This window comes from Scomber scombrus, chromosome 14, assembly GCF_963691925.1.
Source record: "Scomber scombrus chromosome 14, fScoSco1.1, whole genome shotgun sequence".
In the NCBI taxonomy this organism is placed as follows: Eukaryota; Metazoa; Chordata; class Actinopteri; order Scombriformes; family Scombridae; genus Scomber; species Scomber scombrus.
In genome coordinates, this window is record NC_084983.1 from 20151529 (window position 1) to 20223617 (window position 72089).

At 38.6% G+C, this 72089-nt stretch overlaps 5 protein-coding genes across 5 annotated transcripts in view; 3 read left to right on the forward strand and 2 right to left on the reverse strand.

Moving 5' to 3' along the window:
• Positions 1–1439: 1439 nt before the first annotated feature.
• On the reverse strand, positions 1440–39601 carry ppm1e (protein phosphatase, Mg2+/Mn2+ dependent, 1E). Its single transcript, XM_062432525.1, has 7 exons — positions 39420–39601; positions 9737–9858; positions 5688–5887; positions 4972–5160; positions 3962–4105; positions 2581–2674; positions 1440–2374 (listed from the first exon to the last, which is right to left on the reverse strand). Exons 1-7 carry the CDS (start codon positions 39599–39601, stop codon positions 1440–1442), a joined length of 1866 nt encoding a protein of 621 aa, XP_062288509.1.
• Positions 39602–44167: 4566 nt separating this feature from the next.
• smg8 (SMG8 nonsense mediated mRNA decay factor) lies at positions 44168–53108 on the forward strand. Its single transcript, XM_062433762.1, has 5 exons — positions 44168–44837; positions 45881–46784; positions 47561–47706; positions 48619–49503; positions 50776–53108. The coding sequence occupies exons 1-5, from the start codon at positions 44202–44204 to the stop codon at positions 50986–50988; spliced, it is 2784 nt and encodes a 927-aa protein (XP_062289746.1). The 5' UTR covers positions 44168–44201; the 3' UTR covers positions 50989–53108.
• A 5704-nt stretch (positions 53109–58812) lies between these two features.
• Positions 58813–59832, forward strand: kcnj15 (potassium inwardly rectifying channel subfamily J member 15). Its single transcript, XM_062433484.1, has one exon. The coding sequence runs from the start codon at positions 58813–58815 to the stop codon at positions 59830–59832; it is 1020 nt and encodes a 339-aa protein (XP_062289468.1).
• Positions 59833–62504: 2672 nt separating this feature from the next.
• Positions 62505–67643, forward strand: vps26c (VPS26 endosomal protein sorting factor C). The gene is made up of 8 exons (XM_062433763.1): positions 62505–62692; positions 63847–63990; positions 64589–64738; positions 65168–65248; positions 65747–65821; positions 65918–66068; positions 66156–66308; positions 67165–67643. The coding sequence occupies exons 1-8, from the start codon at positions 62636–62638 to the stop codon at positions 67245–67247; spliced, it is 894 nt and encodes a 297-aa protein (XP_062289747.1). The 5' UTR covers positions 62505–62635; the 3' UTR covers positions 67248–67643.
• A 190-nt stretch (positions 67644–67833) lies between these two features.
• ttc3 (tetratricopeptide repeat domain 3) overlaps positions 67834–72089 on the reverse strand; it is a 26924-nt gene continuing 22668 nt past the window's right edge. The window contains exons 42-46 of the mRNA XM_062433757.1: positions 71309–71535; positions 70945–71059; positions 69652–69783; positions 69103–69195; positions 67834–68047 (exon numbers count right to left, since the gene is read on the reverse strand). Coding sequence (XP_062289741.1) covers positions 67937–68047; positions 69103–69195; positions 69652–69783; positions 70945–71059; positions 71309–71535 — 678 coding nt within the window. The 3' untranslated portion in view covers positions 67834–67936. The remainder of the gene's footprint in view (positions 68048–69102; positions 69196–69651; positions 69784–70944; positions 71060–71308; positions 71536–72089) is intronic.

A 72089-nucleotide genomic window follows, 5' to 3' on the forward strand; every position in this document is an offset into this window, starting at 1 on the left:
CAACTATCCTGGCCCAACAAAAATGGTTGTGCAGTCATCAAGCCTGCTAAAATACTTCTGTTGAATGGGTTTTGTGTAAAAGTAAATAGACTTGGACTACTAGTAATAACTAGGTGGCCAAACAACTATAACAAAAATATATATTTTAAATACCCCCTTACCTTACCCAAAAAAAACCCATTACCACAGGAGTATATCCCCATCTGGAATACTGGACTACATGAAGCATTTATTCAGGTAAGTGACTGCTAATCTTTTATAATCCGATGTAAAAGTGCTTTTATCTGTGGACAAACTCCGGATAGATAATGGCTGGGTCACTGACTGTATGAGAGGGGGCAGAACAGCATTTGCCTTCAGTCCCAGAAAGCAGGAGCAACAATTGTTCTGGCTGAACTTCATTCATCTGCCACCATAGGATTGCTGAAGGGACAAAGGGCCAAGCTAGGCCATTAGAGCTTAATTTAATGCTTGGTTGCTCGACTGTGCACGACAGCTGTCTCAAGACAAAATATATGTGTCACCTCACCTCAAATATTAATATTACCTGCCCTCAATAATCCCATAACAATCAACTTGTTAGTTTGAACATGATACCCTCTCTGCACATAATGATGTTCAAAATTGTTTCTTTCTTTCTGCATGCACCCATGAGCAACAAATATGTTAGACTTTTTGCTTCTTGTCCAAAATTCACAATTTCCTATGAGAGATTCTGCCAAGGGTGTGGAGCGACTGAGCATAAATTAAACAGTGTAAACAAATTGTATTCAGACTGAATGCGAAGTGATCTCATTTAATATATGCATTGTTTAGTGCTGGAGAGCTATTGCAGTCCAACAAAGACTTCTGCTCCAGCTTTCTATCAACACACACTTGAAAGCCTGTGCAGTTGACTTGTGTGTTTGTGGCAGCACAGAGTCCAGGCACTGATTCTAAAATTGACCTTTCTTTTATTTGCCTCTAATCTCTCTTCCTTTTCCTTGTTCATGAAATGGAATCACACAGCTTTACATAAGAGCCAACATCTTTTAAATGTTTTGCACTGCCTACAGCAAACGTTGTCTGTTCTTGTCTAGATTCATTTCATATTCAGTCAGAACACATTTGATCAACCTGTATCTCCAGCTCCGGCTTCATATTGACTGATCACTGGTCACAAGGTAGGGGGATTAAGTTTTGCGCTTTACCTACAGCATTAAGGAGCGAGGCTTGTGTTTAGTGGGCCAGCTTACATTTGGAAACATTTCAGCTTAGAACAGAGAGCACCACTCTTCCAACAGAGATTCAATGATCACGTAACAACTGCAGGAGCCACAACTACCTACTATCAAAGAAAAGACGTGTTGTTGAAGGCAGAGGTGGGTGGGTGGGATGAGGGGCAGGGAGCAGGACTGAATAAATGAAGGAGATGGTTTGGTTTGGTTTGGGTCACCTCTTCAGATGGTGGCATCGTGGGGCAGTTGAGGCACTGCCACTCCAGGCCTCCAATTGGAGCAGCGCTGCGTGTGGGGCAGCAAGTGGCCAGAGGGTAACAGGCCTAGCATCTCCCTGGATCTGCCTGGCCACCTCCGGCTCCACCGGCGACTACCATACCCAACTCTGCGGCTTTGCCTCACTGCCTGGCCGAACAGCGTGGCTGTCTGGGGCCACAGTGGGTCCGTGAAGCCAGCAATGCTGGACTCCTGAAAAGGGATACAGGACCTGCGCCTCAGTGGACGATTTTCTTGGTAGATGTGAGAGGCTGTGAAGACGTCGGGGCTGAAGTTGAAGCAGGGCTGCTGTAAGCCCCGGGTCAGGGAGATGCGGCCCTCCAACGACGGCCCCAGAAGGCTGAGGCTAGTTCTGTCTGTGAACGAGTCCGTTCGGTCTTCATAGCCGAGGTCAGCGGGGGCCGAGCATTGCTGCATGGGCCAACCGCCACGACTTTTCCCCCCGATGTCCGCATTGCTGCCTCCCTCTCCACCATCGCGCTGTACCCTGACTGCCTCTTCCTCCTCCTCTTCCTCTTCCTGTTCCTCCTCTTCAACCTCTGCTACCTGCTCCTCCTCCACTTCTCGCTCCACCACGCCCTCCTCGTCATCCTCGGTGCTGGTGGGTGGTGGTGAGCGTGGGTCCCGCAGGAAGACCACTATGACAGTGATGTTATCACTAGAGCCCGCATCTCGGGCTGAGGCCACCAGCTTGTGGGCTACCATAGTGGTATCTCCGGTGTTCTCCTGGAGGTGGTCACTGACCACCCGCACCGCCTCATCTGGATTCACTGTGTCCCAGAAGCCATCACAGGCCAGAATCAAGTAGTCTTCTGTGCCGTCCAGTGGGAAGGTGCTATGGTCTGCATCACCACAGATGTAGGGCTTGTGCTCCGAGTCGCCTGTCAACACACGTAACAGATTAGTCTATTTGTTCCTGCTCATGCCAGCTTTCATTTGAATTTGTGTGTGGCTTGATTCTTTTGTTTCAGCAGTAAAAATGTTTGTTTTGAGTTTGACTTCATATTTTTTAATTTTGTTCTTATTGGGGACGGACGGTTATGAGCTTGTCTTAATAAACACAGAAAGTCCACATATCACAGTTTACCTATCGCTCTGGATACAGACAGACTGCCATTAACCCTCCATGTGCCGAACCAGATCACACAGCCTCCCAGAGCTTCAATCCTCTGCTTCTCATCCTGCAAACAGACATGAAGCACAGTTGGCTTTAATGTTGATTCATGGTAGTGACTGTCACATTGTACATAACAATCTCATGCTGACATCCCCTGCAGTTTATGACTCAGTGCAGTGCATCACCCGCTTCTGCCGCGCACTTAAAGTGATACTCCATCCGAATTTCTTCTATTCTCTCTTTTGAAAGATTGAAGGTGGATCTTATGTAAATGCCATACGAAGATTCCACTCTTATAACAATATATTAAAACTTTTGATTGAAAATGTGCGAGAAAATGTGTGAAATGTGGTTAGTACACCATACTGCCGTTGTTTATCAAAAAGCAGCTTATTGATTAATTTTACCCACAATAAGTGTAAGTAGGAAGCAGTTGTAGACAGAGTTTTGAGGTATAACATTTTTCTCCCATGGCACAGTAAAACTAAACTGTCAGATTGTTAAAGGTCATTTGATTGATAATTTGGTTCTTGTATTATAATGGGCATTGATGTCATATCCAATCACACCAATCTCATATATGCCTGTTAAAAAAAGCTGGAAACAGCATAAAACAGCTAGCCTCATTCTATCAAATGGTAACAAAATCTATTTACAACTAGAGCCTCTAAAGGTCACTTATTAGCATGTTATATCTAATTTGTTTAAACCGTACAAAAAGTTTTAAAAGTAATAATTTGACATTTTAAAGTGAGTTATCTGCCGGACTATTTGCGACCAGCCATATCCTGGAGTCTCCGCTTGGCAACTGCTCACAGCTTATCAATTTTTAAAATTCTTATCACCTTTAAAGCTCCGAATTTAGTAATGTTAAATATAAAACTATAAGATAAACTGGTCAATTATTTTATAGGAAAAAAAGGTTTAAGTTTACTTAAAAAACACTGAGAAGACATCTGTAATAAATAACAGCATTATCGTATCTGAATCTATTCTTGAAGAAACAAGATATATATGTGATATTGCTTGGTACAATCGTATCTTGTCTGAAGCTATGTAGACAAATACAGCCCTGTAGTTTAATTTACAGAAAATAATTTTATTTTAAATTGCAATCACAATATTGGTCAGAAAAATTAAAATTACATATTTTCTGCAAATCATTCAGGCCTTCTTGGGGATGTTGAAATCTTTTCTATACAGCAAAATTGTGAAGAAACTGATGCACAATCCACTGAAATCCTCCAGTTTCACCGTTGGTTCATTGTCTTAATCAAGTATGTATGTAGTGGAAGTGATAGATTGGTCAGTTGTGTTTGAAGATGTGTGTGTATATATATATGTGTGTTACCTCTCTGTCTGGTTTATGTGGTTTCATCAGCTCCACAACCTGTCCTTTCCTGACCAGAATGACCTGCGAGTCTCCCAGCCAGGCCACATACAACGTCCGGCCCCGCAGGAACGTCACCACGCCTGTTGTGCCACAACGCACGTGCTGCCAAAGACACGTTACAGTACGTATTCACCACTCAGTAAGCAGCAGCTGCACCACGACTACATTACACACACATTGACTCCCTGTTTTACTGGGTCAGGATCAACAAAAGACCAAAAAACAAGCAGAAACATTGTCACAACTACTCATATAAAATAATCTCTCCATCTAATCTGTAACTCCAGCCTTTATAATGTGTAAACAGGCAGTTAATACACATAGACAAGCAAATATAGTTTTTCTACATAAGTAAAAAGATGATATTGTGATATTACATTAGTAGTGGTGAAGGCAGTGACATCTGTTTTAGAAGTTGTAGCAAAAGTGGTAGTAGCAGTTTCTGTAGCAGTAAGTAGTAAAGGTAGTACTAGTAGTAGTAATAGCATTTGTTGTGGTATTAGTACTGTGGCAGTAGCAGTAATCTAGCATTAGAATTAGTGCAGTAGCAGTAGTTGCAGCAATAATGGCAGCAATATTATTTTATTAATTAATAGTAGTCATAGTAGTAGCAGCAATGATTTTAGCAGTAGTGTAAGTAGTAGTAGTTGTAGTAGCAATAATGGAAACAGTAGTATAAGTAGTAGTAGCAGCAGTCGCAGAAGTGGTAGTAAGTATGGTAGTACTATGTATTAGCAGTAGTAGTAATACTGGTAGTAATAGTAGTAGTAGGTGTGGTAGCAATAATGATTACTAGCATAAGTAGTTAGTAGCAATAATAATTGTAGTAATAGTGCTTTTAGCAGCAACAATGGTAGCAGCAGTAGTAGAAGTGGTAGTAGGAAAAGTAGTAGTAATATGTATCAGCAGTAAAAAATACCAGTAGTAGTAATACTGGTAGTAGTAGTAGTAATAGCAGGTATGATTACCTCTCGTGCGGCCTTCTTTACAAAGCGTTCATCAGTAACTTTGAAGGCTCTGCAGAGCGCATCTGATGGGTCCTGGCTGAAAGATTCCTGATGCACTAAGTTGACGTGGAGTTGGTTAGCGGCATAATTGGCAGCGTCCACACCACCATGCCCGTCAAACACAGCAAAGAAAGCCTGTTCTTCCAGATCCTGAGAAACAAATATAGTCAGTCAGTCATGAGCGAAGACTACAGACTGTTTTAATTATTAATATCACTAAGTTACATTAAAGAGATCTGAATTCAAGGGGTCCAGCTACCAAACTTGGAAGATAGATTCAAAAGCTGTATGAATGGTCCCCTCTGGGCAACTTGTATCTAACTGAAACTACAAGGTAGTTTTATTTATATATGGCTCCATTCAGACACAAAGTGCTTTACAGGGGCATAGACAATTAAAAATTAAAAACAGCAAATAAATAGTTAAAGATAAAAATAAGGTATACATTTAATTTATTGGAAAGTTGCAGACCTCTGATATTCAGGAAGTTTTGTTCCACAGGTGGAGAGCATAGACACTAAAAGCTGCTTCACCTTGCTTGGCTCTGATCCTGGAAACACTGAGTAAACCTGTCCAAGATCCCCTGAGGGGTCTGGATACTTTGTAACATAAAGCAAATCAGAAATGTATTTAGGGCCGATACCATTTAATGCTTTATAGACCAGTAGTAGGACAACCTGAAGGTTGAAGAGTGTGTTGAAGTCAGGGATGATGATGTGCTTGTCCTCCATCTTGCGCCTCATGTTCTTGATGGCGTGGATGGAGGTTTCGTAGTATGGCTGTGGACGGCGGCGGAAGGGCAGCTCCTTCATCCAGAGGCAGCACATCTCAAACAGTCTGTTAAACACCAGCCGGGCAAACTTCACAGACTCCATCTCTAACACACACACACACAAAGAATATGCCAGTGTGAGGGCTTCTTTATTGTAAATCCTATAAATCATCAACAGAGAGCACATGTGCTTTCTCCAACCCGCAGGTAAGCTTCAGTCAGAGTTTAAAGGAAAACTCCACTGAATACTCATCCCTGTAGAAGTTTGTAGATCGCTCCTTTGTGGAGGATAACAGATGTAGCCTGTCTAGATTGACAGGAGTGACAATAAGAGTCCATCTATTCTCAGACTGAAGGTTAAAAAAAAAAGTATCAAAACATCCACAAAAAACTCTGCAAACCACTCCGTATCAAACACTTTAGCTGTATGTTCCATGACCTCATAGTAGCTCTAAAGCCCCTCTGGAGATATTGTATGTCGAAATGTATTCACAATTAATATTATTATTTATTTCAATGAAGGATTAGTTGTACATTTCTAGGTCTGCAGCAACTGATTATTTACTTTATTGCTCTGAATCTGCAGGTTATTTCCTTGTTAATTAATCCGTAATTATTAAATAATGTTGTGTCCGGTCAGTCAGTTCAAAGTCCGAAACCCTTAAATATTCAGTTTACAATGGCATAAGAGAGAAAAGCAGCAAATCCATACATTTGAGAAGCTGAAATAAAAAATACTCAATAACTAAAATAAAAAATAAATTAAAAAGTTGCAAACCAATCAACTAATCACTGCAGCTTTACAGTTTGCATTTGATGACTGTGACTGTTTGTTCACTCTGTGTCTCCGAACAAGGATTTTAAAAATATATTATATTGTGTATTACATTTTCCAGTTTCTAGTCGCCTCTAACAAACACTATTTCCCACAAACTCAACACCTTTGGAGGTTACACAGAGTGAGGCAGGTTGAGTTGCCATGGTTACACCAGACATGGCTGTCAGAGGAGAGGAGAGTGTGGGTGGAAATCAAGGCTAAGGGAAAAAAGTTATGATGTGTATAATAATCACACTGCCACACTGGAACATGCCACATACTGGTAACTGTAACTGTATGAATGCTAACAATAAATTGCTCAAATTCTGCTTGTCAGTGCGTTGAGGTTTGGTTTCAGAGTGTGCGGGGGCCACAATGAAGACAGAGAAAAATATCATATCCTTCATTTACATTGATTCAGTCATTTTTCAAGCATCATATCAAACATTTTCTAGTTACAGCTTCTCAAATGTGAAAATTAGCAGTTTGTCTTTGTTATGTAGTATGACAGTAAATTTAATATGTGTTGGTCTGACAAAATAAAATAGAATAAAAACATCACAGTGGCTACTGACAAATTTTGAATACCATTTTCACAAATTATTTCAGAGATTAAATTATTAACCAATTAATCAATAATGAAAATAATCATACATTTAAATTATAATCCCTGTTTGCTAAACAGTTTGTGATGACATGGTGCTTTCCATAATAATGATAATATATTATTATTTAAACACTAACCCTATAATTACAGTGAGTTTCCTTGATAGAAACCTGATGCTTCATGATAAATAATGTTGCATTTATTTTCTTTAATGCCTCAAATTGATTGATGTTCAATTTTAGCATGTTTTTAGGATAATATGGACTGGGCGTATTTTTTTCTGCTTAAAGCCCCAACAACTACTGCCAATAGGGGGCTGCCTGAGAGGTAAAACCTGGGGCAAAAGAAAGTGAGCAAAACTCTCACTGCTGCTGTTAAAATTTACCAGCTGTGAGTGCAAAAAGCGACTAATATCAGCATTTTTATTAACGCCTCTCTTCTCTCATCTGGATTTTGGCAACTGGACAGTAAGAAAACAATGTTTAGAGATGTTTATTCAAGTCAAATCAAACTAAGACAGTAAAACTTTTAGTCAAAATGTTCTTAACTTTGTTCCCATCCCCTGTGAAAATGAAGCTCTTGTGGATAGTAAACCCTCGGGGACCTGTTTTACTTTTTCAGAGAGGCAAATGAAAGAAAAGTTCATTGAGTGATTGCACTGATAGAAGTTAGTGGAACAGAGGCTTCAGCTCTCTGTAATAACCAAAATGAATGCTGCGTTTCTAGGCTTGACCTACTAATGTTATAGCTGCAGGTGTAACAGTCTATCCTGCCTTCGCTGCTGTCATTTCTCTCACTCTACTCAAATAGATGAGACAGAGAGAGCAGCTAATGCTGTGTCCCATTTCCTCCCTTCACCCTGAATCCTCCATCTTCTTGCAAATCCATCAGTGACCCAATACTTTTTAGCCCCCTCCTCCATCTTGCTCCAAATGAAGATGTTTTAGCACTTCAGCTGGCTTCGAGGTCTACCAATAACACCTTGCAAAACCCCGAAGAAAATATGAACAGCAGAGTGCAGTGAGGCAACATCAAACAGGATGTGATTTGCTGTTATGCAACACAAGAAGTTCTGACTTTGAGGGGGCGGACGCAACGAGGTGCAGACCAGGGTGAGCTTCAATACAAGCCCATCAAAATTAATATCTAGTAGGCCATACTTGACTCACTAGATATTATCCAGATTGCAAAAAGTTTGATGCTTTGATAACTTTTGGTGATATATAAAACAAGACATTTGCTTTCCACTGTTTTTATACTCCAGAGAAAAAAATAACTTTTTTGTCTCATTCACAACTTTGTCTGTCTGCTGTTTGGTGCTAGTAGATAGTTTATCATAGTTTCATACCTGAAAACAGCTGCTGGAAAATAAGATTGATGAAAGCAGAGTTTGTGAGCTGGAAACCAGTATCCCAGTTGGGGTCTGGATTTGGAGTATCTCAGATATGCATTGATCATGTTAAACAATTATCCAGGGTTCTGAACCTGGTTTCTGTAGGTAGAAAAAAGAGTGGCTTAACTCTTCAATCGATGTCCTTTAAACTAAACTTAATATTTAAACTTACAGTATAGGGTCACAATATTTCTAATTTGTCCTAAAACAACAGTCGGGTTGCCAAAATGAGCACTGACACATGTTTTTATTGCTTTAATCATTCCTCCTGTGCATACTCATTCGGTCAATATTTTTCAAAGTTAGTCTTTTTAGTGCTATATTCCCTCTTTTTGTTCCTATACTTCCACTGCAGCTGAACAGGAAAATACAAGAGACACAAAGAGGGATTATTATACAAAACAAACTAACTGGGCAAGATGTCCACTTTATTTGACCAAGCAATCTTAAACCTTATATTATGATTGTGGCGCTTAAATTATAAGTGCATTTGGAGGGGATCTTCTAATGGTCAGTATGAACAAGAGGGATGATTACAGCAAGAAAAACCTTTTTCAGTGTTCATTTGAGCATCTGACGACTTAAAAAATGTGAACCTATCCTTTAATATGTAGGTTTGATGCATTTATAATGCACAGATTAACATTATTCCTGTGACTTACATTAGACTATAACTATAATGGGATTATGACCAGACAAAGCATATATAATGAAAATCTCTTGGTTTGTAGTATGGTGGATATAATGTGTCCTTGCTCACAGATGTATGTTTTTCAGTCTACTTTCTGCCCTCTAGTGGTCAAATACCACTTCATGCAGCTTTGCGTGGGAGAACTGGGACAAAGCCCTGGTGGTTATATGGCTGTGTATGTGTGTGGGATGAAGTGAGAGAGAGACCTAATTTGTCTGTAACTCTGTATATATCCATGTGTGTGTGAGAGAGAGAGAGAGAGAGAGAGAGAGAGAGAGAGAGAGAGAGAGAGAGAGAGAGAGAGAGAGAGAGAGAGAGAGAGAGAGAGAGAGAGAGAGAGAGAGAGAGAGAGAGAGAGAGAGAGAGAGAGAGAGAGAGAGAGAGAGAGAGAGAGAGAGAGAGAGAGAGAGAGAGAGAGCAGTCTCGTGGGCTCCCTGGAGACTCACGTGGTAATGGGTCAGCTCCATCTTCTACAGTCTTATTGAGGTGATGGATGGAGAGGTCACTCTGCAGCATGCTGTCTGCTGTGGCTCTGGCCAGGGCTGCAGCCAGGGAGCACGGGCAGTTACTGTGATGAGGAGAGACGACAGAGTTATGAATGACATCAAGAAAGAAAAATATTCCAATGTTCCTCTGCAGAGGTCAACAATATCCTCTATCACATAGCCAATTTATTTGTCTGAAAGTAAAATATAGGTGTTATTTTAATGTACTGCTGATGATGTATCTGCTGTTAGAGCTTTACCAGCAGTGTATACTGTAAATTAAGACAGTTTAGAAAGTGTCATAATTACATTGTTTGTCTATCAGAGAGCTCTGGCAAGTTTATTTATAGCCATGCTAGCTACACGGCTCTGGAGATGGCAGCATCGATCCACCGCTTCTGTGCAAACTGAATTATATCAACAATTATTGGTGTGAAATGTCATGATATTTCAGACTTTCATGTTCCCCAGAAGATGAATCCTACTTTCCCTCTAGCTCCACTATGAGGTTGACAGTTGTGGGTTTGAATTAATTTTCAACGACTATTGGATGGATTGCCATAAGATTTGGCATGGATGTATATTCATAGTTGCCATGAAAATTAGGTGTAAAAAAAGGAAAAAAGCAGTAATTTAATTAATTTCAAATTAATTGTCAACTATTCTGAAAATTAGTTAATCATTTCAGTAATTTTCCAGCAAAAATGCCAAACATTTGATGGTAAAGGCTTTTCAAATGTGACAATTATAAGTTCCACATTGAATATCATAACATTTACAGACTCTTCCTCAGACAAAACACCATATTATACATATACCGTGGCCTCTGAGAAACCGTGAATGCAGTTTTTTCACAATTTAAGATTTCATAGACTAATTGATCAGTTTATCAAGACAATAATCTGCAGATCAATTGATAATGAGAAGTTTTTTTTCTCATATCTATATTTTTATACTGTTTTGTGAAATTCTCTTGCCATAGATTATTTGTTAATGCAACAAAAAATCACAAAAAAATATAAATCATAAAATAAAATGATATTTGCAGATCTCATTTATCATACAGGCAGCATTCAAGATCAATACAACATGCACAGCAAGTGTGGGGTAAAGAATACAGCAGATTTTCACTGAATGATGAAACACCACATCACCATATGTGCTCTGATCGCTGCAGATTACATTGTACATTTTTAAACTGAATTCATTTTAAACTGCTTCAGACTTCCCATAGAGCCACAGATTTCAGCTGGAGAGAACTGGAGCCAGTTTTTATCTGGACAAACATCAAGATAATAAGTGCAGTGGTAAATCACTACATCTGGTCAGACTGTGCTGCTTCTGTGGTGGAGGAGGTGTGTCTCTTCTTAAGGTTAATGAGAGTTGGGTGGGAGTAGGAGGGGGAGGAGGAGGGGTCGTTTGAAGGACTGAAGACTTGCTGTACATGAGTCACCGAGACAACTAGGCCACCTCCAGATGCAGGTAACCATAGTAACTCAACTTCTGGATGCTCTCCAGCTCACTCAAATTAAGTTGAATATAAACCTGAACTGAACTTGTGTGAAAAGTACAAAATAACTGAATCCTGGTTGGCTGAGTGCAACACTGGGACATAATCTACAATTAAACACTGTGTATTAAGTGTGAAAGGCCCCTCTGTGGCTCTTATGTAAAATTATACGTTTAATAAATGAAAACCCAAGACAACAGCAGCCAGCTTCAGCATCTTTAATGAGTTCAGCAGTTCTCTTTTCGAACAGAGGCAGCAGAGCTCATTTACACAGATTATCCAAAGGCTCATTTCCAAAGTTCATTTCTAAAATGTGCACAGACGTGCAGCCTTTCTACAAATACAAGACGAGATGTTTGTGTTTACACATATACTGCATATAGCATCAGAATACTTTAACAAAATGTGGTCACATCATAACAGTCCTTCGATCTCTGTGTTGACTTCTTTTTGAATCTTTGAATCTTTCTGAATTTTGAGGTACTCCTTTATTGACAATTTACACTACTACTGCAGCTCCACTACATGTATTTTACAGCTACAATGTCGTTTTTTTAATGTGAAGATCAAGGTTTTATATACAAAATATATGATTTACTAGCTGTAAATGATCCTAACAGCTAACAAATATAGTTTAAAAGTTGCTTCACTGTAGGAACCACATAAAATGCAGCATACACAGTAAAGCAACAGTAATAATAATCGCTCTCTGACAGGAGTCGGTCTGCTGCCTAATGACTACTTTCACTTTTGATATGCTACTTTAAGAACATTATATTGGTACCTCGGTAGTCAAACCTGCATTTACTGATTTCATAACATAACTGCAATAAGTGCTATATGCCGATACTTCCAACAGTTAAAGAGCAACATTATTTAGAGTCATGTTTCTTGCTAAATCCAATATTCACTCTCTTTTAGCTCTGTTTTTGAGTTATATTTGGCTCTATCTGGCTCTCTTCTAGCTGCTAAATGTTCCACAATATTCACCAGCGAGTCGTGTACTGAGTTTGTTTGCAGTTTGGTGTTTAGCAGGTAGTGTGCTGTGGGTTTGTTTTCTCTGAAAACAGCTGTCTGCTGCGGCTGAAAATAACACCATAGGAGTGGTGAGAGTGAACCAAAACAGTGAGGTTGCTGCCAGACAGCTAAACAATGAGCTGAAACTCGCTACAAAGCTCCACAAAGCCAAGAGTAGCTGCAGAGTTGCTGATAATTCACTATGAGCCACACGTAACACATTACACATTGTAATTTAATACATTGATATTAAAAAAATATTCATTATAGCTGCTATACGCAAGTTTTTAAATTCTGGAGATGTACTAGTTGTGGAGTACGTTTACCTTGAGGTATTACCACTTTTACTAAAGTAAAGTACCTGACTTTTTCTTCCACTAATGAGATTTGATAACACAGTTTTTCTCTATGAATCATATTTATCTACACAGCCTTGTTTCATATTTATAACATCTGAGATGATTTGTCATATATGGACTGGCTACAAAGTGAATACAGTTTAAAAGCAGACTAAAAACAACACCTATATGTTGCTGTGCTTTTTATTGCAATTGATGTGTTACTTTTGTCACAACACCAGAGTAAATGTGTGAAATCTGTTAATTCAATATATTTGCTCTTCTGTGAAGCATCCTCTGTCTACAATGAACTACTTTTCATGTCTTTTCATATCCTTTATGTTAAAATCTGCGTCTGCCTCTCTTCTTTCTTTTCCTCTGCTCTCTCGATACGTTGTGGTGTCTGAGAAAGTTCAGATAAAATGCAAAGTTACATTTACAACACCACAGGGACCACACACAGGGGACCAACGTATTCGTCTAGCTCTCCATGGCAACCACAGGAACTACAAATAACTTCACTGACGATCATATTACAGGAATAGCTTAATGTATAACAAAGCCCATTACTCACTTCCATCCTGACACCGGATAAAATAAATCCAGATAATTTGTGACGTATTTTCCATGGCAGACATCGTTTTGTTTCAAGAGTCAGTCAGTGATCGACATTAAGGAAGTTACACCTGGCATTAATATGTGATATTGTATCCCTGAAAGTTATGTTTCATTTGGACTATACCACACCTATCATTTACATCCACCACAAATGTTTAGTGCCAGTGCAGGAAGTAGTGTATCCTCTACTTGGCGAGGTAGAAATATGTGGCCATCGAGCAAAGATGGATGGCTATTTTAACCGTAAAATATCTGTAACCAAGGTTTTAATTGGTTTTAATAAACTCTAACCCCACCTTAGTCATAACTAATTTCCCTGACTTAAACTATACAGTAGTTGCATATAATGTCAACAGCACAGATTTTTAATATGCCAGCAAAGACGTTCAACATGATCCAGGCTTTCGCAGAATCATCAAATATCAACGTTCCTTTTTGTTGATGGGGTTGATCAAAGATGACATTTTGTCATTTCAAATACGTGTAATATAATATATTACATAATACTTGTTCTTTTTTGACACGTTGAGAGCACTCTGTTGTATAATGTAGCTGATTAGATGTCTGCTGTTCAGTTATTTTAGAAGTGGAAAATCTCTAGTTGAAAAAAAAGTGGGATGGCCCAAATTGCCTGTAGCAGTATGTTGGGGTTATTCTTGTTAAAAGAGGAAAAATTTAAACTACATCTACTGTTGGATTTTAGTTTTTCAGCATCATAGATGAGGGTCATCTGGACCGATGTTTAGTCTTATATTTCCTCTCCTCCCTTAAACTTCTTCTTCGCCAGGTCCTTGATTTTGTTCTCAAACTGGGTCAAGGGCTAGAGACATCAGGAACAGAGTAGTTAAAGCATGCCCCCATAAAGCTGTAACCATAGAAACCTCCTGGGTAATCCTCCTCCTTGAAAATGTGTCTGTGACAGTGAAATATCTCGTTCTCTTTCTTGAAGGGCAGATCACAGAATATGAAGACTTTATCAAGACAAATTATGTAGCAAACCTGATTGCGAAGTCACAGACTTCTTGGTCTGGTGCCACCATTACCACCATTACAGTAGGTCAGGTGACTTACGCTACACTATGCAAAGACCTTTATGTAAGCTGTTATTACATTATCTTACATTTTGTAAAGGTTAAAGAACAGGTGCACATTTTTAGTCTTTAGTCAAGTCTTGATACAAAACTAACACACCCACATGTATATTCAAAGTTATTGGTTGCTGATTATTTTCATTACTGATTAATCTGCGGATTATTTTCTCAATTAATCAAATCTAAAATGTCCAAAAACAGTTAAAAAATGTCCATCACTGTTTCCCAAAGCTCAACATAACAACCTCAACTGTCTTGTGCACCAGAGAATTTGCCTAAAAGGGCAGATTTGGCGATTAATCATCTGTCAATCAACTAATCGATGAACTCAACTAATTATTTAAGCTCTAGTTGTGGTAATAGTCCCTCCTGTCCACACTGGGCATGAAATAAGAAATGGAGGACAAAATCCAGTCTTTGTTTGTTATATATATATATATTTAAGTTAAGCTGAAGCTCATATGAGGCTTCAGCAGTATAAATTAGTCAGATCCATTTTTATGATTCCCTAGACAGTGTTTTCTTGCTAATCTGTGGTGTAGAAAATGCTAATAAAGAGGGTAATTTGTGCTAAAAAGATTGTAAATTTTGTAAATACCCACTTCATTTGTTAATATGGGTTTTCAGACCAAAAAATAGCCCTGTGTAAAAAAAAAATGCAATGAACTGTGTTAGTAGCGGTGTATTGCCTTAGGTACCATTGAGATGATGCAATATGATCTAGAAGTCTGGCTTGTGTAACGGACAGATGAGTTTGAAGGTTTTTCAGACTCTACACAACTGTTTATAATACTAGGAGACAGGATTTTACAACTCTGACTAGTTATCAGTGAAAATTATTTTATCTTTTGTTGCAACAATTGTGAGTCAGACACTAGAAATCCAGCCCACCGTGTAGCTAACACGCTTACACTGTGTCTTGATAACTGCAGGCAGCAAACAAGCATAAAAACCAGCGCAATGCATACTTTATTCCATAAACTCAAAAGAGCTGCTTTATCAGAGTGGCCTCATTCAAAGGGGATGTATCATGCTCATTTCCAGGTCTATATTTATATTCTGGGGCTCAACTGGAATATTTTTGCATGATTTACAGATCAAAAAAACTCCTTATTTATCTTAAATTGGCCCTTTATGCAGCACGTCAGTTCAGCTTATGTCTGAAAGAAGCTGCATCCCAAAGACACAGAGAACATTATGAATAAAAATATATATATTTTTCACACTATATCCCTAATTCTGATAGATACCTGTCCTTTTAATTAAGATATTGTCTGCACATTCCAGTCAGTGCAATCATGTTGAGATGCTTATATCAGAGCATCATGTTGATAATTTTTTTTTCAATCCCACCTGATCACATAAAATACATTTAATCAGTTGTTTTTCAATGGTTAGACCGCCGCAGTATTCTCCGTCAGCAGAAACGTACACCTCGTTTACCAATTCTTTTTTATTCACAAAGTGTTAAGGCTTAGGTTATTTACTATATACTTATAGTACATCCTGTGTGGAAAAGCTGACAAACTGAAAAAGAAGAACTAAAGAAAAAGAGAAGCCTGAGAACTAAAAAAAAAAAGAAAGACGGTGTTCAGGGTTTAGCTGTCAGTATTTGGGTTTCTTCGTCACCAGTGTCCTCTCCTCCATGTTTCCATTCATAGAAACATTTTCCCCCCTCTCTCTGTCTCTCTGTCTCTCTCTCTCTCTCTCTCTCTCTCTCTCTCTCTCTCTCTCTCTCTCTCTCTCTCTCTCTCTCTCTCTCTCTCTCTCTCTCTCTCTCTCTCTCTCTCTCTCTCTCTTTCTCTCTCTCTCTCTCTCTGTCTGTTTCTCCTCACTCGTTCCATCACTGGCGGCCCACTGGGGGTGGATGCTGAGCTAAGGAGCTCTGATTGGCTGCAGGTCACACAGGAGAACACGTGGCGCACCAATGACAGCTCCTTATTGCTTGTGCATCACAGTGAGGTCATGTGGAGCGGAGGAGGATTAAAGGAGAGCTTAATCTCAGTTCACACCATCACACTGCAACAACACGACTGCTTACAGTAGATAAACCCTGCCAGCACAGCACTGGTGCAGCTGGGTAAACTGGCCATCAAAATAATGACTTCATAGGGAAGTAAAAGAGCTGCTTTATCACACAATGCTCAGCCTCTTTGTACATGTTGCCAAACTTTATTTTAAAATTAAGCTTACTGTGTGCTCTGTGACTTTTCTTGTGTCATATGGATTGTCGATTGTTTAAAAATAACAAATGTACTGCTTTGTATTACATTGTCTCAATCATACTGTTTGCTGTTTCTGTGTTGAGATATGTTGTTTATGACTGGTGACTTTGTAAAGTACAAACTGGTTCATATATAAGTACCTGCATATATTATATAGCAACATCTACAGGCAGTTTGGACACTAGCTAGAGAGCGTTTGCATCTTTGGTTTTCTTTTTCTTTTCTATAGCTCGAGTTTGTGTTTGGTGTTCAGTTCCTTCCAAATCAAACCTGCAAAAAGTTGTATTCACTTGTTTCAACATACTACAACTTGCATGAAGTTGTAGTAGTCATGATAACCAACCTCAATAAAACGTATAAAAAAAAACAATAACACAAAAACGCGTCTGAGGGGAAAAGTTTGACTCATATGTCTGCTGTGGTGAAAATTGTTTGTTAATTTATAGTTTACTGTTTTCAGAGTTAATCTGAAAACTTTTCTTTCAATTAAAGACTGAAATGATCGGTCTCCATAGCAACTAGCATACAAGAGTCTGACACGATATGAAACTGTTTGTTAGATTGATTGGTTGAAATATATATATTATAATATTGTATATCAGCGACTGAGGAAGTAAACTGTGATTTTAGCTTTTGAACAGTCACTGTAGCTGCTTGTCATTTATTCAAATAATAATATGACTAAGTAAAGTGGTGTTGAAGTCTCAACTCGTCAGTGAAAACATCTCCAGCTATCTAGGTCCTTGTTAATGTTATAATTTTAAAAAATTAAAAATATTTTAAAAAATTTGAAATAAAAAATTTAAAAAATTACTTTTAAGGAACCTCAACACAAAGACACCATTACTGCCACATCACACATTAAATAATATAATAATAATGATACTTTATATTAGACTGAAATTATTATTTAAGAAGAATAAACATTTTTAATTCAATTAGTTATTTAACACATTTAATGTCACATTTTCACCATGATACTTCATTAACTGACATTTGACTTTACTGTTTGACCTCGCCGTGACCGTTGGAAACATTTGGAGTTTAATATAGCGTTATGTTTGACTCAGAGGTGATTACTGCCTTCACCAATGCTCGGTCCTTACCACAGTCTGGTGCCGCTTTTGTTCTCTCGTGTGGTCTCTGCTGTGGCTGTGTTTAGCTACAATCATGCAGGGAGCTTTGACAAGCTGCTCACAGTGATAAAACTGGAGAGCTCTGCGTGTATGTGTTAGCAGATGACTCATGCACGCAGCCATGTTTTTTTGTTTTTTTTCTTTCTTTCTACATTTGCTTTTCTACAAGCTGGTTCTTTTCTACAGATTTAGCCCTGGAGTGGAGCAACAAGGTTGTTTCCATGGCAACGCAGAAGCAAGTGACTGACAGTCAATGGTGTCAGTCGCCCCGCTGCCAAACCCGCAGAACAAGCTCCCACTTCATTATCCTAAATATTGAGCCTTTTCTGAGCCAAGTGGAGGTGAGAGTGTAGATCCACTGGAAGTGGCTCCACTCTATTGATCTGTTTGTTTTGGGCATCGCTCCCTTGTACCGGGCATCCCTCATTAAAACCTGGAAGACATCAAAGCCTTATCTAGGAATAGAGAGAAAATCCTCTGCCTATTTCCAGCCTTTGGTTTGTTTTTGTCTTTTATAAAAATTTCAAAAATCTAGTCGAGAGATAAATTACTGTGTTTAAGAGCTACTGTTATGTGAACACACTATTTTCAAGAGGGAATAACAGGATTACATAATTCACAGAGTGCCAGTAACCCTTAATCGTGGCATTTTACTGCTGCTTCTACCTAAAAAAGGCTTTTTAAATGACTTTGATGAATTCATTTGTACATGTACACACACCATGTGGCGCTTTAGTCTGTTGCAGGGCTTTCTGGCACCTAATGATGAGTGGCAGGGATACATCATTAAAGGGGGGCGTATCATGCACATTTACACGTCTATATTTATAAATCTGGGACTGTAATGGAATATCTTTGCATGGTTACAGTTAAAAAAAAAAAAAAAATTAACCTGTCAGCCTCTGTGTGAAACGGGCAGATTTAGTTCCTGTCTCTTTAAGCTCCACTTTCCCGAAAAGCCCACTTTATTCTGATTGGCCAGCTCTCAGTCACCGCCCCTCTGTAGGTATCCGCTGGCTCTGGAGGATACTTCATCCAATCATGCTATAATAGTAGGAATTCACAATTTTTTGTTCTTTATTTGAAATGTCAACTTCTCAAATACATCTGTAAATCTGGTCCAAAATACGCGAGTGGACAATGCAAACAACACATGGAAAAGCTTTAGCAACAAGCTTAGCAACAAACAAAGGCTACAGAGAAGCCGTTGGTATGTGTGATGAGCTAACGTCAGCTCATTGGCAAGGTAGAAAAATAGAAAAAACATCACAAACAAAGCTTTTATAACAGGTTGAAGCCCTGTTTTTTGACTTGAAGGAAACATTTCTATAACAGTGTATAAATAACAGAAAATCAGAAAAAGTATAATATGTTTAATTTAATATATTCTACAGGGACAACAATCTAAATAACTATAAGTATGACAGTGTTTGCCAATTAGCCCATTTTCCAACTTCAACATCCCTAAACCAGAATTTTGAAAAAAGAAGAAAAATCGATTATATTTCCAAGACTGCAACTTACACTTATTATCATTATTGATTGATCTGCTGGTTATTTTCTCGATTAGTCATTTGGTCTTTAAGATGTCACAATATGGTGAAAAATATAGATCACGGTTTCCCAAACCTCATATTGACATCCTCAAATGTCTTCTTTTTCCCTGTTCAACAGTCTCTAACTCATTATTTAAGATATTTATTTAAAACTATTTAGTTTACTCAAAACTATCAATCCGTTATAAAAATAGTTAGTGATTAATTTTCTGTCGATCGACTCATCGTAGCAGCTCTATATATTTCATCCGCTTTTTTCTTCTGATGTACCTACTGTACATTTTAATCAAAACTGACATGCTTGGTTCTTCATACATTTTACCATTTTAAGGATTCTGTATATTTCTAATTATCCTTTAATAACTACACCTCACATGATGTTATCTGATATCGACTCAGTAGAGCTAGAAGTAGTTGTTGATGCTCAAAAAATGACTGTTTTCATATAAACACAACAACATTGAGCATGAACATGAAATGAGCCATTACCATCATGACATGTGTTTTAGTGCATGGCTGTGGAACAAAAGGCGGTTGTGTCGTCTCTCTGACCAACACATTTAAAACACAGTGAAAATCTGAACAGCGTGATAAGCCGACAGCTTTAAAGACCAGCAGATGTCAACAAAAAAGTGTGTGCTGCTCTGCCCTCTCAGCAGTTTTACCTTTATAACCTTAAGTACACCTCTGGATGTTTTTTGGTGCTCTGCTGATGTAACACTATGCACTTCTAACAGCGTGGAAATGATGGAGCAATACTGACTGCTGACGTCACCGAGTGCTGCTGTATGCATGTTCCACTTACTTAAGTGCACAATGTTGGCTCCAGAGAGGCGTGTCTAATCTGTCATAAAATTAGAATAACCTCCACGGACAGAAAACTCCTTTAACAACCTACATGTGGGACTTTTGTGTAGGCAATTGAGCTTGCTATTTCAGCAAGAAGTAACCAGAGATGTAAAGCTCTGCATGTGTCCTGTGTTTGAGAGGTTTGTGTATCTGTTGTCAACTCCCAGATAAGCCTCCCCAGATAAACTGGGGGAACTTGCATATAATTCCCTCTGAGGTTTTTGAGCAGGCCCAGCTCTGCTCTGCACAAAGCCTTAAGGCAGTATTATGTAATCCACCAGCTGGATCATCAGCCTATAGAGAAGCCACACCACACTGTGTCCGGACCTGAACTATATCTGGAAGCTCCTTTTTAATCGAACCAATTTTCACATAATCAATAAAGCTGTCTGAGTGAGTAATGTGAGCAATAAAATGTTCTTGTTGCCTTTGTCGCCACATCTTGAGGAAGTCTTAATGAGTTGACTGATTTCTCACAGTTGCAGCGCTGGCTCCATTAAGACAAAACATTGTCAAATTAACAGTAACAGCTGTTTGTCTGAGAACTCTCCACTCTGAAACTCTTGCTCTTTACAATATGTTTCTCTTAGCTGAGGGCTTATTTCTTTTTTCAAGATTGAGTTCCTGCTGTTTAAAGGAATAATTTTAATATTCTGGAAACTACAGTACACCTGCTTACCAAGAGGTTGATACACATAGAAGATATTTAAAGGTTTATTGTCGATGTAGTAATTAGTAATGGTTTGAGTTTTGATTATTCTATATATCTGCTTTATTTAGACTAGATTTTGACATTTTTCTTTTTTAACAAGAGCGAGAAAGGTAGCAGGAGCCAAGATTTCTCAGTTCTTTTTGCTTGATTGCTTGCAACTGATAAATAAACCTCATGAAAAATGGAAAGACTTTTGTATGAACAATGACTTCTTTTGCCTGCTACATTATATCCCCATCATGGAGTTTTTATTTTAATTATTGACAAACAGCCTAAAGCTGCAATGATTAGTCAATTAATTGATTTGGAGCCAACTATTACATTAAGCATCAACTATGTTTTATAATCAATTATTCATTTAGAGTCATTCTTCAACAACAACAACAACAACAACAACCACAACAAAAAAACTAAATTTTCTCAGATTCCAGCTTCTTAAATGTGAATATTTTCTGGTTTCTTTGGTCCGCTATGATAGTAAACTGAATATCTTTGGGTTGTGGACAAAGAAAGACATTTGATGACATCATCTTAAACTTTGGGAAACAGTGATCGACATTTTTCACCATTTTCTGATATTCATAGGGAAAATGATTGATAGATTAATCTAGAAATACTTAGTTGCGGCCCAAAAATGCTTCTGTCTTAAGTAGTGCTGAATAATTTAGCATAGCACAACATAAAGACTGAAACAGCTAACTTGGTTTGGTGCTGGTCAGGTAGCATACAGTGGGTTTGTTGAGAGTTTTTCTCTGTGGTAAGCTGAAAGATGCTAAAATATTTTGTAGAGCTGAAGGGATAATAGAGAGCCTCAGTGACGCCTGAACTTTCAAATTCTGTCCCAGAAGTTAGAAATCTTGTTTCAAAATCCCATTTATATTTGTAGCAATGTAAAGCCATCTTCAAACCATAGCCTTTCTCAAAAGTATGCCTTGTTGTTCACTCAATGCTTAGACAAGAACAAGCTGGTTTTTTTGTTTTTTGTGGAGGTAATTGAGCATTCAGAGCATGTTGAAACCTGGCCTTTGACTCGCAGGGAGCATTTTTTTTTTATTTTTTTTTTTACATCATATGCCTCTTTAAAACAAGCACAGCAACTTCCTAAATAGGAGTAAAAAGTGTTTTTGTTTGTGGACTATTTTCAGGCGTGGATTCTGTACGCTATTAACACCAGATTGGTGTGTGGAGCTCTGTAGCACAGTGTGATGAGCTCTTTCAGGCTTTCACACAACACATGTTAGTGGGAACAAATCATTGTTGGTTTTGGTGTTTTAATGGGGTTTATTGAGAATTTTATTTTTATTTTTTAAATACAGAATATCACCAGACTTATCCTTTTAGAGACTGACGTACTGTCCTCCCCACCACCTGTTCATCCACTCTGCTGCAGCTATGTTGGGAAAAAGGATCCCATACCTTCCTATGAAATTGACTCATTTATCATTTATCATACCTTGATATGCTGTGACATAACCCAGGACACCAGAACAGTCAAACATTTCCATCCTTCTCAACAACACAGCGGACCATTTCAAGACTGTCAAAAGAGAAATTTTCATTGCGAGCCTCGGCGTGCTTGCTTGATCCTATCCCGACCATCTGTTTTAACAGAGTATTAAATTGCTTAGAAGATGAAATGCCTGTGATTGTGAACTGTTCTGTGCACACTGGCGTGGCAGCTAGTTGTGAAAACAGCTGTTGTGAAACGTCTCCTAAATAAATGCAACCTCGACCTCATAACACTTATCAAACTTAAATTTAAAGTCCTTACTTTGTAATTAAAATAATTGAAACATTTAAGCAGCTCACTTCTTACATAATCTTCTCAGTAGTGTTTCAGAGATGTTTCAGCCTGGCTTTATGCTCTGAACCTGCTTTATTCACTGTTTTAAATGATTTCAGGATACAAACACAGGTCAAGAAACTCTTAGCCTTTGATCAGTGTTCATTTTGGCATCTGGCGTTAATTTATTTTGATAAAAATGCATAATAGTCATTTTGTTGTTCTTAGAGAAGACAAATGTTTATGTCTTCTAAGCTTGTGCTGTTTGCATGAAGAGCAATATTACAATATTTATAATGATGATGCAACCTTTTGTCTGTTTGTCACATTGAGCCTTATCTCAATAAAACTAGCCGTGGATGTTTGCAGTCCACAAGGAATCAATCCAACCCCTGACATTTTCCTTGATGCCATCAGGTCAAAATTTCAACTTGAGCACAAGTAATACGCTCGTAATTAATAAAGGTTACAGAGCACATTAAAGTTATTAATTAATTATTATATTTTTCCCTCTTGGACTCACATTTTCCTCTTGAGGCAACTTTAAGTCAAAATCTCAACTTTTCTCAAAATAAATTCCATAATTATGTAATCAGTCAGCCGCCTGGAAATTCAGCAATGTGAAGACATCAGCTTCAGCTCTGGGAACCAATGACATTTTTCATTGTTTTGTTACATTTTAACATACTAAAAGATTAATCATTATTTGTTTCCATACATTAAAACATTCTCATACCACATACTACCTAAATCATCAGCATGTTGTCAGTTGTTTTTAGTTAAAATGCTGTAAAAAAAAAAAAAAAAAAAACTAAAAGAAACACAATTTGCCCAAGAGACATTGGCCCTTTTAACCACAAGGACTTTTATGTACACTTTTTTATTTTGATAAAACTGGGTCACATGGAAATTAGGTCCCCTTTAAATGATGGCCCCATTAATGTTCTGTAAGTAGCCTTACATTAATATACAATGAAGTCTCAAATGTGTTTAATTCCAGTTTAATAATCATTAAGTCTTTTTGATTAAAACCAAATCAAATCAAACTTTTTGACATGTATCTCTTTCTCCAGGTGCTCATTTAGATGAATTAGTGACTGTATGTATGGGCTCGACAGTATTTGCTCCTCTCTTCCCTATTCAGCAGCTTTTAAATGTATTTTTCAAGGTCAGGCAGGTAGAGATTCTGCACTTTAACGTGAGCTAGACTGCTTTGCATTCAGGTCATCTGCCACAAACATATGACTCATCATTTGAATTATGGGCACCTTGTGTGAACAAAGAAGCAGTCTGGGGCAGCAGCAGCAGCAAGCAGGGTAAGCTTCTGCAAAAGTGTCTATCCATAATGCTGTGAGAAGGAAAGGAGGACACTGCACACTTTTGAAGGTCATTGCACTTCCAAAAATGGGGCCTCTCCAGAGCTGAAATTAATTAAGGTGCCTGTTTTAGAGGCATCGATGTGAGCCACTGCTGGAAAGACTAGTGATTCTCTATTCTTTACAGTCCAGTGTTGCAGAGTTATGACCCATGAACCAAAACTGACTGCAACACTATAAAACTTGACTGTAAGTAAAAAATCTGCTGCTGCTGCTGCTGCTGCTGGTATCTTACCGTCAGCCTTCACTGTTTCACTTATTAGAGAGGCAATAAATATTCTTTGCAATAATTAATACAACATAACATGAAACTTTAATGCTTCTGAGCTGTACACTTTGTACTTGTCCTCTTTTAAATGGTACCAAAAAAGTATGCACAGATTCTTGCCATGCTGTAAATAAAATGGTTTAAATATTTTTTTAAATGTCATAATCTGATTAAACATGTCTCACTGTTTTATGTGCAATACACAGAACAACGTACCAAATTTTATAGTCAACACAGTCCAGACAGTAAATGTTTGGACAGTTACACATATTTTGTTGTAGGGGCTCTGCACTTCGGCACATTCAATTTAAAATAAATTAAATTATACTACATAAAAGTGCTAAGGGTTTACGTCCCTTTCAACATATAGTGACCAAAGTTTAGGGGTTCAAACAATACTTTGGAAATGGCCGTGTCTCACGCACAGTTATATCAACACTGACGTGAATCCATACAAGTTAAAGCTGAGACCTGGCACTTCAATGTAGTGTCCATATTTATTTCAAATTGAATGTACTGAAGCAAAGAGCCTGAAGAACAAAAAAATGGGTAACTGTCAAAATACTCATTGTCTGAACTTCAGGACATGTTAGCACAACTTTATTGTTATAGGAACTTTCAAACACAGTGACATTGCAAAGGTGAAGAGGTACAAGAGATACATTAGAAGAACATTTTAAAACACAATAAAAGAAAAATCTAAGTCAATAAAAATTAAATAAAATCAGATTAGGGCTCCAACTAACAATTATCTCTGCTGTCGATTAATCTGTGGATAGTTTTCTCGATCTATAGATTAGTCTTTTGGTCCTGACATGCAAGATTATGTTTTACAAGCTGATCTTGATGTGTAAAAACAGTGAATTAACATTTGGATTTGTTCACTGAAACTTTGTTTTATTGAAGCAGCACAATAGCTTGTATCACTTGACAAGAAGGCTCTAGTAATTCCCGGTCCTGTCTGTGTGGAGTTTGCATGTTCTGTCCGTATTTGCATGGTTTGCCTCAGGGCACTTTCTTTCCATGTCCCTGGTGAACAGGAGACTAAAACGCCTGTGACTGTAAGTACGTCTCAGCGCTGTGACGGACTGTCCCGTGTGTTTCCCTGCCTTCTCCCCAGTGCATGCTGGGATGGTCTTAACTTACCAGTCAAATCACTGAACACCTGACTACACATCAGTACAGTACATCCATTAAAATCTAAGAGCTGAAAGAACAGTCTAACTGATGAGAGCAACCTTTACAGCAATGAAAGGTACTATTATATTTACCACATCAATATTAATAATCAACAAGACTAAGACTATTTAAGCACTGTTTCATTAAGCTACATTAACTTCATAATGACAATATTAACATGCTTATGTTTGCCTTTTTAGATTAGCGTGTTGGCAAAAGGGCTGGGCAATATGTCGATATTATATCAATACTGTGATATGAGGCTAGATATCATCTTAGAATTTGGATATCGTAATATTGTGATACAGAAGAAGTCTTCCTGGGTTTAAAGTCTGCATTATAGTAATTTGATGTCATTTTGAGAGCTTACCAGACTGTTATTATTTGCCTTTACCCACTTTGTCATTGTATCCAAATTACTGATGACTATTTATAAAAAAAATCTCATTGTGTAAATAATTTATGAAAGCACCAATAGTCATCCCTACAATATTGTTTCGATATCGATGTTGAGGTATTTGTTCAAAAAAATTTGGATATTTGATTTGATCTATATCGCCCAGCCCTAGTTGGCATAGGCTACTAATGTATGATAGATACCAGATTCAACTTTACTGTCACTGCATGCAATACGTATCAGTATGATGAAATGCAGTTAGTATCCAACCAGATGCAAACATATTGAGTGCCTAGTTTTATAACATAGGTGAATATTGTCTGTGTTGGTATTAGATATGGACAAAGTGAAATATAAATAAGATGCAACATTTGAAAATTAGTCTATAAAGTAGCACCAATGGTGTGTAAAAGAACGTCGGGCTGAAAAATAAAGCCATCGTGGTGAACTGCCAAAAACTGCAATTCCTCAAATGACCACTTGAGGCTGGCTCCAAAAGTGAGTCAATCCTTATAGACCACCATATAAAAATGTCCAATTTTACGGCAGAAATAAACATATTTATACAAAAAATGATCTTGGTCTTGATAGTTAATTTTTCATTCGTGACAATGTATGGGTGATTTTTACATGATTTCATTTTCATTTCAATTTTATTAAGGCTTAAACGAATGCATAATTAAGGGTGTGGTTGCATTGACTTACAGATGGGTGGCATCACAGACAAGTTACCACAGCCACAAAGTTGGTTAGGTAATGTAACCATGGCCTAATCCCACATTCAATGAGTGTAGACTAGGCCATAGCCATCGCTATTTCAGTGTGTTTTCAGTTCATGAAAATAAATTGTAACATTTTGGTTGCTCAAAAAAGTCTTGTTGAGCTTAGTTTTACTTAAAGACTCTCTAAAGAGTCAGTTATTCAGTTTTGTTCTGGTAAGTGCAATTTGTTTAAATGGTAAGCCTGTTTTTGCTTACCATTATAAAGGATGTTGCAAACTAACTAGCTATTCTAATAGCTTAATGACGCAAAACAAATAGTTTAGTACACTAGCATTACAGCTGGGTAAGGTCAATAAAGAGATATTGCTTATTATTACTGTTTCATGGGTGCACTTGCTGGAGAATGTTATGTAAATTAAATACTGATGGCTCAACAATTGCCAGTGGTGGTGGAGGGCAGTAACTGAGGCTGCCCTCTGTGGTAATCCCACCGAGACACTCTGATTAAGGGATTATTCCTGCGACTAATTTCAAAGGCTGGGATATCCCGACCGGAGCTATAGAAGAGGAAGTTGCATGGATAAAAAAAGTGGCATGCCAAGGACGAGGATGTATAAATGTAGTACACCCAAAGCTTGCTGGATAAGCACCAGACACTCACATTGTTTCCAACATGGATTTCTTTGTGTCCCTGATAATGGTCTTTTAAAATATTACAGCATCTGTCATTAGTAGGCCCAGTTTTTCCCAAGACAGGATGCCTCAAAGTCACAGAAAACCCTTATGAAGAAACGGAGGGTTTCGAAGCCTCAAACAATTTTCTGAAGTGCTCTAGAAAGCCATACAGTAACTTCACAGAAGCCTCGGAGGATGTATATCTCCAGGGGGATCAAATCTCCTGGCTTCATATTGCTCTGATTAAACAGTGAAAAGCCAGTAGACAGGACAGATGGTAGCGTGAAAATCTAGGACTTTCACAAAATTCCACACTAACGCTGTGGAAGCGTATGTTGACTTTCATTTAAAGCTCAGCCTGCTCACAGTAATGCTTTATCATGAGGGGAGAGGTACCACAAGAGCAGTGGATGTGTCTGATGTTGTTTTCATATACGTTGAATGCGATTAGAGCTGCAGCCATTGTTTCAGGTTCTGAAACTAGTTCATCTCAAAAGGAGGTCACTTCATTCTGAGACAGTCCATATGGGACTTCAGAGCATGGTCTGATTTGTCTGCTGTAAAGTGACAAAATCTTCTAACGTTTGCTCACTGCAGATAAGATCCATTTTGAGCGCTGGACTGCAGCTTTATTCTGGATCATTGCCATGGTAATACACACATCACATTCCTCTATGACATTGCAGTACCTTGCTATTGAAGCACCTGCTGGGTCTGGTTGTGACCTTTGATGTTCTAATTAAAGCAGAAAGGGGAAGATATTGTCACACATGCTCAAGAGCCTGCTCCGTGAATACAGTTTTATCCAGCTGGTTGAAGGCTAATGGACCTCTTTTATTAAATGAAAAGCACAGGGCTTAAGGTGCTTACTGTGAGCCACAGTGTGCCTCAACGACAGGGACCTTTGTTGCATGTCATTCCCTATCTGTCTCTCCCCTCGTTTCCTGTCATCTCTCTTCTGTCGACACTCTAATAAAAGCCCCCTAAAAAAAATTCAAGGAAACACCCTCCCTCCCTTAGATCCCACCCCTCTCTCTGCAGACACCCAGCCCAAGAGGAGTAGTGTCTGATGCAGCTGAAAGGATGAAAATCCTTGCAGCTTCCAAGCAGAGAATATGGCCGTTTGTTTGCACTTGACTGAATGAGAACAATTACATAAACCTCAATCCAGTGATCAACAATGACTATAATCAATGCACATTGCACTTTTCTTACTTTTAGGTCTCTAATAAGCACCAAAACAGATGTGGATAGCAGAGACTCACATATATCATTACATACTTCATCAGACGTCTGCATACATTGACGTATTCTACACATGTGCAGTTGGCACTCTTATCGAAACAAACATGTCAGTCGGTCATACATTTTGGCCTGCAAACATGTCTATGCCCGTGCAGTAGAGAATCTTCCAAATTATACCATATATATACGATATTATAATGTCACAAAATGCTGTCTTGCAAAATTCCAGTCAATAGCACAATTTAAGTGGCTAATGTTAGCCCAAGCAAGCACTGCTAAGTTTTCTGAGTAGTAACTAACATTATATCCAAGATAGTGGGGTGTGTTTCCAGAGTGTGAAAGACCTGACCCCGCACTCCTTATTTTGGAAAATGACAGTGACAATAAGCTATCATGTCACACCTTGGTACATCCATCTTTATATCCATCTTTGTCTATGGTTAGCGATGAAGATTAAAATAGGACTTTCAAGTATTAGTCAGAATTAGTTGAAGCATATTAAAAAATTGTAATTAATTTCTTTGAGTTTTACATTAGTTTGTAGGTCTGTTCAGGTCGACCGCATTTTGGATCTAATTATCATCTGGTTTATAAGATTGAGTCTGCCTGTGCTTATGTCCCAAAAAATAGTATTATTATCCAATATTTTGGATGTGTTGAAACCAAAATGAGAAGATTAGGAAATGTGCGTTTCATTGTCCCTCACAACTATTAATGTTGAAAGAAAATTTCTGAGTAATTATCCTCCTATGCAGCCGATCCATTACTCCAATCCAAATCTCAGCTCAGAAACTTTCTAGAAGTCACCCTCCCAGCATCCAAAAACAGAAATGCACCTTAAAATAAAAGCTGCCTGCTTGGATTTGACCTTAATTACTGTAGCACCAAAAACTGTGCTACAAAACAAATATTTGGGGCTTTGATTAAAATTGGGGTAAGAGGACAAAATTCATATGTATGTGTACTCTGGAAAGGATTATAATCACTTCATAGCGCACAGAGTGAATTAATTTTTCATGAGTTATTATGTATTCCATCATTAATCTGCATCTTTATTTCCTACAGTGTTTCTGATTGTCATCACATTTAATGCTACTGCTTAAAATATATTCACTGCTCAGAAATTAAATGGTCATTAATCTGCACACAATGCTCCATGTTTGTACAAATGAAAAGTTCAGTCATTTTGACTATGTGTGAAAACATTCCCTGGAGTGTAGGATTGATAACAGTGTGTGGGCAGGTGGACATTAACTCTGCTACACGCTCCTGTATTGGCAGTGTTTCCTTTCTCCTGTGCAGCATCCTACTTCTGCAATATGGCCTGAGGGAAGTCCTCATTTATAAAGCCCTGGAGGGGTTTGCTTGTTTCAAACAAAGCAAGTTTGTCCTTGAACCAGAGGACACGGCTATAAAGGTTTGTCCACTCAGAAGCTGAGGTATACCAATCGCTGAATGTTGATGTGGTTGATATTGAATTTCATAAAAGTGTAACAGTGTGAAAGCTGTCAATGCAGGCAAGGTAGGGTGTACCACACGGGTATACTCACCAAATTAATCCTTTATGTAGTCAAAAATCAAATCAATCAGAGTGATTCTAAATGTATCTTTGTCAAATTATGGTCATTAAATTAGTTTTCTATTTCTAAAATGAAGTAAAAATGTAAGACATCAGAAATGAGCATGCTGGCTAATGTTTATTTGATTGACAGTTAAGACATAGTGTTAACTAACTTGTACTAATAACTGCAGCTAACTAGTCAATAAAATAACAATATTTTGGTAGCAGTAATGTTACATCTAAGCGAACTGATTGCTCTTAATACTCTTAATACTTGCATGTACATTCTTAAGCTGATCAATGTGTTACTGCTGGTTTGCTAATTAGCTATCAGACATTAGCAGTTAGCTGCAGTACGACTCTAATAAAAGTCTACGAAGAGCACAAATGGATATAAACAAAACATGCAGATTTTCTTAAATGTATTTTCTCATATTTTTTTATTGGACTACTTATATATTGTTAATATACAGTGTATAGTGTAATTATTTTATTTATTTTTATGAACTAAATACAGAAATAGAAGGACTAAATACCCAGCTATCCATCAAATCAAAAGGGTTTGGTAGGCGCAATGGCAGAAACAATGACATGCAATACAAGGTTTCGTCAGACAATAAAAGAAAAAAGTGCATAATAGCGTTCAGGATTAAATAAATACTAAATTAATTTCAAACTAAGTGGAGCTGATATTGATTCATTTCAACAAAATTTGATGAGTATTTATTTGAATACCTTACATGACATTACTGAATTCACTGCCATGTTTGCTTGTTTTCAGAGTCAGTGATGAAATTAATTGTCACACTTGTGTTTTCCACACGGATGGTAACATTACTCAGTTTCTTCCAGTTGGACGCTCATATTTCCCACAGACTTAACATGAGGTGAACATGGGCGTGACCGAACAGCTGTGAGTTGCTGTCCATGGTGCTGAACTGACAGCTACACTTATCACAACTATCACCTGGGTGCCACTTATCCACAGTAACAGTAGCAGTGACAGTAGAATAAGTACACCTGCTGTTTCTAAACAGGCCAGCCCAACTAATTAATGTTTTACCACTTCGCCCCTGCCAGGACCTCAAATGCACCATGCAGGAAGTGAAGAACAGGTTCATCACTCCCTGACAAGAAGGTGGAAAGGCAATTATGGATATAATAAACGACACAGACCAGCAGGAAAGCTAACAAACCACACAGTTACTCTAAACAGTAACCACCATGGCTGAAGGTTGAAGCTTGATCAATACAACACAAATTCACATAATGCCAAATTAAATTAAATTTTAAATAATCTATGATGAAGAAAAGCAGCAAACATTTGTGAAGCTGAAAAAAGGGAACTGTTATCAAAATAGCTGCAGATTAATTGTCTATCAGTCGACTATTTAATAAATTGACTTGTTTATGTTCTAAATTCTTAATAAAACAATTACGAGAATGCTTAACATTACATTTAGATTCAAATGTGACTTTGATGTCATTGTTTGTTTAATTTACAAATTAGCAAGTTGAATGTATTTTTAAACATGAAAAACAATCATGAGGTAATTAAAAAAACAAAACATTTAATTTATAGTGCTTTTCAAGATAGTCAAAGATTCTTGACACAATTATTAAAAAGCAATATAGGTTTTTGATAACTGTCATTAAATCAATATTCCATGCCAGCCATAGTCTCATATAATGAACAAATGAAGGCCAGTAACAAATAGTCATGGAAATAAGAAAAATGGGGAACAAGAACGAAACCAGCTGCTCTGTAATACTGTGGTAAGATGGTAGTCATGATGTCATATCCACAGTCTTTAGTGGTGTCGCAGTTTTACTGTCTGCGTATCCTTTAATACATCTGTCACCAGCAGCTTCTCCAACACCACTTACTCTTCTAATTGTGTGTGTGTGTGTGTGTGTGTGTGTGTGTGTGTGTGTGTGTGTGTGTGTGTGTGTGTGTGTGTGTGTGTGTGTGTGTGTGTGTGTGTGTGCGAGTGTGTATACGTGTGAGAGTGTCGTGTGCAGGAGGAAGCCGGATCTACCCCCTAGATCTTTACAGCTGTGGGAGACATTTCTGTTTAATGAGGTCTAGCAAGGCTCTCCCCTCAATTACTATCTTTCAGCTCACAGTGTGTGTGTGTGTGTGTGTGTGTGTGTGTGTGTGTGTGTGTGTGTGTGTGTGTGTGTGTGTGTGTGTGTGTGTGTGTGTGTGTGTGTGTGTGTGTGTGTGTGTGTGTGTGTGTGTGTGTCTGTCCTCCCACTGCTCATCAAGTCATCATCAATTCATCAGCAGTCAGTGCAAACAGTCAGAGATGTCAACCTACTGCCAAGAGTCTTAACTCTGGAGGAGCAAATAGTGTTTGATTTATTGTATATTTCATCTCCAGGATGACCATTTGGTTCATGTTCAAACACAAAGCTCCCTGAAAGCCAAATTATATTTTCCCTTTAGTAGACAGGGAACAGCTTAGAGGTGACAAGAACTGAGGGGAGAATTATCATTATCTTAATCACCTTGGCAACCAGGACGCCTCATTGAAAAATACACTTAAAGTTACACTTAAAGGTGGGGTTTTAAAGACAAAAGTTTGAAGTCAAAAAAACCTATTTATTTAACTTATACTAACCCTTTACGCAGCCCCTCAGTTCAACCTCTGTCTGAAACAGGGCGTTTTAGATCCTGTCTCTTTAAGACCCCCCTCCCAATGACCCCACTCTGTTCTGATTGGCCAGCCCTCAAAAGCTGGCTAGACTTCGGCAGATTTATGCCGGCTACAGAGGCTGCGTCAACAAGCTATAGATATAGAACTTCACTTCTTTTTCTTTGCTTAAAATATCAGTTACTCAATGTTCACTTCACATGTTCGAGCTGAAATCCGATCAGAAAAATGTGAGTAGACAACGCAAACAACACGTAAAAAAAACGAAGCCCCATCAGCTTGTCATCATGGTAATAAAAATGGTGCAAACAAAGAGTTCAGAGCAGGTTAAAGCTCTGTGTTTTGACTTGAAGGCAGCATTTTTACCAAGGTTAGGAACTTTTAGCATGTTTCACACAGATATCCAACATCATGACAACATATAAACAGAGCCCAAAAAGCATGCTATATCCCCTTTAAATCATGTATGTCTTCTTGTTTTATTCACACAGTAAACACTTCACACCTCACTTTCCAAAGCACAGTGTGTTCAGGAGAAGTAGACTGCGTCCTCTTTTTTTCAGATGTGACTCCCAGCTGCCTGAAGGAAAATGGATTAAAACCTAACTGGCATCATTTTAAACACACACACACACACACACACACACACACACACACACACACACACACACACACACACACACACACACACACACACACACACACACACACACACACACACATAAGCTCTGTGCACAGCCCCAAACTCGTTCTAGCATACCAAGTGCTTCACCCGCCCCCTATTAACATACACTCACACACACAGTGGGGATCTCTCTTCTTGCAGAAGTCTATTATTAGCTGTTCAACCCAGAGACAAACTAATGACACTTTAGGATGAATCACCAGAGCTGCTGCCTCCAACTATCATTACACTCACCGCACAGCTACAGTAGACAGCCATGTAGGATGCTGGCGAGTGGCGACCACACAAGCACCCACACACACATACCATCAGTCTGCTTCAAGACCTGCAGCAGGTTTTGCCAAGTTCACATCCACGTACCACTGAGGCCCACGTGTCTGCAGGTTTTCATTTCAACACGAACAAAACCTGATTCAACTAACGCCTCTAAATCTGACATTTAACCTCAGATAACCAACTTCACTGCCCTGTTTTATTACTGTCGGGGTATTGGACCTTTATAGTTTATAGTCAAAATAGTCAAAGTCATCACAATCTTGTTAACTCATTCTTTGATGAAATATATGTGCAGACTTAATTCTGCACTTATTAATATTTTTGTAATTAAAATGGCTCACAAGTAGAGCTTTGTTGGTCAACAGAAAATTAATCACCAACTAATTTGATAATTAATCGTTTTAATCATACCTTAAGCAAAAATGCCAAATATGTGCTGGTTCCAGCTTCTCAAATAAAAAGATTTGCTGCTTTTCTCTGTTTTATATAACTCTACACTGAATATCTTTGGGTTGGTTAGACAATACAAGACGTTTGAAGACATCCTCTTGGGCTGTGGAAAATTACTATTACTAAAACTATTATCTTTATGAAATCACTATTATCTGACATTGTATGAACTATTTTATAAATAGGACAATGATGTCTGACAGATTTAAATAATAATCAGTATAAATTGCAATATAAATGTTGCCTAACTATTGAGCAGTAAGCAGCACAAGTAGGACAGCATGTATGCGCTGTTCACTTATTACATTTATCCAACGGTGACTGCAAATAAAAAACAGGAACCTGCTGGACAGTTTGTGTTGTAAAAAGCACTGTTATCAAACTGCCACATATAAAGAAGCCTAACTGAAACATGACTAGCCTGCTGCTTTATTCAGACTGACGACAAAACACCATCATTATTCTGTGCAAGGACGCCTGGGCTGTTGCTATGACAACTGATGTATATGATGTACAGAGGTGTCAAACAAACCAGACCAGACCTTGGCACATGTATGTTCTCACTGTGGACTGTGAGCTCAAATTCACAAAGAACACAGCATCAGCTGGCAGCAGATGATGTTAATGATGATACATGAGATCGAGTGTCAGCTCTCAATAAGAGTTGATACATGATCTGTTTTCCTTGTCATTCCTCAACAAGGAAAGGAGTCTGCACGTTTGACAGCGACCAAAAAACTGAGATCATTTTACTCATTAAAACACTTGAACTGAGACAGCATTGAAATCTGTGAGATCAGCTGGTAATAGGACCAAAGCCTGTCTGCCATGTTGAGTTGTGAGTTGGACATTGGAATAAAACGTGATGCAAAAATTCATCAATCACAAGATCATTCCTCATGATTTTGGTGACCCTCCAGCAGCCATATTGGGTATAGTTTCCCACACTGGTTGGCAAAATACCCAGATTTGTTAAGCTGCCACACAAACGAATCTCTTATCATTTTCATATTTCCATCTGCTCTGTATGATAGAACCCTTTATTAAAGATTTTCTGTATGAAAATAAGGACTCCAGTTTATATAAGTGGATGTTTTGGTTGGTTTTTTTTTTATCTCAGGGGCATATAATGAAATCAAAGAATTTAACATTTCTAACAATTCTCCCTTTTTGCTTCAGATTTGGTTTCTCAAAGGAGAACACAGGACGAGTGATTTACAGAGCAGATATGTATGTCGTAGTAGACAAAAAAAGGCTGTTTAATTTCACAATCTCCCAGTGGAAAGGCCTTCACTGTTTGGAGTGAGTAGCTCTTGAAGTACAGCAGGATACAGCAGTTAACTGAATGCGTCAGATAGTTTTATTAACATTTCATATGGTATGCTGCTCATCGAGTCGTAACTGCCATTGTAATGGTTGTGTTTATGCTTTCTATGCCAAAATAAGGTGATTGTATGTCCCTGAGTTGTAGCTTTATGCTTTATACTGTAGTTACTTGCAAATGTTGAAAGGTAAACCTAACAAGAGCCAATAAGGGATTCAATACTGGATCCTGATTCGATAGGTAGCTCGAAAACTCTGTCAGCTCTGCACATAAAACAGCAAATATAAGTGCCCCTCTTGACCTTGAAATCATCTGGGACGTACTAGCTCCTGGTAGGATCTCCTAAGATAAACTTCCACATGGAGAGGAGCCAGCGAGTGATTCATAGACTCCAACAGGCTCCAACAGGCCAAATGTACTGTATAAGACAACACCTCGGGCCAGAAAGGAGAGAGACGGATATTTCACACTGCAAGCTAAGGCAGTGAGCTAGAGTTATTTTGGTAAGTTTGGCTGTTTCTCAAAGCCAGATTGGACGGACTTTCAGCCAAACTTGGTCAGGAGTAGGAGCAACACTTACTGTACATTAGGAATCACACACCAACCTGACTGCTCTCATTCGTTTTGGAGAGCTCAAATAAACTCAGTCGTCATGCAATCACACATTTCTGTTTTGTTTCTTTTAGCTTTGCTCTACATCAGAAGGTTTGTAATTATGAGGGAGTGCACATAGTAATTAAAAGACATCATTAGATATTTGTTTATATTTTCCAGCAGTGGTGGAAAAACTCACAGCAATGTAGAAATATGACAAAGCTAAATATACTCATTTACAAGTAAAGAACCTGCATAATAAATATGCAATTGCATACATATTCTCATAAAATGTATTTAAAATACAAAACGTAAAAGTATTTATTGGGAAAATGGCCCCTTTCATGATGTTATATAATAGTGGATTTGGGCTTCATGTAACAATTATTTTCATCTGTCAATTATTGTTTTGATTAATCTACAGAAAATATTAAAAAATGTCAATAAGTGTTTCCTAAAGCCCAAGACAACGTCCTTGAATGTCTTATTTTATCCCAACTAACAGTCCACAACCCAAAGGTTATTATCATACAAGACTGCAGAAATTGTCTTCTTAAAAATGACTCAAAATGATTAATCAATTATCAAAATAACTGGAGATTAATTTAATAGCTGGTACCCGATCGATTAATCAATCTAATCTAATCAAGAGTGCAGTGAGAGGGCAAGCAGTCAAGAGCCAAACAAACAAGACACCGTGACAAAGACAATATGAACGTGGAGTGAACTGCTGCTGATTTGGATGTGGTTGCTCCAACAGGTAAAATATGTGACCACATCCTGCTCTCCGGTTTCTTATGTCATCAGTGAAAACACCTGACAGCACGCCTGACTGCATGTGCCCATCCTGCCACCAATATATGCTCTCCAACACAGCTGAAGTGTATTCTTAAAGGGCTGGTTTGACAATTTTTCTTAAAACAACAGTCAGGAGCCCAAATGATTATTGAAACAGGTTTTTCTTGCCATATAATTCCTCCTGTTCATACTGACCATTAGATCCCTTAATAAAGCACTTACAATTTAAGTGATGGGGACCAAAATCATATGTTTCAGCTGTCCAAATGAGTCAAATCAAATAGATATCTTTCAACATTAGTCTTTTTAATGCCAAAGTCAGTCTTTTTGTTGCTCATACTTCTACCGAAGCTCAACGGGGAAAAACAAAGAGGGAATTTGATGCTAAAAATATACTGTAAATGTTTCAGATATCCACTTGATATGACTAACTCAGGCTGCTGAAGCAGTTTTGCGGAAAAAGACACATGTGGACACACTGTGGATTTTGGCCCCATCACTTACATTGAAAACTTACTGGAAGGGGATCTTTTAAAAGTCCGTATGAACAGGAGGAATGATTATAGCAAGGAAAACCACTTTCAATGTTCATATGGACACCTGACAGCTGTTTTAAGACAGATTTGAATATTTTGAACCTGTCCTTTTACCGTGACGAGCATAATGTGCCTACAGGGTCTGACACATGTGCAAACTGGCCACTCAGTAAAGTCATTTTCAGACATACATGTCCCCTTGCCATTCGGTGCCCTAGATGAGTCCTTCCACCCTGCTCTTCCCAGCACAGTTTCTGCACCTATTTTGGATTCTAAACCAGGCCAGGCACAGAGCTCTCTCAGCCCGACTCGTCTCAGTTTTACTGTTTCTGACCAAGCGGCAACAACCTCCGTTTGAATTTGAAGCCAATGCAGATGTCCCTTAAAAAGCAGTACCACTGAGGGTTGCTAGATGCTGGCTCCAAAAAATCCCTAGCTACAATAGACTCCCATTCAAAAAGGGTTAACTTCTCCCATGAAATAAAAGTCAGTCTTTATGGTTCCTCTAAATCTCTAAATTCAGGCCCTCTAAAATCTGTGCTTGAAATTATAGTTCCGTTAATAAGATATAAAGATGAAAAGTAGTTTTGATGTCAGCCGTGTGGACTGACATTTTGCTCCCCGGCTCCGAAGTTCGCACTGAACCAGAATATTATCTCAATATTTTGGTAAGTTTAATGTTACTTGATAACGATATATATCATATTAGCACAAGTCTGCACCACTCAGTTTTCCCGCTAAGTTAGCGTTAAATTTGGTCCGTGTTCCACAGCGTGAAAGGAAACACCCCACACCCTGTTCTTTTGAAGGTCCTGACTGCAAACAGAAAAGATGGCACTGACCGTAAGCAGCAACTCGAGGGCCCACACCAAATATCCCCCTTAGCCCTGAACCCTCACAAACCTGGTAAGCACTTGAGTGCGAGAGGCAGCAAAGGCTCGAAATGGTATATAATTGTTCCCCTGGTATCCCCGTATCAAACATCACAGCACTGTGAACTTAATACCCTCAGGCATAGTCTGCACAAATGCAGACTAACAGAAAGTGTCTATAAAGGGCTCAAAAGGTCTGTGAGGGAGCCCTGATGCACTTCATGATTTGACAGTGGGGACAGCCCTAAGCCTTTCGCAGACTTAGCAGGAACATGCCTCTGTTAGTCCGTGAGTGTGGACATTGGGATCGGGCCAAGGCTTCAGACCGGCTCCAATCCAAACCAAAGGTGATGTCACGCCTGACTTCATCCATCTTTACATACAATCTGTGTTTCATCCACATCTCAAGACACCTGATTCTGAAGGATTTTATTCAGGGGATGTCAAATAAAATGAAGCACACATACATATCATATCATTTCTCATTGTTCAGTTCAGTATGGATTCAGCTTTTAAAATGCATCTGGAATTCCCTCTCTTGGTGAAAATGTCTTCATTCCTTTGCAGCCCCTTTAAATAAGATTTGGGTTAAAAACAGCAAAATGAAAACCACAAACAGCAGCTATACAGTTATTTCCCAAAACGCAGCATTTTTTAGTTTGTGACAATTACACCTGCCTTTTTATTTCAGAGTGCAACGATCTGTCTGACGATTGAGGCTAATAACGTAACCGGTGAGGCTATTTTTAGCCTGCATGAAGATGCGCTCAGCAGTGATGGCGATGGCTTCCTCCCCCTCCTACACTATGATGACGTCCTGCTATTACGCAAAACCAGGGGTTCACCTTTTTGTAGACCTCCAGCGCTGTCACTGCTGGCGCAAATTTATGCAACGAAATCTGAGACGATGCACAGATGTAATGCACAGATGTCAGCTTAAGCTTTTAATTCAGCAAACATTTAAAGTATAAACTTGATGTTGGACACACCCAGCATGACATGAGGTAGCGGGCATCCCGGCTCATCTGATCCGGACCCAGCCGAGGTCGCTACCTGCTCACCTCCACAAAGCTCCACACAAAAAAAACCCTCCATTACTTTAACCCCACAGACATTTATGCGCTTCAGTGAGTTCACTACATGCACTAACGCACGGAAACAACAACATGCCACAACAGAAAAGGGACACTTAACTATTTGTAGAGGAACTGGAGACACAGGTCGAGGCATTCCCCCTCCACCTCGTCCTCGGTCACCATGTCCGACAAGGGGCGCGTCGGCACCGGGTCGGTCTCCTGCAGAGGCATTCTCATCTCCCGGAGAAGGAGCTCCAGGAACCGTCGGAAGTTTTTCTCCTCTGCTGCAGAGCCGGCCATCATTTCTCATTCCTGGACAGACAGAGACAGCTCCACACGTCAGTACACTAACTTGCCGGGCTGAGAGAGAAGAGTCAGAAGCTGAGTGGTTGGACTGTCAGTGCGGGTCCAAACTACCTGAATGAATGTGGACTACCGGAGGAGCGGAGGCTGTTGGAGACCGGTGCGTCTGAGAGCAGCAGACCGGGCTGGAAGAGCGGATATACTACTGAGGCTGGACTGAACCCCATTCAGAACAGAGCAGAGCGGGAGCGCGCACCGCGTTATCAGGGATTTCGGATGATCAGAGGGGCGGTGACGTCAGAGAGGACGGTTCACATTTAGGTCATGAACGCGCACGCAGCACTGCCTCCGCTCCTCTGACGTCAGAGTGCTTTTTGTGGACAAGACGAAGATGAAGATGAAGAAAGATGACGCCTCCAGCAGAACTTAACATATAAAACTTTATAATAAATGTATAAGGGAAATAATGCAATGGGACATAATTTGTAGGCTAATATATAGGTTATTGTCACCTGCCACTTCATTACACCTGTGCAATCTAGCTAATTCAATCTAATAAAACAACTCTGCCATAAATTAGCCTATACTTTTTTGAAGCTAATACATTTTAATTTGTTGTTGATATTGTCAATAAAGTGATAATTCTACTCTATATTTATTACTGATGTAGCACATACTAAGTGGTTGTGGCATACTGAGGTGCATTATAGTGACTGGTGTTCCTCATATTTTGCCTCAATCATGTATGTTAATAGAGTGGACACAAATATTAGGACCACCAGTCAATATAATGCACCCTCCATCACCCACTACGGCCTCAATAATAAACATAGAAGTTTGAAGTAGAATCATCAACATTCCAACAATGTCAAGAAAAACAGAAAATGTATAAACTTCATAAATGTACAGTTGTATTGGATTGCATTAGATTGCACAGACAGAGAGGTCAGTGAGTGTATATAGCTACATACAGACATAAAGATATACAATATATATATGATTAATATATGTCAATCTTGAAGTCATTTTCATGCTATTTTGTTTCATTAACTCTTGATACTTTGACAACATTGTTGTTATGACATTCTTGCCAATAAAGCACATTTTTGGTTTACTAAATTTGGATTTAGTAAACCTACTTCTGTATTCACATTGGTATAAACAATTTCGATTATTGTGCGCTGGATGTCTCTGAAAATAGTCTATTGGACGTGTTATCCAGTTAATTTAGTTATTTTACATTATAGACTAAATGTTGACCCTTTTTGTTCCTTCTGTCACTACTCAGACAATAAGATAACTCTGCTTTATTTTTTAGGACTGTACCTTTTAATTAGACATTTTGGTGGGCTATGACCTTTCTTAAGCTGAAAAATTTGACACTCAACTCAACTTGAATGTTTTTTTTTTTCAGAAAATGTATCTTTAACTCTACAAAAAGATCTAAAATTCTAAACATCAACTCACCGGCCACTTCATTAGGAACACCAGTACAATCTAATAATCAATTAAAATAAGTTCAACGTTTATGAAGCGTAATATTTTCAGTTTTTTTGAGACTGTCAGAAAGGTGATGATTCTACTTTATGTTTATTATTGAGGTCATAGTGGATCGTGGAGGTGCACTGAGGTGCATTATATTGAATGGTGTTCCTAATATTTTGTCCACTCCATTAACATACACAAGGGAGTCAAAATATTAGGTACACTTTTCAATATAATGCACGAAAGTACACCATCACCATCCAACTAATGATACTTAATTATTAATCTTTACTGTACCACTTATTATGGTTTATTTATCCCTCTTCATGTGTATTATTTGATTTGTATTGATCGTAAAAAGCTTCTTACCCTCACCATTTTTTTTGTGATAATTTAATTCCCTGACATTTTGTGTCCTCTGTTTGTTCTTCATACTTGTTTATATGCTATTGTTTTTTGACTGTTTTCAGTAGCGTTGTCTGGTATACCTAAGTACATGCTGTTAATGTGGTGATTATAGCTTCCACTAAATGTATAGATTGTAATATATGTGTATGTTTTATTTCAGCAGGAAGATATTTATGGTAACTGGTCACGTCACCAGTCTTGTCTAAATGCTTTTTGGTGCAGTGTTGAACATCTTGAATAACTGATGAGGAGCATGATGGCTTGAAACGGCTCATCAAATGAATGTGCATGTAGATGTGATGCCGCTGCTGTTTTTTCCTTTTCTTTTTTTTCCCATTTTTCTGGTCACACATGTCTGGAAACTATTTAGATGTCCACTCCTTTTCCTTCATTCAAATATAAACTGTATTTACACAGTAGCTAATTTTAACAACGGTTATACTAACAGTGGTGGAAGAAGCACTCAGATCCTTTATTTAAGTAAAAGTACCAATACAACCCATTACGACAAAAAGGCTTTCATGAAAAATCCTACATACAGTATTAGCAGCAAAATGTACTTTAAGTATTACAGTAAAAGTACATAAGTATTATGAGCTTGATGTAGTTAAAGTATTACAGTAAAAGTAGTGGTTTGGTCCCAGTGACTGATATATTATTATATATGACATCATTAGATTATTAATACTGAGACATCAGTGTTAGAGTAGCATGTTACTTGCTCATGTGGGAATGTTGGGTCTCTTTAAATTAAATTAAAGAGTATGGTTTAGACCTGCTCTATGTGTAAAGTGCCTTGAGATGACTTTTGTTGTGATTTGGCGCTATATAAATAAAGATTGATTGATTGATTGATACTGTTGTAGCTGCTGGAGGTGGAGCTAGTTTGAACTACTTTATATACAGTTAGATAGTTTAGACCAGTGGTTCCCAACCTAGGGGTTTGGCTCCTCCAAAGGGTCAGCAGGTAAATCTGAGGGGTCGTAAGGTGATTAATGGGAGAGGAAAGAAGAAAAAATAAAGTTGTGATTCACAAATCTGTTTTCTGTTTTTGGACTTTTTCTCAAATCTTTGATTTTTGGTGAAATATTGGATCATTTGAACATTTATTGAATCATTAGTTGCAGAGTTTGACACTCAAAGACTGTTTTCACATCTGCTGAAAGAAGAGAGTTTCATGCTTACCAAAAAACCAAGTTTAAGTGGTGAGCGTACAGGCAAAATTCATGACATCACAACTTGTTGGACAGTCATGATCAATTATTGAACTTACAGTGATGTAGCAACATAGGCCTCTACAAACACTGAGTGCATTTATATTTTTCAATGTGGGAGAAGGAGAAAATGTAATTTTAAGAATGTATAACTAAGTAATTGTACTGGTTTGTGAAAGAAACATTAAACATAAATTATTATTCAAATCAGGCATTTTTATATCTTAAAACATGTCTGGAGGGAATCTTTGACTAAATTTCACCCTTTTCTCAACAATCTGCAGGTGTATGCAGGAACTGATCCTGTTCCTATTACCAGTTTTCTTTCCTCAGATGAACATGGAGCTTTTGAAGGTGAGCTTGCCCTCATTCTTCCAGTTGTTTTTAACCTTGTTTTTTGTCCTGCTGGAAAGAACTTAAAGTAAACTGTGTAATAGCAGAAAGAGGCCTCTGGTTTCAAAGATACAGACATGAAGGCCTATATAAATATTCTGTTTTGGTCTGATGTGTTTTTTCCACATAAAAGATATTCAATTACCTTTTGCGAATTCTTGAAATTAGATGTGTTATTTCTCCCTTGTTGAAAAAAGCTACAAAAAGAGACTGAAATATTGACATCTTAGTAGTATCAATATAGAAAAGTTTTTTAAAAAAATCATACAACTTGAGTTAAATTCATCATAATTGTGTGCATTGCACTTTTAAATTGTATAATAAACAGCATACAACTAAAATATAAATGATCAAAATTCTGGCATTGAAATAAAATGCATTTATAATAATTTAGTATTGTATGGGTAAATGTACATAAAGTGTAGCCTGTTTAAATATATATATATTTAACAATAACAAATTATATGTATGTATATCTACATGTATAGATATATAGGCTACATGTTATTGCACATTTTGTATTTGAAACTTTATACTGTAGGAAGTGTGGATGTTTTAGTGTTGTGGGTTTATGCAAAATTGTCCAGACTGACTGTATTGTTCAGCTTGTTGATATGAAGCTTAGATGAGGCTTCAACAGTCTGAGTTAGTCAAATCAAGGTGGATATCTGCCACATTTACAGTTACAGTATCATCACTTACATTGTGTATTATGAACAAGAGGAATTTGGGCACCTGACTGTTATTTTAATAATACTAATAATAAGTTAAATTTATATAGTACCTTTCACAAAATCCAATGACGCTTTACAGAGGAAAAAAACAAAACTAACAAAAAAACAACAAATGAATAAATCAAACAAAATCGATCAAAACAAGACTATGCAGATGTGGATGAAGAGAAATGTTCATTGAAAAGAAACTTTTTTAACTGAGACTTGAATTTTTTTAAGACAAGACCTTGTGAACACTTTGTGCACCTGTCCGTTGATGCCACCACTCCATGAGGTAAATATTGCATGTCGGACATTTTAGTGTACGGACCAGGAAGCAGGCTTGGTGCGTCGTTGTTTTCAGTCCCAAGGTTTTTTTCCATCATGAAGGAAGCAAACATGTCTGTCCCCATGAGTGTAGGGGATCTGCTTCAGGCGGACCTCCAGGAGGACTCTGCGTACCGGGACGATGGCCTGTGTGTGGTCGGTATTTTCGGTAAGAGCAACATGCAGGCGGGCCCGCTGAAGGACTCTCTGATAAACAGTCTGGCGGACAAACACATCTTCACCCTGTTTGGGGTTGCAGAGGAGGAGGACGGCGGCTCCGCGGACTGCAGCAGCCACATCCAGGCTCTTTACAGCCAGGAGGACCGGGTGTTGTACCTACTGCTCTCTTCCGTGTGCGACAGCCGCCAGCTCCTGCGGGCCTGCCGGTCTCTGAGCGCCAGTACCAGCCACTCCGACGTCCACGACTTCTGGAAAGGCCTGGACCGACAGCACTGCCTCCACTTGCTCTACATGTTCTCGGTGTGCCACGTCCTCCTGCTCGTCCATCCAAACCAGACTTTTGATGTGAGCTACGACCGGCTCTTCAGAGCCCTGGACGCCCTGCGGCAGAAGGTCCTGCCACTGATCCGGGCTGCCATCAAAGACTGCCCGGTGTCCAAAGAGTGGAAGCTGAACTGTCGGCCCTGCCCTCCACGCCTTCTCTTCGTCTTCCAGATGAATGGGACTCTGAAGGTGAAGTTTCTGATTTAATGTCCTGAAATATTCACATTACACTTTATAAGCAGGTGTGCATGTTTTCTATTCTTTTGACAGGGGCCCCCAGACACTCAGGGGCCCCAAAAGCCCACATTTTGACTGTGTTCAATTATCTATCAATCAATCAATCAATCCGTTTTTATTAATAATGTGCCAAATTACAACAAAAGTTAACTCAAGGCACTTTTCACATAGAGTAAGTCTAGACCATACTCTTTAAATTAATTCAAAGAGACCCAATGTTCCCCCATGAGCAAACACTTGGCAACAGCAGCAAAGAAAAACTCCCTTTTAACGGGAAGGAACCTCAAGCAGAACCGGGCTCTAAGTTGGGTAGTATTTGTCTTGACTGGTTGGGGTTGAGAGAGAAGAGGGAGAGGGGAGAGAGAGGCACAGTAACAACAATTACTAAACTAAGAGGGTGCTTAAAGTAGCAGTTCTCAACCTGGGGTCCGGGGACCTCCAGGGGTCCATGAGGTGGTTCCTGGATTCCCCAGAAAAATGGGGAACATTTTAATTTCACTATTATTTGACTAGAAGTTAGTCCAGTGAGAGAATCTATAAGAATAATTATTATATTCACACTCTTAATCTGCCAATCTACAGTATAGACAGTCATAGAATAGCTAAATATTATCAGATGGGGATCTCTGACACTACACCTTATCAAATACAGGTCAGCAGCCCGATGCAGCAACCAAAAGTGGTTGAGACTCACTTCACAATTTTTCAATTCTGTCTTAAAACAACAGTCAGGTCCCGCTTGTGTTGTTATGTGGCAGTGTGGCAAAATATATGTGTGTAAAGAGAATAAGAATTAAGCAGAGCCGACAAACACAAATATTTGTTTATATCTTATAACACACAGCACAGCAAAATCTTGTCACATACTGTAAGTCACGGCCCTGAATGTGCCTAAAGATATTATTACATAAACTGCTGCGTATGCATTAAGCCGTCACACAATAGATTAGTCAGCGAGTTTCATATTAACGTCTTTTCTCTTTGTTACTCTGAAGGTCTCTGGAAATGGTTCAGAGTCTGGAGGAAACCCTGACAAGCCCAAAAAGCACTCTCCCAGGAGGAGGCTGCAGCACGCCCTGGAGGACCAAATTTATCGTATCTTTCGTAAAAGCAGAGTTCTGACCAACCAAAGCAGCAACTGCTTGTTCACCGTGCCCGCCAACCAAGCGTTCGTTTACGTGATCCCAGCGGTAGATGAGGATCCTGTGGGGGCCTTGCTTGGCCAGCTGCGATCCAACTGCATCTTGTGTGACCAAGAGTCCACCACGTTGGTGTCAGGACCGAGACGTTACCAGCAGATGCGACGTTCTGCTCGGCAGCCCAGCTTCATCGGAGACTCAGGCAGCATGTCAATGGGCGGTCAGCTGGTGGACTGCAGCTTGAAGGAATTCCTCTGGCAGCATGTAGAGCTTGTGCTCACCAAGAAAGGCTTTGACGACAGTGTTGGCCGCAACCCACAACCTTCACACTTTGAGCTGCCAACCTATTCGAAATGGGTTCAGGTGGCATCCAGACTCCACCAAGTCCTTATTAGCAACACAGATGAAGAAATATCTGAGCTAGTCGTGAAAGTGCAAAGCCAGCTGAAGGTTTTGGAGGGCTTTCTTGATGCCGACACAAAGTTCTCTGAGAACAGATGCCAGAAAGCTCTGCCACTGGCTCACAGCGCTTACCAGTCTAACCTTCCCCATAACTACACCACGACGGTGCACAAAAACCAGCTGGCGCAAGCACTGCGAGTGTACAGCCAGCACGCCCGCGGTGTGGCTTTCCAGCGCTACGCCCTGCAGGTTCATGAGGACTGCTACAAGTTCTGGAGCAATGGCCACCAACTCTGCGAGGAGCGAAGCCTCTCTGACCAACACTGTGTTCACAAGTTCCACCTTCTGCCTCAACCAGGTCAACACACTGCTGTCTGTCCCTCTGCTGTACTGCATCTGGTCAATTTAACATGTATGGGTAGTGGAATGTAAAATTAGATATAAAAGAACATACTGTTAGCATCTGCACACTAAAATCTTCTAGAATCATGTTTCTTTTAACAGTAGAGCTGCAACAATAAGTCAATTACATAATAGACAGAAAATTAATTGTCAACTATTTTGATAATAGAATGATCATTTTGAGTCATTTTTTAAAGAAGAAAATGTCCAAATTATCTGGTTCCAGCTACTCAAAAGGGATTTCTTTAGTCCTCTATGACATTCTGAATATCTTTGGGTTGTGGACTGTTGGTCAGGACAAAATAAGATATTTGGGGACGTCCCTTTCGGAAACAGTGATTGACATTTTTCACAATTTTCTGACATTTTATAGATAAAAACAACTAATGAATTAATCGAGAAAATAATTAACAGATTAATTGATAATGAAAATAACCATTGGTTTCAGCCCTAATTAACTTTTAATTGCAATTAGCTTCAGGCAAACATACACTGAGTGAAACACAGTAGTAAAAGACAGATAACCTTGATGGGTGTAACATTGTGCTTCTTTCTCATTCTAATAAACACAAAACACAGAGAGAGAAAAGAGAAAACGTCTTTTATGAACAAACACAGGCAGTTCTCTGTGTATTCATGTTTCTATTTGGATATTTTATTTACATATATTCAAAGGGAGTGAGGAGAGAATCAGTAACACAGACACATCAATTCTGCCTCTCATTTCTGTAGGAGAGAAGCCGGACATGGATCGCAACCCTCCCATCCTGAACCACAACAGTAGGGGGCGCTCTACCAGCTCGTGTAACTGTGGGAGGAAACAGGCTCCTCGTGAGGATCCGTTCGACATCCAGGCTGCTAACCATGACTTCTACCAGGTGAGCAATCACATGACTCTCTCCTCTTTGGACTGTTGTCAGATATCACATGTGCAACTCGTACATTGCTGATCTGACTCTTCTATTTGTCTCATTTCTCGAATTTTCTGCACTTCCTGGAGTTCACCTGTCAGTTAAAGCAGCAGAAGTGTGTTTCTGGCACTCTTTTCTTTGTTTATAGAGAGCTGCAGTATATTAATTTGATACATGATACAAATCAAGGCACCTCATTGATGCAAATATCATGTAAATCCAATATTTCCATAAAAGAAGACTCCCACAATGGCCTGATACACTGAGAGATATTAAAGAGCTACCATTTTATAAACACAATAGAAACATCTCTGGCAGTTTCACAGTAAATATTGTCACATTGCATAAACCAGCTTTAAAATCAATATTAGCCTGAATATAAGATGGTATTTTGTTCTTAAAGTGACATTTTAAAAAGCATGGGTCATCTTACATTGTTTGAAGTGAGTTTTGTAGAGTCAGTTAGCCTTGAAAGTGTTTTGTTAGCTCAGTTTAATCTGCAGGAATTTCTGAAGGCTTGTGTTTTTCTGCCACGGAGGAAATAAAATCATGACTAGTGAACACCAGTCGAAAGCGTCTTCTGATGTCTTTACTGCAGAAATGAAATTACTGCTGTCACAGAGTTCGAAAAGACAGACAGTCTGCTGGCAGAGAAAGTAATTTAGACCGCCTCCAAGAGCCTGACAGCAGAGAGTGTGATTATGTGACTGATAGACAAGCTAACATCACATAAGTATGGGATTTACATTCTGTTTCAAAGGTATTATTTCACTTTTATGATAGAAAAGTCAAAAGCAGCTGGGGGATCATTATAGTCAGGTTAATACAGGTTTACTGTTTCTGTTAGACATGCTCTATAACAGCGCTCTTCCTGAACAGATGCTGGAGGAGAAATGCTGCGGGAAGCTGGAGAGGATTGAGTTCCCGGTGTTCCAGCCCAGTACTCCAGACCCAGCTCCGGCCTCCAACCAAGCCCAACGACTTCCATCTGAGGCCTCGGGTTCTGGTGAGCCAGAGAGGTTGAAGGAGCCAAGCACTGCCCAGAGCCACACACCTGGAGACACAAGCCTCAGCCTGGCTCTCAGTCTGGGCCAGTCCACTGACAGCCTGGGGCCTTACGGGGACGGGGAGGGGACTGAAACTCAAGTTCAGCAAAAGAGGCCAAGTCTGGTCGACCGTCAGCCCTCCACTGTGGAGTATCTCCCTGGTATGATGCACTCTGGCTGCCCCAAAGGCCTGCTTCCCAAGTTCTCCAGCTGGTCCCTGGTCAAACTGGGCCCAGCCAAGTCATACAACTGCCACACTGGTCTGGAGCAGCCAGGTTTCCTACCCGGGTCTTCCTTCTTATTGCCATGGGACTTGGTGATCCGCTCTCGGTCAGAGGAGGATACAGTACTGGGAGAGCCTCTTGATGGAAGCACCTCCTCATGGCCAGCCCCCAACAAGAGCCTCGTGGGGAAGCGAGGGAGCACCGGAGGGCTCGGCAGGAGTCGCAGGAGGGACGACATGGCTCGGGTCTTTGTGGGTTTTGAGTATGAAGACAGCAGAGGACGACGCTTCATCAGTTCCGGGCCTGATAAAATAGTGAAGGTGTTGGGGCCGGGGGGCGCCAAGGATCCCGCTACCAGGGTGCTAAATACAGACATGCCGCTGTACATCCCCTCTCCTTCCCAGGGCCGCGGACTGAAGGCTCACTACGCCCAGCTGACTCGCCTTTTTATTGTCGTGCCTGACGCCCAGCTTGAGGTTACACTCAACCCTCAGGTAAGCAACAGAAATAACCCCTACTCCTTATAATATTATTGTTATTTGGATAAGATAATATCAAAGAATGTACAAAAATGTGCGATATTTATACAAAAATTTATACAAAAAGCCTTTTCCGCTTTTTTTATACATACATGCACAAGAATTCAAAACAGAGCGGTAGTCTTTATAACATCTGTTCACATCAGGGTTATAAATTTGCTCCATTTACTCCACATTTGATCAAATTTATCTTCTTTCTTTTTAACTTACAAGTATTGCAAAGTCAAGCAGCGAAGAAATAGTCAGCAATTTAGCTAATTATGTATGAGCGGCTCATAATTTCTGCAGTAATGAGTCTCTATAGATTGCGGTCGAAACCTCATGGGAGTTTTTACATTTATTTTGCATTTATCATTAGTGCTGTTTGTTGGAGACAGTAATGCTGTTGGCTTCCTTCGTCATTTAAAAACAGAAGTTACATTTGGCCAGAGCCCACCGGAGCTCAGCTTCGTCTCCCTCAGTATCACAGCGTTGCCAGCTCTCAGTCATTTTGCGGGAAACATCCACTTTCAGACCCTAGTCTCATGCTGACTAAACAAATATGCGTTTCATTGATTTTCTTGAATAGCTCACAGCAGCAGGATCAATATGTGTGTCTCCAAACTGGTAGAGGGGCTTTGTGCAATTTATGCATGGGGTACAACAGCGGTTACTTCATTAATGATTTAGATTTAATGATACGGCACTGAGATCTTAAAACAGGTGAGTTGGAACACAGATTCAAGTTAATACAGTGAAATCATTGGTAGGAAAAAATAGCTGGATGGGATGAGTCACTTAAACAGTTTAAGGTTGATTTTTCTTAACAGAATCTCTGTAAACAGCAGTGTCATCTGACCCCAAAAAACAAAAAAAAATTTATCCTGCACTCGCAGCAAAAAAGCAGCAGTACATGGTGGAGACATTGGTTTTGTCCCGGTCTGGCCTTTCAGGCTGCCCTTCTTATTTTTGGAGGTTTCCACACACTTCCAAAACCAAACCTAAATAGTTGTCTACATGCCTATATATATATATATTTGGGCTGGTGGATCATTGTTTTGTTCCCCTAAATGTATCTAAAAAGGGTAACTTCACCCAAATTACAAATGTATGAGTAAATATGAATAAAATGACAACAGAAGCTAATGGCGTACAATGCAGCATGAACCGTGACATAATCACATAGGCTGATAACAGTATCCGATCTGGTGGCATCATCAGTAATGTCTGTTGTTTGTTTGTTTTCAGGTTCAGCCTGGTCCTCCTCCCTGTCCAGTTTTCCACCCAGAGCAGACAGACTTAGTGTTGCCTCCTGATGGTCTCTGGGTGCTGCGGTTCCCCTGTTCCTACTTGACAGATCGCGGCCCCTGTTACCCCCCCAAAGAGAACCAGCCCCTCAACAACTACAAGGTGCTGCGAGGTATCCTGAAGGCCACGACTGCTAATCCTCCTCCACAGTGAACTTTAATCCTTTTACTGAAGGACTTAACTTTCCTGCACTCAGTCATATTTGTTTACACCCCCTGACACAGGCTGAGAAAATGTTGATTTTTTTTGTTGCTTTGCTGCCAGCAGGGTCAGTCCGTGACCCTCCCCCCAGACATCTTGTCTCGCTTCAATGTCAAAATCTCCCCAAGTGTGTTAGAAACGAATGGCTGCACATGGATAAACATGGTCCCCACAGACTGAATCCTATTGATTTTGATGACCTCCTGACTTTTCTGTTTACTGAACATTTTCATGATTCCCAGAGCAACAATCCATCCTGTAGTGCCATCCTGAGGTTAAACTTTACATTTGTAACTCTGAGAATAGCAAAAAATCACCAGTATAGCCTTTGTTCTTAGTCTGCTTGAGGATTTAAGGATGAAATTAACATCATAGCCTGTAACAGACTGCTAAGATCCTGGTTTAGGCTCTGCTGGGACATCATAAGCGTCTTTGTCTGACTGTTGATTCTTGTGATCCCTTGTTGGCAACTGATAGATTGATCAAGTTAAGTCAGTGTAAGAGGAAGTTCGTGAGAGAAAGAGCTGTCTGATTAGCTCCAGCCAGGAGGTGATTTCACCTATTTTAGTATCTTAACGTCTACTCCACAAGCAGAAGACATCACGCTGACATGTTGACAGTCAGGGCAAAGCAAAGAAAAACATAAGTGTGCCAGCTGCCACTTGTTAGCAGCGTGGATCTAGGAAGGGTGATGTTGGTCAGTCCACCACTTCCGTCCAGGCTAAAATATCTTTACAACTATTGGATGGATTGCCATGAAACTGTTACACATTAATGGTGCCCAGACGATTAGTTGTAATAACTAAAAACTAACTAAAATTTCAGTTTCTTCAATGACCTGCAAAAACAAACAATCATTTTCAGCTGCCCTTTGTGTTCAGTGCCAATAAGTAAATATTGACATGCTAACACTAAACTAAGATGGTGACCATGATAAATATCGTACCTGCTGATTAACAGCATTTTAACATTGTGAGCATGATGGCAGACTGTGTTAGCTACATGACTGTAGACTTTTGTAGGGTGCTAAAGCCAAAGATAAGATTAATTAGTTTGTGCAAATGATTGTGAAGTTATTTCCTCTCGCAAGTTCAAAATGAATGTGTGTGCTGGCCGACTGTCAGCTGTAGAGTTTGGATTGTGTTCAAGAACAACTTTAAAAAAACAAAAACAACGGTTATTTATTGTCAGTACAAGGTTTTTGTTGTCTGATTGGTGCATAAGGGATTTTGGGCCAAACACCCACATTACGCCTTTCATCAAAGGCCGTGTCCATTTGCTGAATTTAAGTTGCACAGAACAATAGACCTACTGTAAGACGGGTTAAAGATGGTGGCTGGCACTAGAAGCAGTTTGTTTGGGACCATGTATATTTCCTTTCTTGTTTCTCCTTCCTCTTTTTCATCTTGGTAGAAATGTTTGATATGAGTGTGACTCCTTCAAGTTACAGTTGTGGCACATTAGAGCAATTATGACCTTCTCATCATTTTTGATAATTTGACAAAGAAATGTCGGCAGCAGTGCACTTAAGCAGCCATTGAAGCAGAAGGTGAGAGTCAATTATTAGGCGGAACTATATTTTGTATCATGTGCACAAAGGCACAGTATTATCTGAAACGTATCATTGATCCACATCCTACTGTAACACTGATTACTAGAACCAGTGTGTATGATTTAGTGGCATCTAGTGGTGAGGTTGCAGGCTGCAGCCAGCTGAATATCCCTCCCAATCCACCTCCCCTTCCATGTGTGTGGGAGACCCTACAGTGTTCATTAAACTCGTGAAAAAATTGAAAAGCCTTATCTAGAGTCAGTGTTTGGTTTGTCTGGTAATGACCACTGTAGAAACATGGCGGTGTATAATGGTGGCCTTGTTGAACTCTGAGGTAACAAAAACACAATGACTCTTATTTTCAGGTGATTAAACACTAATTGAAATATACTTATGAGTATTATATTCCATTTCTGCCAAGTCTGTTCTGCTAGATGCCACTAAATCTCACACATTAGTCCTTTAAACATACTTAACACACTGAGAGCTGGAGTGGAACATGTTCTTTGTTTTTCGGTAAATAAAAATAGCGGTTGGTGATTCTGTGTCAGATATTATTATTATAAGTTAATATAAGTTATAAGTTAAGAGTGTATAAAATCTGTATAAATGTGAACAAACTAAAAATCAAAGAATGAATTTATCTTGTTCTTCCGTCATTATCTTCACTTCATATAACTATTATGTTAAAATACTGTCAAGGAAATGATTCAAAAACTCTTCTTAAGGTTGCAAAAGTTTGTACAAAAAGTTGCTCATTCTGTCAAGACATCATATCAAAGAGAGAGCAGCGAGAGTCTCTACCTGGCATTGTTGCCTACAGTACTTTATATCCTGTTACAAACAAGTCATCTAAGTAGGTTGGTGTGGAAACAGTAAATTAGGAATCAAAAGGCAGCAGAACAAAGAAGACACTAACACTATAGAGTACAAAAGGGTTTTCTTCATCTTTATTCTTCAAGCTAGAATAAAGGGATAAAGTTCAAAACTAAGGAACTATTACACGTAAATCCTCTGAAAGGGAGAAAAGCCTCAAGTTTCACAGGTTGTTTTTTGAAGCACCATGCATTGCATTATACTTTTCTTCCACTACATGGAGTTGGACAAATTTTGTGTAAATCAGCTCATTATTCACGGGTGGAGATGAATAACCCACTTAAAGGTATGCTATGAGGTTTTGTTGGTTGGTGTTTGTAAACATATACCATTCAAAGTTGGCCACTCCTCCCTAGCTCAGAGAGAGAGGGAGCATAGGCGGGATCGAGCGATATTCAAATTTTTTCCCCTTTCACATTACAGCTGTGCAGTATAATGAGACTTTACCAATATTTCATTAAAATACAGTCAGATTAGTAAAAACTATTTAAATCAGATGCTGTCACCTCAGGCTTTTTTTTCTTTAATATTTTATGGTTTGCTTTCCTATTTCACATATCATTGCAGAAGAGTGTCAGTGTAGCCTTGGACAGGAGTCAGACAGCCTCTCATATCCAGCGTGAACTAAATACTGAAGCTCAGGTGCAGTTTTGTGTTTTGCTTCACCTGCTTAATGTCGAGTTTGTTTATTGTTGTTTAGTGTGTCTTTCAGTCTGGGTGTCTCACTCCTATGTAGGAGTGTTGGGGGGGTATTTTACATGTTTGTGCACAGAGGGAAATTGTCTCATAATCTGCCCATTATTCCACCTATCAGGCAAAAAAAATACTGATATTGATTTTTCTTTAGTCTGCTTTTATTCTCTGCCAGGTGTTTTGCAGTGTTTTAACAACTTGTTAAAACTCATTTTCTCATGTTGCTTCTCTACTTTTTTATTTGTGATGTGAATATCACAACAGGTGAAGATCAACAGGTTGAGTTAACTTTACTGCTGGATGGTGGAAACAGATCAGTATGTAACCTACTTTCTGTCACTCAGTGACTGCATTTTTATGACACTAATCACAGTCTTGATCCTGTAAGGAACAAGGAAATCACTTGGTGATCTAAAACCTTAGTGACACACAAACACACACACACACACACACACACACACACACACCTAGCCTTCAGGAATGTGGGTAATAGCAACAAGGTTAATAACAAAACTAAGTACTGTGATTGAAGGTCATACAGTTGAACAACCGCTGGTCCAGACTTAAAGAAACATACCTAAAGTATAAGTTTATTTGTGTGGCAGCTTTCACAGATACAAAATCCTTTAGTGACAAAATTCACTATTAAATGTAAAATTAAAAATAACATTGAAAGGTTGACAAGTGAAAATCACAATAACAACAAACCAGTGAGGACAAAGTACAGAAGACCTGAGACACAACCGAGGGAAAAAACCAAAAAAAAGCAATAAAATAAAGTGGAGCAGCAAATCAGACAAGCTAAAAAAAAATCATGTCTGAATAAAATCCTTTTCAATTGTTTCTGTCATAGATGCCACAGTGACTGTGAAAGAGACTTAGAGAAGCACTGCACAGTTCATTTCTTAATCTTCAGCTGAGTTTCAACTGATTCAACTGATTTTTACATTTTGATGACAGTGCTGCGTTCAGCTAACATGTCATCTTACGTTCTCAAACAATTACTTTCAATTTCTTTCACGGATTACACTAAAATAACACCTCATCTGACATCTGCTTTCAGTGTTTCCTCAGATACTAATTACTTTGTCCCCTGTCCTCTGCCTGTTGCCAGACGGTCAGCTTTGCTTGGGTATGTATGACATATCTTCTACCTTACTAACAACCTACAACTCATTTTCAGTCTGAAAGCCTGCTAAAACTGAAAATTCAACTCCTTTCTGCATCATTTTTGCTGCCACTTCTTTCAGTGCTTCAACTGTGTTTTCTTTGAAATCTCGAACTACAGCTTTTACTGCCACATTTCAAGAGATCCAAATACTTATACATGCCATTTCTTTAAAATAAATTAATTTCCAGTTCAAGTTACAGCATACGACCTAAATTCAGACCAACATGTACTTATATATACTGACACCAACAGTATCCCAGTAATCCATAATGCCCTTCAGAGAACCATTATTTGGCACTTGAATTAGTAAATCTGGGCGTGTTTAAAGCAGCAACAACCATAAAAGGAGCAAAACAACCTTAAAGGTCCCGTGTTGTTGTTCCCACCTGTGGACAGGTAGGGGAGGTGGGAGGGATAAAAGCCAACCCACATTTAGAGTTTACAGCTCGGCTTTGTCCCTCATCTCTGATCGAACGCTGAATACCAGTGTGCCAAAGTTCAGTGTTCACAATGCAAGGACAATAGGAGAAAGAAGACACTGAACTAGATATTCTCTGACAGCTTCATCTTACCGATTGTGTTTGAGACAAGTGAAAAACACCTGAAACCGTTCAACAAGGCAGCATAACAGGACGTGAGTACACTTGTCAGATTTATCAGAGAATCAATGATTATTTAAAGTTAAAGCAAGCGTTATCGTGATTCTGCAATGGTTTACTACAAGGTTAACGTTCAACTTTGCATTAGTCATATTAACTGCGAGAAGAAATCTGTAATATCAATGTGTTATGTAGACACTGAATTGAATCTTATGAAATATCTTATCATATATCTTATTTGTCTTATTGTGTTGCTCTGCTCTACTTTTTGTCACCTTCAGAGGACAAATCTTGATCAACTTTAACCCTTAGATGCATAAGTGGGGTCAAAAATGACCCCAGCAGTTGTTTTTTTGCGATATCTTTGTAATTTTAAATTTGTATCGTTTAATCTTCCATGTATTCCTCAAATAGGTTGTCTTTGACACGAGGCCATTTGGATTTGTATCTAATTGTTATATTTTTTAAGTAATTGCATTTTTTGTATCAGTACCACACTCTTCCATACGCGGGGTCAAAAATGACCCCAATCATTTTCTATGGAATTTCAAGGGTTAACCCTAGGAACCTTTGATTTTTATCAACTGTGACTGTCAGGTATATATTTACTGTCGATCCACACATCTAATGTCAGCAGTCTCACCACCCCTAAAGATTATTTTTTCACAGCAACATACATGTATTATTAGTACAAGTATTATCATCATTTTTATACCTGAGAATATATATGCTGTTATAAAATATGAACTTAATTTCCACATACATGATTTTTGTGTGATATAGTGTTGTGTTATCATCATCAAATTGTAAAGCGTCCTTGGATATGTGAAAGGTGCTATATAAATCGAACCTATTTTTATTATTATTATAATTATTATTATCAAATTACTTTCTAGTAAGCTAACACTAGCTAACTAAGATAGCTAACATTACTGCATTTGTTGTGTAGAGAAGCAGACTCTCACTATGATGGTTAGGGTTAGGGTTATGACAGGGCCAACAGAAGAGAAAGAGGTGTACGATGTGTGCAAAGCCACCAATAGTTGCTGGAAATGCAGTGACCCTGTGTGCAGTGCTCACAGCCAGAAACAAGTAGTTTGTAACAGCTGTTCACAGTGAGAAGAAAGAAGACGTGTGTGTGTACATGCATAGACAGACAGACGGATACACAAACAATGAATGTTGAAGTTGTGATGGCATGGAAAACATGAAATCATTCTTGTGTTATAATATTGCATTAAATGCATTGATTCTAATTGGGATACTTTTTGGATGTTAACCGTTTTTGACCTTTTTAAAAGCTGGGATAAAAATGTTATAAAAAAAGTGATAAATGAGCTTGTCAAACATGAAATAATTCTTTTGTTGACCAAAATATAATACAAATCATCATCTTTTACCAAAATGAAATAAATTTCTTAAGTTTACAGCATAAAACGCATTCATTCTAATTGGGGTCATTTTTGACCCCACTCATGGAAGAGTGTAGGTATCGGTAGGTCATGCATCTAAGGGTTAAAGGAATATACCAAAGTTTTTGCATGTTTTAGCCTCAAGGAAATAACTAAATATACTCATATCCAGCATTACTTCAGAGAATTTGTATTTTCACTGATTAAAATGTTTAACTTGTATTCAATTGACAGCCATAGACAATAGCTGTTAGTTTTGTAGATTTGACACTCTCCAGATATTAGTGTGAAGAATCTCCTGTGCCACATTTTTCATTGAAGATATACTTAAATGTCTTTTCTCAGCCTGTATAACAGCATGAAAACTTCAACTGTTAATTCAGGAAAATTAAGATTTTAGCGTGTAACAGTAACTATATGAATGCAAAACTGTACTTGCAAGTATAATTAAGTAGTCAGATCAGGCTCCTCACAGTTAAACACATCACTAATTTAACTTATTAAAGGAGCCAGTCCTGCACTTTTGAACTTTAATACCTGTTTAGTTTTACTGAAGGAAAAAGTGGAGACTTTTACTTGTAATGGAGTATTTTTGTTGTTGTGGTAATGCTACATTCAGGATTTGAGTTCTTCTGTCACTGTAGTAAAGGTGGTAGTTAAATGCAACACAAACCACTTGCTTTGTCTTTTGTGGTGCAGGGAATCAATTCACCTGAAGATCCAATAACAAAGAAAAAGTCACTTATCACCTCTGCATTGATTCATTAAAAAGATTCGACGTTAGAAGTCTTGGGTCTTGAGAAAGGTCTTTGTGACTGAACCATTGGCTCTTTATAATAAATCAATGCAGAGGTGATAAGTGTCCGTGGGAATTGACTTTTTTCTTTGAAACTATTCTACAGGTAGCTACTGGTGTCCAGTTTAGTTCCAGTAAAAAAAAAAAACTTAAAAGGGGTTTGTCATAAAATCCCAATCTTTTTTTTTAATTTGAGCTGTTTTTTAAACTTTTGGATGGTATGCTTTGTAGATTTTTCATATCAAACTGTTTTAACTTTAACAACAATAAAGAAGCAAAGATAATGTTCAATGTCTTAAATCAGGTCCACATCTACCTCGAGGAAGTTTCTAGTCTCTGCAAATTGGTTTTCATACATTATTTCAAAATCTAAAACACTAGTTTTCAGCAATGTTACAGGAATAGTTTCAAATTAGAGCAGCACCAATTCACTCTGAATCAGCGCTTTCTTTCTCTCCCTCAAGTCAATATTACCACAGAGGTGGCATTGAGCAATAAGCACCTTCACCAATAGATCGAGTGAGTTAAAATTATTGTTTTATATGTTTACTGTGGAATTCATATAGTCCCAGGTGAAATATTAATAATATCTTTTTCTGTCTTTTGTCAGTCCTTCCTTTAGGAATGTCAAACTAGAGCTCAGACATCACTGTAAGTTTTATTTGACCCAGAGCAACATGACCATCAGGAAGTCAGTCCAGCGAAGGATTGTGTCCAAAGACGGCCACAACAATGTGCGGATTGATAACGTGGAAGGCATGGTCAAGCTGTACCTGCACGACATCTGGACTACTGTGGTGGACATGAAATGGCGCTATAAGCTCACTCTGTTTGCCTCCACTTTTGTCATGACTTGGTTCATCTTTGGCGTCATCTTTTACTTCATCGGCATGGGCAATGGGGACCTTGAGATTGGTCTGAACTCCAACCACACGCCCTGTGTGATGAACGTGGAAACGCTCACTGGGGCCTTCTTGTTCTCCCTGGAGTCACAGACCACCATTGGCTATGGTTTTCGTTATATCTCAGAGGAGTGTCCCCTGGCTATCTTCACTCTGGTGGCTCAGCTCGTCATCACCGGCCTGGCTGAGATCTTTGTCACCGGAGCCTTTCTGGCCAAACTGGCTCGGCCCAAGAAGCGAGCAGAGACCATCAAGTTCAGCCAGTCTGCGGTGGTCTGCTTGCACCAAGGCAAGCTGTGTCTGATGGTGAGGGTGGCCAACATGAGGAAGAGTCTTCTGATCCAGTGTCAGCTCACAGGAAAGCTCCTTCACTCCAATGTGACAGAGGAGGGCGAGAAGACTCAAATCCACCAGAGCTCTGTTGATTTCTCCATGGACTCCAGTGGAGAGTGCCCCTTCCTCATCCTCCCGCTCACCTTCTACCATGTCCTGGATGAGCACAGCCCGCTGGCAGGATTGACTGCAGAAAACCTTCAGACTCGTGAGTTTGAGCTGCTGGTGACTCTCAATGCCACAATGGAGTCGACGGCGGCCACGTGCCAGAGCCGCACCTCCTACATTCCTCAGGAGATCCTCTGGGGTTATGAGTTCAAGCCGGTGCTGTTCAGCACCACCAGCGGCCGTTATGTGGCAGATTTCAACTTCTTTGACAAGGTGCAAGTGAGCAACGATGCAGCCTTCCTCAACGACAGCGCAGAGAAGCTAAAACTGGAAAATGATTATAAAAACGAGTAGAGGATAAATGTTTTATAACCTTAATCCTACCGACTGGGGTACCCGCAAACCCTAGAGGGTGTCATAGCTCTCAGGTGCTTTACTCTGTCTTCCACTTTTTCATGACTTTGTTCCTAATGACTTCATATCACTGTTTTCTGTTTCAGTTTTAATTTGTGAATTTTAAAAATATCAATGTAATGTCCTGGGGAACCCCAGTAAAAAAAAAACACCCAATTCTGCTGATGCAGTTTTAATAGATGGAACTATTTATTGAGTTCTTGTTTGTCAGGGGTCCTAATTTAAAGTATCACACACTATCAGGTGGGTTTGTGGGGGGAGACTGTGTCACACAAGCACACAGTCATTTTGAAGGCTTTACTTGGGATAAAAGCTGCAATATGTATTAAAGAAAGTTTATATTTTTTGTTTTACACAATATGCAAATTAACTGTAACTTTCCTAAAATAATAAGAATAATCTTTTTTTGCAGATAACTTTAATTACATAACTAATAGTGTTTGAGTAGAAATAAGTTCACATTTTGTTGTGATGGTTGTTTCTCATAGTAGTTTATTCTTGGGGTCTCCAGGCCCTATATTTTAATAATGATAATATTGTTTGTATAGTTATATAAATATAAAAAGATTGCAGCTCAAAGGGCTCTAAATGCAAATGACAAAGTCAAAACTCAAGGACGAAGTCAAATATAAGATCAATAAAAACAGATAACAAATAAATAAATCAATAAAACCAATATATTGATAAGACAATAAAAGGCAATAAAGGCTGAGGTACAGCAAGGAAGGAGATAAAATAACAGGTGGTACAAATGTGGTTTGAGCTGTTGCTGTGAAAATGTATTTACTAATTCATAGCAGCACAATGACTTTCTGTTTTTGTGAATCAAATTTTCCAACAGACTTGAAAACCTTACATTATATTGAATTTTGTCTGGTCATTACATTTATTCATATAATCATTCCATCATGAATTTTAATAAGATTTTTAATGAGTCCAGCAGTGGATGATATTTTGTGCCAAATAAAGACAAAGATGGAAATAAGAGAGTTAAACAAGAGGATTGATACTGCTCGAGTAAGAGATAACAGCCAGTTAACTCAGTTTAGAGACAGGAAAAAGCGGAAAACACACCAAATCCAGCTACCAATACCTCTAAATCAGATGATTATCTCCTTGCCTGCTTTTAAAAATAGAAAGTCAATAGGCATTTTTCTTAAACTATTCTTTAGAAAGAAATGAGATGAGTCAAATACGATTTGTTTAGTTGAGTGTAGGAGGACAGAACAGGGCATTTGGGACATTGTACTCAGTGATTGTTGGTCAGGAAACAATTAAGTAATAAAGATATAATGTGTAATGTTGTTTTAACTTTGGACAGATTGATAAGTTCATGATTGAAGAGATATATTTCTGGCAGCATCAAACCAAACATTTTGATACCAGGAGTTTGTAAAATGTATTTTGCTGGACGAAGGTTGAATAATTTTGGTTGTGTGAACATTTTTTAAACTCAGATCAAACATCAACTCTTTACCTGGAGTAAAGAAGTATGAATCTGAGTCTATGTTAGTTATTTTGCTACACATCTACATGTGCAGGTGATTCACTGTTACAGAACTTGTAGGTGTACTATTAAGCTTGTTTAGTTTTAAACTATAAGCAGACAAACAGGTAATTATGGTGGTATGAGGGCGTATATAATGTAGACTTTAAAGGATAATACAAATTTTCAATTTTTTTTTGGTAAATAAATGTTTCTTGAGTAAAAATGTAAGTCTTGTGTTCACTTTTTTTCGCTAAAGGCCCCAGTCAGCAGCAACCCTGCACAGGAATAAGCGGTTAAAGACAATGGATCGAAAGATTAAGGGACAGAGCCGTTTGAAGGGCAACAGGTTCAGCTGGCAGCTATTCTGTCTCAGTTGTCTGAAGCTGTCGGCTTTTGTTGTGGCAACAAGTGAGCTGCAGCCTACTGTATCTGCTCAAAACAATGTTTAAATCCAAAGCATAACTGCTCTTTTGCTGACAGAAACAAAGACGTAACTTTTTGCTCAAAAGGTACTTTAGTTAAAACGATTGGCTTCAAAAATATATATAAATAATAATAAGAATCTGATGTTTGCATTGCTGATGTCAGAGCATATACAATCTGTAAATGATATAACAGGCTCCAACTTTGTTAGACAATTGTTTCCAAATCTGTGTAACTAAATGGAGATTGCCACCAGTAAGTTATATCACTATTAACTCTATGAACTATACACTATTTAATTTACTTTATCCTTTCCTCATAGTCCTTATAATTAGTCATGAACGTTATTAATGAAGAACGTAAATATAAAAACCCACAGTCGAAAAAGATTGTACTTTCTTTCTTTTGTGGAAACAAACTATTATCTTGGCTGGAGCTAAGTTTTATTGATGTTTTAGTATAAAAAAAGCTGGATCCTATTTTCCCATCTTTATGTGTCCATGCAACTATTGGGGACAGCAGTTGTTGAAATTTTCAAAGATTTTAGTCATTTGGGCACAAACGGATAAGGAAATAAGGTCCAGGTTGAAAAAAGAAATCCAAAGTTTCTCTTTAACTTTGTGGAAATTATGCTTTTACTCTGAAGGATCCAGACCAGGCTGAGATTCCGCTTTTATTCTGAATTATAGGAACCGGAACTCGTACTGTTGCTGCTACCTGCTAAACACAAACCATCGAGTAGATGTTAAAAACCAGTTAGTTTGTTTTGTGAATAAGAAGTAGCTTTGCAGCAGTTGATTGGACCGCCTGTCTGATGAGTGGTGGTCAGAGATGAGCGTCACTTTGGATATAAGACTGAAAAGAGCGAACAAAGTTTATCATGAAGGGGTGAGTAATGTTAACAGCTGAGCTAACGAGCTGCTTCTGTGTAGCTCATCTTCATGTCTTTGTTTTTAAAGTAACCAACACTAAAATAAAGAAAAATGAACACATAAACTAGCTACGATGCATCATCATCTCAGCACATGACCGGCAGCTGATCAGCGTGGTGTTACAGTGAAAACCGTGACCGTGTGATTGTGTGCCATCGCTACAGGAAGAACCAAACACCGACAGGCTGTTTGTCAGCTTCTGCTGTCAAAACTATCAAACTGTATGCCTCTGTGTACATTAAAATCGCAGGAGGCAACAATTATATTAACAGCACTAAAATCCAGCATGTGGCCGTAATACAAACATGAAATGGCATCTACAGTACATGTAAAGATACCACTTTTGCTACCATTTGTACACAGTGCTACTACTGCAATAAGAACTGCTACTGTTGCTACCAAAGCTAAAACGATTAGTCAATTAAGTGAGTAGTCGATCTAAAGGAAATTAAATTAAACTATTTTGATAATTGATTAATTGCTTTGTGTCTTCTTCTTTTTTCTTTTTTTTGAAAAAAAATGCTCAAATTATCTGGTTCCAGCTTCTTCTTCTATCTATCTATCTATCTATCTATCTATCTATCTATCTATCTATCTATCTATCTATCTATCTATCTATCTATCTATCTATTCAGTTTAAAGTTACAGGGACAATCCACATTAATAAACATTTCTGTAAATGTGCCAGTTTAGCCATCTTGGTTCATTTTCAGCAGCAGTCCCTGGGCAGGAGTAATGACAGCTACAAAAAACACATAAAATACATTAAAACAAGGGATGGTCACACACTCGATTGTCTTTTAACCATGATTTTTTATCAATTTGAAATTAATTATATGTGTCACAGCCTCCAATAAGTGTCATTAAACTAAGCATGTTTTGGTTTAGTGTGCAACTAACAATTATTTCCTTGATTTATCATTTGATCTGTGAAAGGTGGAAATAAAAAAGTCACTATTTATGAAAGTCCAAGTCAAGATGCAACCTCAAATGTCCCGATAGTCCCAAACCCAAATGAGTTTACTATCATAGAAGATTAAAGAAACCATAATGATGCTAAAATAATTATATCATAAAGTTGCAGAGTCATTAAAATGTGTGTGTGTGCAGGAAACGGTGGCCGGCGTCATTGTGCTGGCGTGTAAGGAGGCAATGCAGCATCACGGCATCTCTCTGAGCATGGAAGGACTGGTGAACCTGCAGCTGAGCTCCAAGAGCGTCGGTGTCTTCGAGGCTTTCTACAACTCTGTCAAGGTAAACCGAAAAACACTCAGCTGCTTCTCCAGCTCCTCTATGAGCAATAAGTCATCTGCTGTTGAATAATTGGCATTCCATATGGATGCTGCCCAAATGATTTGATCCAACCTCGTTGATCCTCAGAGAAATTAGTTTGATGCATTAAACAGAGGTTGTAGGATTTGACAACATTAGGGCAGAATCGAAGTATAAATAATAAAATACAGTTTAGAAGTGCTGAATCAATGACTCAGTTAGTTGACCTATTAAAAAATATAATCAATAACATTAATTTGATTATTTTTTTTAAATGTCAATTGCATTCATTGATAAGGATTGAGGGAAGTAGAATATATTTATTGTTCTTCATATTTTCCACAATGAATAAAGACACTAAAAATACAGAAAAACACAGAAAATGTTTTGAAATTAAATGGTTTATTAGTTCATGTCATACAAACGTTTCAATTATTCATCAAGTACAGAATTGGTAGGGTATCCCCAGATTTTCTAGTGTGTCTGTAGGTTATTTTAGTATCTCATGTCAGCCATGTTAATGACCTGTTGCTCACATGAGTCAGACCACTCACTCTGATCCTGCTGTCACATGTTGCAGCCCATCCAGCTGATCAGCTGTAACATTGAGGTGGCCAAGGCAGGAAAGATCCCAGGAGGCAAGACTGAGATCCCCTTTGAGTTCCCTCTGCTGACAAAAGGCAACAAAGTGCTTTATGAAACCTACCATGGTGTTTTTGTCAACATTCAGGTGAGTCAGAGCTGCAGAGTCTTATGTTAGACACATGCTCTAATTAAGATAGTGAGGAGTAAGAAAATAATCTTAATGGATACCTGAGTCAAACACCTGACTGTGTGGAATTAAGATCACATACAGACTCAACCAGTTGATGAATTAAACCCAGCACCTTGTTGTTGCATTTGTACTTCATTATTTTAAATTATTTGCCAATTTATAAACCTTAATTCGATCAATTTGAACTTAATATTACATATTCTGAATTTGTGCAAAATGGGTTGAAGTTAAATGGTGTTTATCTGAATAACAAAAATCTATGACTATGAATCTATGACCTATCTAAGCTCAGATAAAGCTCATAAGTGGAGCTCCTGTCCCATGTTACAGATCAAAATGTTGTCATACGATATCATTAAACCTTTCATGTGTTTGTCTCCTCAGTACACGCTCCGCTGTGATATGAAGCGTTCCCTGCTGGCCAAAGACCTGAGCAGGAACTGTGAGTTCATCGTGCACTGTCAGGTAGGAGAAACAGGCTGGATTTAGAGAAACTTTTCTGATAATATAAATAAGATAGTTTAAAGCTGTTTTTCACAATAGCATGGAGGCTTCAGGATTATAGGACTCGTAGGAGCCACCTCTTCATGTCTTGAGTGGTATTATGAGACAGGATGGGCTGGGACTAGCTGTTCAGCATGCTAACTTCAGTAGATATTCCTGCAATACAAAATATAGATGTCATAGATTAATTTTTATTTATTAATTTTTTTTTTAAATCTGAAATTTAAATCTTAAATCAGCTTTTTGGTAAGCGGAGGCATCACATCTGCACCTGGAGAAACTGACCAATCCTGGAATATGTAATGTCATGCCTGTCAGTTGTGTAGTTTAGTTTGTGCCCCCCTTTGTCAACCTTATCACAGTCTGGATCAAAAATGTCCTGCGGTGTGAGGAGCACAGCCATCATCATGTTTGTCATTATTGAACTGTGTTGAATCTGTCGCTCTGTTTGATTTTCAGCCGCAGAAAGCAAAAGTTGTTCCGACTCCAGTCAACTTCTCCATTACTCCAGACACCCTGCAGAACATCCGTGAGGTGAGAAAACCACTTTCACTTAATGTCATTTTACTCCTTCTTTTTGTTTAAATTGAAGCTACACTGAGAGCACAAACTTGCTTTTCTTTTCTTCAGCGGAGTTCACTGCCAAAATTTCTGATCAAAGGCCATTTAGACGCCACCAACTGTGTGATCAGCCAGCCGCTGACGGGAGAGCTGGTGGTGGAGAATTCAGACGTTCCTATCAAGAGTATCGAGCTGCAGCTGGTACGAGTGGAGACCTGCGGTAAGTTTGTACTTTCAGCTGATTAAAATTACCTTTTATTTTGTTGCGGCAGAGTTGATGGTTTCATAAATGTTTTCTGTGTCTCAGGTTGTGCTGAAGGTTACGCCAGAGACGCCACTGAGATCCAGAACATCCAGATAGCCGAAGGTGACGTCTGCCACGGCCTCCCGATTCCCATCTACATGGTCTTCCCCAGGCTGTTCACCTGCCCCACTCTGGAGACCACCAACTTCAAAGTCGGTCAGTAAAACCCTCCAACCTGCTTTAAGTACTCTTCAATAGGGTTTTCATTTCAGCAATAAATTACAGTTTTCTCACAGTATTTCTTCCCAGATTTACAGTAGTGCATACATAATGTTTACCAGTGATGCGTAGTATTGTAAGTGTGTGTCAGCCTTTAAAGCGGCTATAATCAATATTATTTTTTATTAATAAATATATCAAATGATAATGTGTAATGACAAAATAGTGATGAATCTACATAGAATTATTAGCTTCATAACAAGTTTAGCTTGTTGTTTAGCTGTCCAGCTGCTATTTTACTGTTTTGGATCACTCAAAGAGCTCAGTTTCATTTTTGGCTGCAACAGGCAGCTATAGGAAAATCTCTAAAAGGCCACTGTACACTACCTGCTCAGAACCAAATGGCAAACAGACACAGTTAGCCGTAGACTAGCTGGTTAACATAGTGGAGCATTGTGGGAAACAGCTAGTCTGGCTCAATCTGTCCAAATATAACAAAATCAGTCTATCAGCACTAAAACTTACTGATACACTTGTAATATATTTTTTGTGTAGTCCGTACAAAAAAAAAGTGGCAGTTTTGTGCTAAACTACTTGTTGCCAGGCAACCAGTGTAGGCTTCAGAGTGAGCTACTGTTCCCAGCGAAGAAATATTCCCAACTCTCAGATTTAAGTGTTAATTCGTTGTTGTATTTTTTTTACAGATTAATCAAATAAGAGAACATGCTAATTTGTGAGCTTGGTAGGCAGAAAGCACTTCCATCATCCCTCCCTGCCTGAATATTATTTCTACCCAGTGTGGGTCTCTACTTCTCTCATTATGTGACGATATGTTTGCTTCTGCCCTTTTTAGAGTTTGAAGTCAACGTTGTCATCGTGCTTCATGACGATCATCTGATCACAGAGAACTTCCCTCTGAAGCTGTGCAGGGTCTGAACCCGAACATCACGTCATCGCTGAGATAATTTCACTGGAAGCCTGTTAAGTTTTCACCTTCTCTGCAACGCACTTATAACCCACAAACACCTCTGTGCTGTTTATGTCGACATCTGAACTGATTTTTGAAGCCAGAATAATAATGATAATGCTAACCTAGTGTCACTGATAGGAAATGGATTATGTGATTTAAAAAGCCTTGCCAGGTTTCCTTCATAAAAGCCGATGAATATAATGAATATGACAAGAAGTGTTTAATAGTTTATTACTTTGATTCACTGTAATAAATGTCACTTTTTTATTTTGTGTATTACATATTTGCATTTTAAATGATGACATGTGCACTTTGTAAAGTTTAAGGACCAGTAAAGCAAATTAAATTCTGTTCAATAATGAGCTTTGTGTTATGTAGACTGTATTTTTTACTGTGACAGTAAAAAACAACAAATTGGTGTGCTTCATGGCAGTAAAGACATTAAGCAGTGTTGGCTTTCAGCAATTTCTAATCTTTAATTTAAGATGTGACAGATGACCGTGCAACAAACTCAGACATTTTTAGTCAACAATTTTTTTTTAAATTTCAAAGTCAAAAGTCAAAGTGTCTTTATTGTCATTATATTTAATGATATAATTGATGAAATAAAAACAAAAACAAAGTAGTAAGGATTAAGGAGAACATGATTAAGGCATTATGGTGCTTGGCGTCTCCTGCCGGGCAGCACGGGAAATTCATCAGGCAGCAAGGTGTGATCTCTGCAGGTGGGACAGGTGCTCTGCTCCTTCAGCCACGACTTTATACACTGAAAACAAACACGACAAAAGCTGAACATTAAAACTGCAGCAGCTCAACAACTGCTGCCACAGTCCACACATCCAATCTAAGACTTCATACGTTCATTGCAACTTGTCTTGATAGAAAAGTGGAACTCTTTAACTCATACTGTTCATATTCTACCTTCATAATTAGTCTCTATTCAAACTCAGACAAATGGGTGATTAATCCTTAATGAAGCTTTCAGAGTAGAGTTTATTATTCAGTTTTTTGTCCTGTTACATAAAACAGGAGAACAAAATTATTTCAATGAATTATATTAAATGTGAAGAATCCAACAAGATGTTTGAATATTGATTTTTATTTTTATGTTTTAAAGAAATATGGGCCAAACAGTCTCTACAAAAATGTTTTTGAAGTATAAAAGTGGTCCTATTTTTGTATATTCTAGGTCAAATTTAAGGCAAAAAAAAGTGTTTGTACTGCTCTCAGATGTAAAAAATGGGTCAAATATGACCCTGAACAGTATGTAAGGAGTTATTTGAATAAACATTCATGATCAATTCGTTCATTAAGTGTTACATTTTGGAGTCTGTCCATCTTTTGTGCAGATTACATTGATAAATTACTCTTCTTGGCTTTTTATTCACAAAGCTTTTATTGCACTTTGAGTAACATAAGTTTTGTCGTTGTCAATTCTCCACTGATGTCTCTCTCAGCTTCACACACGCTGAGAAAGAGGAGAGAAGCAAGAAGATGACAAACCATAAATGACAGCAAAACACAGTGCAGAGTATCTTTATTTATATTATTTACCAAATATATGTGCACTTGTTTCATTTCAGCTCGGTGTGAGAGTCTCTACTGTGTTTTGCTGTCATTTATGATCACACTCCTCTCCTCTGCTCCCTGTGGTTTACTATTACTGCCAGAAGGTGGAGACAGAAGTTCTTCACTCCAGTTTTAAAATTAATGATGCTGTTTTGAAATGGTCTATTAAGCCAATTTCACATTATTCAAAATTTAACAACAACAGAGGAACAACAACACAGAACAAAATCGTCCTCCAGTTTTCATCCTCACCTCTTTGTGGAAGCTGTGTCTGCACTCCAGCACACACATGTCATCTGGACTCATGTCATCGTGACAAATAATGCAGGGATCCTCCACGTTCAGCTGCAGAGATCACCACAACACATACTGAGTATATACTGTATATATTATACATATATATTCAACTGTTATCTGGTGGATTGCAGGTGTTAAGATTTCAAAGATTTTCCAGTTTTGAGACCACAGCAGCAGATCTGGCAACAGGCCTGTTTAAAAATGAATGCTACATGTGCCTTTAAGTGCAAAAAATGTCCCTTAAAAGGAAAATATTGTCTATCTTCTGCTTATTTTATATCCCATCTTCTTTTCGTGTATCTTGCTATTGTTGCCCGTTTGATTTAAAAAAAGAAAAAAGAATGTCATTTTTGAATAAGTATCTAATGGTTATTTATTTATCAAAACAGTTCATTCAAACATGCATTAAAAAATGGTTACAACCCTGAACCAGAAACCTTTCAAATCAACAAACCTTCAGACTGGGGTTGATGCAGTTTATACTAATAGATGTTTAGGACTTACTGCGTTGAAGTGTGAGACTTTGTGAGATCCAAGTTGCTGCCAGACCGGGGGCTGATTTACCAAAGGGGGCGTAGCTCTATGAGCTGGACTCCCACGCCCCATGGCGTTGGATCTGGCAGAAATGAGCTTCTCCTGAGAGGAAAAAAAAACAACCAATAAGATTGTTTCTAGATGACAAATGACTCAGCTGTTGATATCAAACACTAGAAGTCTCCTATCTGAGACCTGAGAAGGACAGGTCAAAATTACATCGGAAAAAGTAGAGATCATATAATAACAGAGGAATAGACATTTATGTGTTCACAACATCAAATATTCTTTATGAAGAGTATTGTTTAAGGTTTAAGGTAAGGTTGTTTATATGTTACAAGGCTAGTTAGTTTTCAATTTAAAGTTATTTTTTCAGCCCTTAAAGTGTTTGTAGTTTGTGTAGTTTAACCTGCGGAAATTTCTCAAGGCTTATGTAACATATTTTGCTGCTACAGAGAAATAAAACACTAAAACTTTGTTGAAAATGTCTTCTGGCGTCTGCAACGACCGCAGAAACAGGCCAAGGATCAAATCATCTATAAAGCAGCAGTTCGACAATTTTACAAAGAGCAGCTCAAACAAAAGTCTGAAAAGGAGACAGAAGATTTTGAGTATTTAACTTTTAGACAAACTACACAAATTTTAAATTTACGTTCTGCTTAAATGAAAATCTTCTATGTTTAAAAGAGAAAGGGCTTCAATGATTAGTACAACACTCTCCTAAAACTGATAGCATCTCTGGATATCTTGCCCAAAATAATTACTATGACCATAAATGGTCAAACTCACTGCATCTACAGCACATGGAATTAGCATATCCTCTGACCTTGGTTAACACGGCAACGCTGCCTCGTCGTTATTAGAGTGAGTCCCGCTTTCCCCAAAACAACACAGACAGCTGTTCAGCGTCTCAAGGACAGAAGACAGTATCTCTCTGCTGAGATTTAATGCTGTTTCTGCTGTGACCTCAAGGCCCATGTTTGACCCTATGTATCCTAATATGAGACATCTAAAATGGAAAATTACCTAACAGTCATCACAGAGAAAAATGTAAGACGGAGTATGAACTGTGAAGTGAAGAAGGAACAGTTACATCTACAGCTGCTCGGTTGACCATCATGTATCCTGCTGCTGCCAGTGTTTGTGTTGTCTCTCTAACATCAAGTCTATTTCAGATTGAATCTCTCTCTCTCTAACATTTCAATTATGCACGTCAGGTTTGGGTCGGTGTCCAATTAAATCTTTAAAAAAACAAACACCTACCTGATGGTCCAGGATGAGCTGCGTCACTCCACCGACCACACCCTGCAACGTCATGCTGTTAAGACTTCCCCCACTGGATGAACGCAGCTCTTGAGCAAACTTCATCAAGTCCGACCTGAACACACACAGTAAATTAGTTATATTGACACAACTGTTGTATATGAGGAAATGGAAATATTAAAAGGCCAAATACTAACTGCTGTGGTGTTTCCTCCTTTTATTTATTTCAACTTATTCTCCTGCGTCGCCATTTTAATTAAGCAGGAAAAATGGAAATAAAGATACCCTAGAAAAAAGCCAAGACTTTGCTTCATTTAATAGCTGATGGAATGTCTATAAGCTGGTATCAGTGGTCAAGTGTTACCTTGTATAGTCGGGGAAAATGGTGGACAGACGCTCCATGGCCTTCTCAAACACAGTGCTGTGTGGAGGCTCCAGTGTCCTGGTCGGATATTTGTGCTGCTTCTGAGGTGGAGCAGCCGGCACCTCAGCTGCAGCTGCAGCTGGAGCTGACTGTTGGCTGAGCGGGGAAGATCTGTGAGAGGCCGCCGCTGAAGACTGATGAGTAACCTCTTTGGCTGCCACCAATAGCTGCAACAAGACAGGAAAGAGTTTAATTAGGTAGAAATATATAAATGTTGTCATTTATTGTACATTTATTATTTTAAGTCCAACAGAAATTTACAGTCTTCCTTCTTTGCAGTCAAAAATAGTGTTCACAAGTTTTTTTGTAAATATACTGTTAGAATTCAAATATAGAAAAAAGGTCTACATCAGACATTTCACACTAAGCCATACTTTGAGTGGCCTTGAGTAGTGAAACTTTGCGTTTCTTAAAGTCTTGAAACCTCTTCATGCTAAAAGCATCCCAATTGTGAAGCAGGACCAGTAGGAAACCTTGGATTTAAATAAGCAGTAACTTTAAGAGGACTTATTATACTCATTTGCATCTCTGAGTTTTTATTTTTGAACTCCAGTGAGTAGCCATGCATGATTTACTGTTAAAAACTATGTATTTATTACCTATTGGCCCTTCTTCTGATTGGCCAGCTTTACATATCAGAGGTGTGTAAAATTTCCACCGACACACACCCAACATTTCCTGCTTCACTGCACTAAGTACTGGAGTCTTGGCACGGTGCATT

Bases quoted from the DNA above. Each gene is read 5' to 3' on its own strand.
- ppm1e (XM_062432525.1), bottom strand. From the start codon at position 39,601: ATGGCCGGCTCTGCAGCAGAGGAGAAAAACTTCCGACGGTTCCTGGAG. The intron at 2,675-3,961 runs GTAACACACATA...GTCTGTTTGCAG, and splicing joins CACATAAACCAGACAGAGAG to GATGAGAAGCAGAGGATTGA. The intron at 2,375-2,580 runs GTAAACTGTGAT...GTGTGTTGACAG, and splicing joins GTCTGTATCCAGAGCGATAG to GCGACTCGGAGCACAAGCCC.
- smg8 (XM_062433762.1), top strand. From the start codon at position 44,202: ATGAAGGAAGCAAACATGTCTGTCCCCATGAGTGTAGGGGATCTGCTT. The intron at 46,785-47,560 runs GTCAACACACTG...TCATTTCTGTAG, and splicing joins CCACCTTCTGCCTCAACCAG to GAGAGAAGCCGGACATGGAT. The intron at 49,504-50,775 runs GTAAGCAACAGA...GTTTGTTTTCAG, and splicing joins AGGTTACACTCAACCCTCAG to GTTCAGCCTGGTCCTCCTCC.
- kcnj15 (XM_062433484.1), top strand. From the start codon at position 58,813: ATGACCATCAGGAAGTCAGTCCAGCGAAGGATTGTGTCCAAAGACGGC.
- vps26c (XM_062433763.1), top strand. From the start codon at position 62,636: ATGAGCGTCACTTTGGATATAAGACTGAAAAGAGCGAACAAAGTTTAT. The intron at 62,693-63,846 runs GTGAGTAATGTT...GTGTGTGTGCAG, and splicing joins ACAAAGTTTATCATGAAGGG to GAAACGGTGGCCGGCGTCAT. The intron at 65,249-65,746 runs GTAGGAGAAACA...TTTGATTTTCAG, and splicing joins AGTTCATCGTGCACTGTCAG to CCGCAGAAAGCAAAAGTTGT.